General features: G+C 36.6%; 2 protein-coding genes and 2 pseudogenes across 2 annotated transcripts; all 4 read right to left on the bottom strand.

Moving 5' to 3' along the window:
* Positions 1-2,442: 2,442 nt before the first annotated feature.
* LOC100981378 (olfactory receptor 4A5-like) lies at positions 2,443-3,389 on the bottom strand (annotated as a pseudogene).
* Positions 3,390-22,356: 18,967 nt separating this feature from the next.
* On the bottom strand, positions 22,357-23,939 carry LOC100981041 (olfactory receptor 4A15). The gene has a single exon (XM_003811916.3). It carries the CDS (start codon positions 23,922-23,924, stop codon positions 22,980-22,982), a length of 945 nt encoding a protein of 314 aa, XP_003811964.2. The 5' UTR covers positions 23,925-23,939; the 3' UTR covers positions 22,357-22,979.
* A 23,496-nt stretch (positions 23,940-47,435) lies between these two features.
* On the bottom strand, positions 47,436-48,420 carry LOC100980717 (olfactory receptor 4A16-like). The gene is given in 3 exon segments (XM_008964308.4): positions 47,436-47,461; positions 47,464-47,679; positions 47,682-48,420. Coding segments are annotated over 3 exon segments (981 nt in total).
* Positions 48,421-71,704: 23,284 nt separating this feature from the next.
* Positions 71,705-72,089, bottom strand: part of LOC100991445 (olfactory receptor 4A5-like) — an 8,124-nt pseudogene continuing 7,739 nt past the window's right edge.

Genomic DNA, 72,089 nt, shown 5'->3' with positions numbered 1-72,089 from the left:
CTTAAAATAAATGTTTAAAAGCAGCCATCTGACCCATCACCTTAAGAAGCTAGAAGAAGAGTAAATAAAAGCCAAGGTAAGTAAACAAAAGGACATAAATATAAGATCAAACACCAATAAAATGGAAAACATAAAATACAGAAAATAAAAATTGCCAAAAATTGGTACTTTTACAGTTAAATTTATAAATTGCTAGCAAGGGTTATAAAGAGAAAACAACAAGAAATTCAAATTACCCATATCAGAAATCATAAAACAAATAATCATCCCATAGACCCTTTAGACTTTAAAAGGTTTGGAAAGTATTGTTATAAAATACATTATTTCAATTAATTTGACAGCTTAGATAAATTAGGTAAAACATAGGGAAAGGACAACTTTCTAAAAATGACACAAAAAGAAACTGAAACACTCCTATCTCTTTCCAAGTAATGAGCTATCTTTACTTGTACATTACATGATTGTGTTTCGAAAAACCCTAAAGAATCTAAAGACATAACTTTGTGGGAATAAGAAGTAAATTTAGCAAGTTTATGGGATGCAAGTGTCAAATTAAAAATTCAATTTCCTTTATATATACTAGCAACAATAAAAATTGGATTTTTTAAAAAAAATTAAAAATCTATGATGAAATCTGAAAACCTAAACACTTAGGAATAGATAAGGAAGATGCATACACTAATAAAAATTATAAAACTCTTCACAAATAAACATTTAAAACACCTAACAGATATACTGTATTCAAGAATTAGAAAACCCAATATTGTTAAGACGTTATTAATACAAGATGTTTTATAGATAAAACTTAAAAATGAATAAAACTCCAATATTTTTGAGATGTGCTCTTTTTCAGGTGTACACAATTGTTCTGCGTGCTGCTCTGCAAAATTACTTTGCCACTTCCCAATCAAGCGTTATCTTCTATTTCTGTAAAACCTCAAATCTGGGGTGGTCATGTGACCACTCGATGGAATAGAACAAGATGCAAGTGACATTATGCCATTTTTGGACACAGCACTTAACTGGCTGAACCCTTCTGCTTTCTCCCACTGAGATCTCTGAGCACCACATAAAAAGCCTGACTATTTTCTGGAGTGATCTTGTGATCCTTCATTTAAAGAGATAGGAACAGGGACCCAGTGCAACTCCTACTGTCATCCCTTGCAATATACTATAAATGTGAGTTAAGTTATACTGAATCCTACAGAATACTTAGTTATCAGGTGAATAAGAGGTTGACTTCAATACTTGCTACACAAAACAGAAGAAATACTCTGCCAGCAACTGCCTGAATTCCTGGCTCACAAAATTTTGAGATAAAATAAAATGATGGTTGTTTTAACTCACAAAAACTGTGGAGTCATGCACCTTACATGAAGACAGGACCAGAATAAAAAGTAATACCTCAAGGAGTAGTGTTTCCATAACAACAATTTAAAGTGTATGGCATTTATTGGCTTTATTGCCCAAAATTAGGGGCCACCAGGATATTGTAAGTGAATGCTCAACAGACAGAAGTATTCCAGAGGCTGTAAAAAAAGTGAGTTGCTATCTAGTGCTGAAAAAATGTGTAATTCTGTCACCTATAGGAAGGTAGAAAATAAAAAATGTGCTTAAGTGAATAGGTGGATTTGGCTAAAATTTCCAAATAGAATATTTAAAATTGCAGCTGTTTCTTAGAGCAGTGTATCATATAATAGGCATAGATTTTTAAAAAATTACTGAAAATATTAACTGTAACATTTTCAGACAGAATTTGCAGGAAACATAAAAGAACCAGAAATTGTTGCTTTCAAACATAAAACTGGTTCCCCTTTCCAGTCTCTGCAAAGAGCTAAGTACTCCAAATGTAAGAAAGGTCATCAAAATAAATGCTATTTCAAAGTTATGGATGTTAAGTCACTTGTAAAGACTACAGAAAAATTTAATGGTGTGTCTCGTAAGTACCTTAAACTAGAAAACATAATTCTAAGATACTTAAGAGTATTATATGACTGCATATACAGTTTCAGCCCAAGTCTGAGAAGGGCCAGTTTTAAAGTATTTGTGAATATGGTGCTTGTATATTTCACAAAGTCTTTAAATAAATTGCACAGAAGGAAGCACCACAGCTTTCCCTTTTGAACAGGAGCATCTATTTTATTACCTATTCCTCCCTTTCTCCATTGTGTGCTGAGCATGTGGAAGAACTGCCCTGCCTCAAACATCTGTAAATAGGAAAAGCCATAATTTAAAACGTGCACAATAGGACCTGCACCCAAGAAGCCCCATCCACACTCAGTCTGGATATAGAAGTTGAGATCCTGAACTTCAATCAGATATCATGAGAGGATGACTTCTTAATTGAGGTGGGAGCATCTAAATCCTGTCCTTGGGATCCTTGACTTGCCCTTAGAAACCTGAAAACTTCACTGGGAAGACCATTACTACATACCTCCTTACCTACATGAGGATGGACCCTCTTATCCTAAATATAGTTACCTTTTTCACCAAGAGTTTTTCTATAGCATTTCTCATCTCTGAATTTCTGAAAGTGTATATTAAAGGATTCAACTTGGGTGTGATAAGTGTGTAAAAGACAGTCATGAATGTATCAATAGAAAAGTTTGAAACAGGTCTCACATATATGAAAATACAGGGAATAAAAAGAGAACAATCACAGTGATGTGGGAGCTGCAGGTAGACAGGGCTTTATGCCTCCCTTCCTGAGTGTAAGTTTTAAGGGAGTTTAGGATGACCCTATAGGAAATTATTAGAAGGATGAAGATGACCATACAGAGTACTCCACCACTGAAAACCACAGTGAGGCCTATAAAGTAGGTGTCAGTTCATGCCAGTTCCAATAATGGATACATGTCACAACTGAAATGATCAATGACATTGGCGCCACAGAAAGGGAGACTGTACACAAAAACAATTTGAAACACAGAATGCACAAAACCACCTGTCACAGCCACCAGCAATGCAAGGATGCAAACCTGTCGAGTCATGATGGTCAAATAGTGCAGTGTCTTACAGATGGCAACATAGCCATCATAGGCCATCACCACCAGAAGGAAGGTCCCTGCACCACCAAAGAAGTGGTCTATAAATAGTTGGCCCATGTAAGTTTGGAAGGAAATAGTCTTTTTATCACAGAGTAAGTCCACAATCAATTTGGGAGAAATGGCAGTGAAATATGCAGCATCTATAAATGACAGGCAGGCAAGGAAGAAGTACACTGGGGAGCCCAAGGAAGGGCTGGCAATGATAGTCACCACAATGAGCTGGTTCCCCAACACAGTCACAACGTATGTGAATAAAAACATGACAAATAATTCTTTTTGCACACCAGGATCCTGAGAGAATCCCAGGAGGACAAATTCTGTAATGCTGTTATTAGGTCTCATTTACTCTTCTCTCAGGCTTGTTTCAGAGGTGAGAGCTCAGGAGAACAGGACCTGTAATGCAGTAGTGAACAGGAATATGATTGCATCCATTGTGTCGCAGAGCACATCTTCATCATTGTATCCTCAATACTCACTTACACACAATAAACATTTAGTAAGTCTCTATTGAGTTCCTCACACAAAGAGCCCATCTTCCCTTGATGATTCTATTTCTCCTCAAAGATTTTAGTTTCAGCCACAGGTAAATGCCTCTACCTCTAAGTTTTAGTGAATATCCTACACAGAAGAAGAGTTAAAGTCCCAACAGCCATTCATACATTTCATAACCTCTTATTTAAAACATTTTTCTTGGCCAGAAGTCAGCTGTGATGAATAGTCAATGGCTTATTGTTCTCAAGAAACCTACTCTCTGATGTTGGTAATAAACTCTAAATAAGCAAATTGACATAGATTTAGTCTTTGTGTTTGTAATTGTGGTATCTTTGTAATATGATCTGTGTAGCACCAAGAATAACATGTGAAATATCTCACTCAGTACTCTGGCCTTCTACTGTTAGATTTCATTCTTTCATGACTCAAAGGATGTTCAGTCTTCATTAGTCTTTCATTAAATGTCAAAAGACAGGACTCTGAACTGTATAAATTCTATGATGTTATTTATCACATTGTTCCCTTTAGCAATTACGTGGTCTGACTCTCTATCCACCTTATAAGGAGCTGTGATTCTCTCCATTTTATCCTTGTCTATACCCCAATTTTTACAACACTTACATACCATATTCTAATTATAAACAATTAATTTTGAACTCAAGTGAGCCAACTCATGACTATCACCATCTACCAACAAGCAGTGAGGATTTTTTTTTTTTTCTGAATTCTTGAGTTGAGCTAGGTAGTGAAAGAAGAGAATGTAGACACTGTAGAAAGAGGTACAGAACAGTGGGACATGGTTTTATTCATAACACTATATAGATACCAAGAGTACTCACAAATAGAATCCTAGTTACCAGATTACAAAAAGAAGCACACTCTAAGAGAAATTCCAAATTCTGTGTAAGAAGGCATGATTTGAGTCATTTTCTGAATGCATTTACAAGTCTGTTTCCATTTGCTCACTGGAAAACACTGAGATTAAAATTGAGAAATTCAGAATCCTTTCTAGTCAACTATTTACAAAGCTATTAGTGCACTTCTCCTTTATGGTATTCTGCTGATAATTTTTTTCATTTTTTATAAATTTATAATTAAATAAAAATTCCAAGCTCTTAACTGTTACATGACAAATGGTAGTCCGTTGGGCAAGAGTTTTCATGATTACAGTGAGTAAATAGTGACTATAAGTTTCTCACTCAGTATGTACCTATTTAAGATCCAAGACATCCTTGGAGAGAAAGTGTAGCACGTGGTGAATAATGTGGACACTGGAGCCACACTGCTTCAGCTACAGCTTCAGCTTCACCATTTTTTATGAGATTTTGGGCCATTTACTAAAGCTCTCTATCCCTTACTTGCATCATTTATAGAACGAGGATCCCAATAGCCCCTAGAGTTGTTGTTTTATTAAAACAAAGTAAAGTGCCTAGAACACTGGCTGGCATCTCTTAAGGGCTCAATAAATGATAGCTATTATTACTGTTCTTGAATGCTTTACTGAGTACATAGAATGAGAACAAATCATGCAGATATCTGTCAACTTGAAAAGATTTATTCACATAGTCCAGGAAAAAAGGATAAGATACCTATCATTCAGGAAAGATGTTTGTGGGCAAACAATAAAATTGTATCCCTTAGAAAATAATGATTTAATTATATGAGTAGTAATTTTAGCTGTGATGGAATGTATCTTAATGAGAAGCCAACAGAATTATAATAAAAAGTTGGACCCACCATGGGGGAGAGATCTGGAAATGAAAAGAAGGCTAAAATAAGAAAATAGAGAAATTGTAGCTAACAAATTAGTATCCACAGCAATAAGAAGATCTATGGGATGATTAAGTGAGGTTAGTATTCTTTTAAAATCCTCTTCAGAAAGATCCCATTTAGTAAGGAAATCCTGAAAGTGCAACCTCCTGTGGGTCCCTGGGGAGACTCAGGAGGTTTTTTTGTGGTAGCCAAAACAAACAGGGACCAGAACCTAGTAAAAAAAAAAAGAGAAGAAAATTCAAAAGAAAGAAAGAAAAAAAAAAACATTGTTTCTCTAAGTCTCTAGATCTGACAGTTAAGGACAAACCAATTACTGAGAACAATGGGATAGGTAGAGATAAAAACCCAGACTTTCTCATTGTTCACTGCTGAAGAAAACTGCAGAATTACTAAAACTCAAATTTAGACAGGATGATTCCATTTACATGATCTGGCAGTGAAAGAGGACGTGTGCAGAGAGAGTTTGAGCTGTCTCTAGATGCCAGCTATGATGAATATTCCACGTTTCCTTCATGTTACCACTTCCAGCTGATTCCGGAGTTCTGTCATTGTTGAAGCTATAGACTGATAGAGACACATCTGCTGAAGAACATAAGGGAATAATGTAGTCTGGAGCCAATTCTGTTTTTTTTTTTTTTTAACACCTTACTTGCTGCAAGGTTGAGTGACTTTTCCCTCTTCCATCATCAAAACTTGATTTCAACAGGAAAATCCTTTTGGAAATTGAAATATTTACTTATAAAAAATAGGGTATGTAAACTATTTTCTATAGTTTAAGTAATTAAAAATTGAATACTTTAGAAACTGAAAGATAGCATTACTAGGCTTTCAGTGTAAACTGCTAAGTTAACATTTTTCTAGAAAAAAAAGTTTTGACACACTTTCTTAGAACATCCCATTTTCAAAAGATAAAATGACATAACAAAAATCTGTATAATATTATATTTCACAGTCACAGATTTATAAATCTATTTAAGTGACACTAAACTTGGTACTTCCCTGAGCATATATATCTACTAGTATGTTTGCTGGGATATTTTTAGATTCATAAGTAGAAACCCATATTTTGCTTCCAGAACATAACAGGCATTGGTTCCTTCAAATTCTAACACACTTGACATGATCTGCAATTTTAAACTCCCTAATCAAATATATCTGAAAGTGATTGTACACCTTTATTAATATATCATATAAAATATAACATCTCCAAAACTAAGATTATGATTATAAATCTATTGGTTTATTATGTCCCATGTAATATGGGACATATTTTTCTTCTTATTCAGCAAACAGAAAAGGAAAACAAATTATGCTATATATTAAAACCAAAAATACATTGCCTATTCTGAAAAATTTTCATGCTCGCTAACTTAACTTTCCCAATTAGATTCCTTCAATGAAATCATATGGTATTTAAGACATTAGCTACATTTCAACATATCACATGAATTCTCAATGAATATCTCTTGTCAGTGATTTCAAATACTCACATCATGGTCCAGAAAAGCAATGCTTCTTTCACTGAGCATTAATCTCAATACCTCATGCATCTATGTGTGACCACAGAACACATGAATATGAATGGCTGATCTATAGATATGGAATTAGTTTCTAGTGGCTACAGTTTCCTCAATTCCACACAGGGTTCTCATTATCTCAGTCATTAGAGAAGTATAGCACTATCCAAAGCAGATGACCAAAACATAAAGATGCTTAAACACAATGTAGAAAGGTAGTTAAATATTCTCACCTGCTGGAAAATTTCTTCATTAAAAAAACAAAGACACTATTGTTGCATGATTATGTTAAAATCTACCTAATTAGTAGAAATTAACCAGGACAAGACCTTTATTTTGTGATACAAGGGAACAAAAATGTACCAACACTAAAATTTGTTACATGAAAGTTTCCTAGATTATAGTGAAACAACCATAAGTACTTTACTGTGACTCAGGATTTATGATAACCTTCATGTGCCCAGCTATTACGCTTTGTACCTAACAGGGACAAGGCAGAAATTTAAACTTATGGAAAAAACAATGACAGAGCATTCTCACAGGCAGAAGCCAAACTCTTCAGTTTTTCAGTCATTCACATATTATTCAAACAGCATACCCCTAAGTCCACTTCTTTCCTGATTAAAAACATGTCTTTATATCTCCCCCACCTCAGCCCAGTAAATTGAGAACTTTCACAAATTTTTACATGAAATGGAGGATATGACAAGAAAACATCACACCTAGAGGGCTAGAGTCCAACTGAAGGCATGCTCTACCTTGGGAAGAAATTTAACTCTTCGGATATCTCTTGGGTTATTCTATCAAGAAAATAATTATCCCATTTATGTGTAGACACAATCTATGACTTTTACATCATCACTATTTTAAATATAAGAGAGAGTAAGGTCATTATAGATTAGTTAATTTGAATATTTGGAATTAATTCAAATGAAGTAAACTCTCTGAGCACCTTGTTTTCCCCTTAGAAAATCTCTAGAGGCAAAAGACGTGGGTCTCACCAAGGAAGTACAGGTAACTGCCAAGTAATGTGAAAAGCCCATAATGTGAAAATAAAAATTCAAAAGTAAATTGAACAATAAATTATGAGTTTCACATTATGAAATACTCAGGTAAGGCAAGTAATATTTCAGCCAGAATGAAGGGGAACGAGCCCCAAGTTCTCTTCTGTAAGCATATTCCCAGCAAGGAGGCCCTTATGCTTCCTGTTAGAAAATCCATGCTCAAGAAGCCCTGAGGCTCAGAGGCAGAGAGCCTAAGAATGGAAGTTGACATTCTGATTCTTGAAACAGTAGGTAATCATAACTCTGCAGTTTTAGGTTAGAGTACAGGCTTTTGATCAAGGCCTGAATCTGTAGTCCATTAATCCAATCCTTTAATTTTATTCCAATATCAATTCAGTAACTGTTTCTACAATAAAGAAATGTGTATTTGCCAACAAAGGAGCAGTGCTTAAGCACTTCCATTGTTATTTCCATGACTTAGCTTACCAATGGGTCCATCGAACACCTTCATCTCATCATATGTTTAGTTAAATATTGGATTTTCTGTGTCATAAGAGCCTTAGATAAAGGGTCCCATAAATACTTATTTGAACCAGCTAAGGTCTTTTTCACTCAACAGGCTCCATTAAAAGTTGGTTTTTTAAAACTTACCTAATAAATGGATTAAATTTATCCACTCCTAATGTAACATATATCACTTCTAAAATTTGAAGACTATGTCTACAAGCACTGCGCTCTCTTACTGGTAACTGGTAAAAGATACATAAAAATATCTTTAATTCTGAAGAACTACCAGATATGATCAAAGATACCATGGATTAAATTATGACTCCAAGGTGGAGAACTAATATGGAAATAAGCCATAATTTTCTGTCCGTCCTAGCTGAATTCAAATAACCACTAAGGCTTTCCACTTTTTGGAATGACACAAAAGTGTTTGTTAGATCAGATGAGGCCTACAACAGCCCAGACTCTGAATTTATTTGCTCCAATAATAAAAAGTACATAAAAATATTAACTAATGTAGAAATTGCCAAAAATGTGCCATAGTCCATAGTAATAATCTGCAATCCATACCTATTACTAAGCTAGAATGTTAAATATAGTTACAATACACATTTCTTTTTTTAAGGAGAAATGCATGTATATTAGTTCATTCTCATATTGCTATCAGGAAATACCAAGACTGGGTAATATATAAAGAAAATAGCTTTAATTGAATCACGGTTCCGCATGGCTGGGGGGGGTTGCGGCTCAGGAACCTTACAATCATGCCTCTTTACAGGGTGACAGGAGAGAGAATGAGTGCCAGGAGGGGAAATGCCAGATGCTTATAAAACCATCAAAACTCAAGAGAACTCAAACATTTTGAGCTATATATAATGAATAAATTCCGGTAATGTAAGGTACAGCATGAGGACTATAATTCACAATACAATATTACATATATATATATATATAAAATTCCATACTGGATACATATTTTCTTTACATGTTCATCTTTGATAGACTTTTTTTTCGTATCTTGACTACTGTGAATAATGATGCATTCATTATACATGGAAGTGCAGGCATCCTTCAAGATATTGATTTCATTTCCTTTACATATATTATGAAAAGTCACATTACTAGATCATATTTTTAATTTTAATTTTTTGAGGAAGCTCCACAGAGTTTCCTATAATGGCCATAGCAATTTACATTTCCAACAACAGTGTGCAAGGGTTCTCTTTCCTATGCTGAAACATAAATGCCACATGATCTCACTTATATGTGCAATCTAAAAAATGTTCCAACTCATAAAAGCCAGAGACTAGAATGGTGGTTGCCAGGGGCTGGGGCTGAATGAAATGAGATGTTGGTCAAAGGGTACAAAGATTCAGTTGTGCAATGTGAAAAAATTCTGAAGAGTTCGAATACAGGTCATTGATCATAATTAGTGATACATATTGGTTACATGAAGTATGCTAAGAGAATATACATTAAATGTTCTTATCTCAAATAAAGGTAACTTTGTGAGATAATGGATACATTAGCTACATAGTGGTAGTCACTTCACAAGGTATACATATATCAAACATCATATTGTACACTTTAAGTACATAAAATATTTTTGAAATATGCCTCAATAACACTAGAAACAACAAAAACAAACAACAGTTGAAACACAACAACAAAAGTCATTACCAATATGCTTGGTATGGCAAAAGCAGGTGAACCTGGACAAGTGCTGCACAGTACTCTCCCTGGAAGGTGGTATTGAAGCAATGAAGTGAAGGAAAACACCCCAGTGAGTGGTATTTTGACTTTGGTTTTCACTTCATGTGGAAAGAGAAATAGCCTGAGTTATGGGTCCATAAAGACTCGGGAACATGGGTAACAGATTTGCTAAGAAACTGAGGAAACTGGAAATTTAAAAATGGAAAAAAGATTACAAAGCTGTTGGAGTGGTATGGATATCCCAGAATGGGCACCAATTGCAATAGTCTCCCACATAGATGCCTATCAAAGAGAATTTACCACAGAGGAGGCTTGCAGAAATCTGGTCAGCAACAGATTGCAATATTTTAGATGTCAGTCAGGCTTTTTTTTCTCCAGTCATCTTTGTAGTCTCTATGGCAGAGACGAATACGTTACAAGGGCTCAAAAAAGCACGTAGTAGTCTGCTTTCACCATGGCTACTCTGGCTACTGCCAGTGCTCAAGTTGCAAAATGCCATCAGCAATGTCCATCATTGACTCTCTAACATGGCACAAATAGCTAGGGAAACAAGCCAACAACTGTGTGCCAGCTTACTGCGTTGCAAATCTTAATGTGTTGGAGACAGCAACTTGTCATTATATTATATATTCTGGTTATATGATTGTCCCAGTACTTTAGCCTTATTTATTATTTATGGGGAATGATCCATTATCCATTGCCATGTTACCACAATCATTGTCATTTCTAACCAGGGGATATATTTTCTAGTAAATAAAGTAAAGCAAATTACTCACCACCATAGAGTTCACTGCTATGACCACATTTCCCATCACCTGGAAACTACTGTCTAGATAGAACATTGGAATGGCCTCCTAAAAGGTGAGTCATGGTGCCACCCTGAACATACCACCCTAAAAACATGGAATGCTTTCTTCTATGTGTCTGACACACAGGATGTGCTCAGTAATTTTAGTCAACATAAACCTTGTACCACATATATTTATGGGAGATTATCTTCACACTGATAAACATTCCCCCATGCAGCCTAATCAATGTCCTTCTCCATTTCAATATGCACAAGATCCAATCCCACATGTTCCTGTGATTATCATTTAAATTATCTAGATTTGTAATTTTTAACCAAATAAATTATTTTCTTCTCGAAAAGGTTCCTATATCCTACTTGCACTCTAATGATAGCTGAACCTAAATGTTAAACTGGATGCAAAGAGGGACTGCTCTGGGAAAGGCCATGAGACCCTTGTCGAGGTGGCTTTCTGCACCTTCTACAGATATTGAAGGCACTATCATCTGAATTCTGTCTACTGACAGCATGCCCAACAGATCAAAAAATAAATCCTTCTTTCCTAAGTGAAGGGCAGGGCATGACCTCCTCTTACACACCATAATATACCCCTTATGTTACTTGAATTTATTGAATTTATATATTCCTATAGGTTACCAGAACAACTCTTTTAGGATTCTCTTACTTGAGGAGAACTAGAAGAGAAAGGTTCGAGGACAAATTGTTTCTTGCCGCTGCAGCTGATCTCAGAGTTGCAACTGCTATTTACCATCTTCTTCCTTATCATTTTTTCACACTTCACCTTCTGCTAGCATCTCTACAGATTTCATAACTTATTTAACAGGATAGTCCAGACTTCATCCTCAAAATGTCTCATCCCTGTCTGTGATACCCACTCAGGAATGGACTTTTGCACTTTCCCACTTCTTATCATCATTGGAAAAGGGAATGGCAAGATGTGCTCAAGTAAGTCAACTGGAAGAAAAAAGTATTATTTCCTACAACCATTGTCTTATAACATCTCCAATCCACATCACGATCAGGTCAATTACCTCTGCCACAGTTGTGGGAAGAGCCCTCTCTAAATCACTGCAGATAGCAACACTTCACATGATAGCTGATCCAGATTTAATCCAATATTGTGACTCATGGGACAAAATAAAAGAAAAGGGCTCTTTAAAAACAAAATTGATCCATTTTATCAACTAACTTTGAATATTTTCATAACATTGAAAAGTACAATTATGCTTGTCAATGAATATTTTTATATTCCAAAAAAGTTTTAATTCAGTGTTCTATATTTGACCAAAAACATCTGAATGAAACAGCTGCATTTTCAATGTGTTTATGAAATGACTTTAATTTACAAGAACTTTATTTTATTTACATGAATATTTCAAACAGCACCATATTATTTTAATTGTTATAACATTAAAATCTGTGTTATTAAGAATGGTTCATTCAACTTTCAAAATTTAATTGCAATTGTTATATCTTTTTGCTTCCAGATCAACTTTTAGGATTAAAAAAAATATCCAAGAGTGTTTGCTTTTTGTGGAAAGAAATGAAACATATGGTTGTCATTTTTCCCAAAAGATATATACTTAGCATAACACCATAATTTGGTGAATGAAATTTATTTATTTATTTTATTATACTTTAAGTTTTAGGGTACATGTGCACAACGTGCAGGTTTGTTACATATGTATACATGTGCCATGTTGGTGTGCTGCACCCATTAACTCGTCATTTAACATTAGGCATATCTCCTAATGCTATCCCTCCCCCCTCCTCCCACCCCACAACAGGCCCTGGTGTGTGATGTTCCCCTTCCTGTGTCCATGTGTTCTCACTGTTCAATTCCCACCTATGAGTGAGAACATGCGATGTTTGGTTTTTTGTCCTTGCGATAGTTTGCTGAGAATGATGGTTTCCAGCTTCATCCAAGACCCTACAAAGGACATGAACTCATCATTTTTTATGGCTGCATAGTATTCCATGGTGTATATGTGCCACATTTTCTTAATCCAGTCTATCATTGTTGGACATTTGGGTTGGTTCCAAGTCTTTGTTACTGTGAATAGTGCCACAATAAACATACGTGTGCATGTGTCTTTATAGCAGCATGTTTTATAATCCTTTGGGTATATACCCAGTAATGGGATTTCTGGGTCAAATGGGATTTCTAGTTCTAGATCCCTGAGGAATCGCCACACTGACTTCCACAATGGTTGAACTAGTTTACAGTCCCACCAACAGTGTAAAAGTCTCCCTATTTCTTCATATCCTCTCCAGCACCTGTTGTTTCCTGATTTTTTAATGATCACCTTTCTAACTTGTGTGAGATGGTATCTCATTGTGGTTTTGATTTGCATTCCTCTAATGGCCAGTGATGATGAACATTTTTTCATGTGTCTTTTGGCTGCATAAATGTCTTCTTTTGAGAAGTGTTTGTTCATATCCTTTGCCCACTTCTTGATGGGTTTGTTCTTTTTTTTCTTATAAATTTGTTTCAGTTCATCGTAGATTCTGGATATTAGCCCTTTGCCAGGTGAATAGATTGCAAAAATTTTCTTCCATTTTGTAGGTTGCCTGTTCACTCTGATGGTAGTTTCTTTTGCTGTGCAGAAGCTCTTGAGTTTAATTAGATCCCATTTGTCAATTTTGGTTTTGGTTGCCATTGCTTTTGGTGTTTTAGACATGAAGTCCTTGCCCATACCTATGTCCTGAATGATATTGCCTAGGTTTTCTTGTAGAGTTTTTATGGTTTTAGGTCTAACTTATAAGTCTTTAATCCATCTTGAATTAATTTTAGTATAAGGTATAAGGAAGGGATCCAGTTTCAGCTTTCTACATATAGCTAGCCAATTTTCCCAGTACCATTTATTAAATAAGGAACCCTTTCCCCATTTCTTGCTTTTGTCAGGGTTGTCAAAGATCAGATGGTGTAGATATGCAGCATTATTTCTGAGGGCTCTGTTCTCTTCCATTGGTCTATATGTCTGTTTTGGTACCAGTACCATGCTCTTTTGGTTACTGTAGCCTTGTAGTATAGTTTGAAGTCAGGTAGCATGATGCCTCCAGCTTTGTTCTTTTGGCTTCATATTGACTTGGCAATGCAGGCTCTTTTTTGGTTCCATACGAACTATAAAGTAGTTTTTTCCAATTCTGTGAAGAAAGTCGTTGGTAGCTTGATGGGGATGGCATTGAATCTATCTATTACCTTGGGCAGTATGGCCATTTTCACTATATTGATTCTTCCTACCCACGAGCATGGAATGTTCTTCCATTTGTTTGTATCCTCTTTTATTTCATTGAGCAGTGGTTTGTAGTTCTCCTTGAAGAGGTCCTTGTAAGCTGGATTCCTAGGTATTTTATTCTCTTTGAAGCAATTGCGAATGAGAGTTCACTCATGATTTGGCTCTCTGTTTCTTTGTTTTTGGTGTATAAGAATGCTTGTGATTTTTGCACATTGATTTTGTATCCTGAAACTTTGCTGAAGTTGCCTATCAGCTGAAGGAGATTTTGGGCTGAGACAATGGGGTGTTCTAGATATACAATCATGTCGTCTGCAAACAGGGACAATTTGACTTCCTCTTTTCCTAACTGAACACCCTTTATTTCCTTCTCCTTCCTGATTGCCCTGGTCAGAACTTCCAACACTATGTTGAATAGGAGTGGTGAGAGAGGGCATCCCTGTCTTGTGCCAGTTTTCAAAGGGAATGCTTCCAGTTTTTGTCCATTCAGTATGATATTGGCTGTGGGTTTGTCATAGATAGCTCTTATTATTTTGAGATATGTCCCATCAATACCTAATTTATTGAGAGTTTTTAGCATGAAGAGTTGTTGAATTTTGTCAAAGGCCTTTTCTGCATCTAATGAGATAATCATGTGGTTTTTGTCACTGGATCTGTTTATATGCTGGATTACATTTATTGATTTGCATATCTTGAACCAGGCTTGCATCCTAGGGTTGAAGCCCACTTGATCATGGTGGATAAGCTTTTTGATGTGCTGCTGGATTCGGTTTGCCAGTATTTTTTTGAGGATTTTTTCATTGATGTTCATCAGGGATATTGGTCTTAAATTCTCTGTTTTGTTGTGTCTCTGCCAGGCTTTGGTATCAGAATGATGCTGGCCTCATAAAATGAGTTAGGGAGGATTCCCTCTTTTTCTATTGATTGGAATAGTTTCAGAAGGAATGGTACCAGCTCCTCCTTCTACCTCTGGTAGAATTCAGCTGTGAATCCATCTGGTCCTGGACTTTTTTTGGTTGGTAAGCTATTAATTATTGCCTCAATTTCAAAGCCTGTTATTGGTCTATTCAGAGATTCAAATTCTTCCTGGTTTATTCTTGGGAGGGTGTATGTTTTGAGGAATTTATCCATTTCTTCTAGATTTTCTAGTTTATTTGCACAGAGGTGTTTATATTATTCTCTGTTGGTAGTTTGTGTTTCTGTGGGATCGGTGGTGATATCCCCTTTATCATTTTTTATTGCATCTATTTGATTCTTCTCTCTTTTCTTCTTTATTAGTCTTGCCAGCAGTCTATCAATTTTGTTGATCTTTAAAAAAAAAAACCAGCTCCTGGATTCATTGATTTTTTGAAGGGTTTTTTTGTATCTCTATCTCCTTCAGTTCTGCTCTGATCTTAATTATTTCTTGCCTTCTGCTAGCTTTTGAATGTGTTTACTCTTGCTTCTCTCGTTCTTTTAATTGTGAAGTCAGGGTGTCAATTTTAGTTCTTTCCTGCTTTCTCTTATGGGCATTTAGTGCTATAAATTTTCCTCTACACAATGCTTTGTATGTGTCCCAGAGATTCTGGTATGTTGTATCTTTGATCTCGTTGGTTTCAAAGAACATCGTTATTTCTGCCTTCATTTCGTCATGTACCCAGTAGTCACTCAGGAGCAGGTTGTTCAGTTTCCATGTAGTTGAGCAGTTTTGAGTTCGTTTCTTCAACCCGAGTTCTAGTTTGATTGCACCGTGGTCTGAGAAACAGTTTGTTATAATTTCTGTTCTTTTATATTTGCTGAGGAGTGCTTTACTTCCAAGTATGTGGTCAATTTTGGAATAGGTGTGGTGGTGATAAGAATGTATATTCTGTTGACTTGGGGTGGCGTGTTCTGTAGATGTCTATTAGGTCCACTTGGCACAGAGCTGAGTTCAGTTAGTGGATATCCTTATTAACTTTCTGTCTCATTGATCTGTCTAATGTTGACAGTTGGGTGTTAAAGTCTCCTATTATTATTGTGTGGGAGTCTAAGTCTCTTTGTAGGTTTGTAAGGACTTGCTTTATGAATCTGGGTGCTCCTGTATTGGATACATATATATTTAGGAAAATTAGCTCTTCTTGTTGAATTGATCCCTTTACCATTCTGTAATGGCTTTCTTTGTCTCTTTTGATCTTTGTTGGTTTAAAGTCTGTTTGATCACAGACTAGGATTGTAACCACTGCCTTTTTTTGTTTTCCATTTTCTTGGTAGATCTTCCTCCATCCCTTCATTTTGAGCCTATGTGTGTCTCTGCACGTGAGATGGTTTTCCTGAATTCGGCACACTGATGTGTCTTGACTCTTTATCCAATTTGCCAGTCTGTGTCTTTTAATTGGAGCATTTAGCCCGTTTACATTTAAGGTTAGTATTGTTATGTGTGAATTTGATCCTGTCATTATGTTAGCTGGTTATTTTGCTTGATAGTTGACGCAGTTTCTTCCTAGCCTCGATGGTCTTTACACATGGCATGATTTTGCAGTGGCTGGTACCGGTTGTTCCTTTCCATGTTTAGTGCTTCCTTCAGGAGCTCTTTTAGGGCAGGCCTGGTGGTGACAAAATCTCTCAGCATTTGCTTGTCTGTAAAGGATTTTGTTTCTCCTTCATTTATGAAGCTTGGTTTGGCTGGATATGAAATTCTGGGTTGAAAATTCTTTTCTTTAAAATTGTTGAATATTGTTCCCCACTCTCTTCTGGCTTGTAGAGTTTCTGCTGAGAGGTCAGTTGTTAGTTTGATGGGCTTCCCTTTGTGGGTACCCCGACCTTTCTCTCTGCCTGCCCTTCACATTTTTTCCTTCATTTCAACTTTGTGAATCTGACAATTATGTGTCTCGGAGTTGCTCTTCTCGAGATGTATCTTTGTGGCATTCTCTGTATTTCCTGAATTTGGATGTTGGCCTGCCTTGCTAGATTGGGGAATTTCTCCTGGATAATATCCTGTAGATTGTTTTCCAAGTTGGTTCCATTCTCCCTGTCACTTTCAGGTACACCAATCAGACGTAGATTTGGTCTTTTCACATAGTCCCATATTTCTTGGAGGCTTTGTTCATTTCTTTTTATTCTTTTTTCTCTAAACTTCTCTTCCTACTTCATTTCATTAATTTGATCTTCCATCACTGATACACTTTCTTCCAGTTGATCAAATCAGAAATTTAGAAAGGAACATAATGAAAATTACTTCATTATTTTGATAACTCTGTAATAGTTTCTTCCTCAGAAGAAGCAACGTGGAATATTACCAGGAATACAGTAAATATTATTAGTGTGAAGTGATTGATCAGTCTAGTCAAAAAACAGAGCTTAGAGTAATCACGCAAGACTCTGGGAAAATGTGATACATTACCATCAGAGACATTTCCCAAACCTTAGCAATTATACCACTAGCTCTTCCACATCCTATTAATAAGAAAGAAATGACAAGTGCCATAGAAAATTCATAATGCAAAGTTACTCATGCAATGCCATGATACCCAAGAACATTAATGTTCATTCATTTTTGGAAGTGTAATATATATGAGCATATGCAGATTGGAGACTCTAGCAGCAAAGTAATCCTGCCATCCTGTAATGATTATTGGGATTTGGGATTCAATAATTCCTGATAGCATGTCCAGAGGAAGCCTACATGATAGGAAACTACTGAGAAGTTATTGGGTTTTCATAGAGACACAACTTATTGTCATTAATGGCATATCTTAACAAAATATCTTAATAAAATGGAAATAGTATATATACAAATATATTTTAGGAGGTGGCTCTAGGAAGTATATCATATTCATAAGCATGAATTTCAGAACAAATGGAACCTCTCACAGAGATTTCCACTTTGGTTACTCAGTAGTATGAATGCAATTGTCCATTTCCTACCAGAGAAAAACAAAATACTGAATTTCCTGATGGAATTTCTCTAATTGACGAGTATGATGATTATGGAAATCTGTTGAAATTCTCCCACTGAATGGTAAAACCTTGGTCAAAGAAGGTGAATTAATTCCCCTGAAGAACTATATGTACTAGCAGCATATCCTTCAATGCACATAACATTTGGTTCTCCATGCAATTTCTACATAGTTTCAAACTGCTTTGTGGTATTCTTGCCATTTGGTTAGGCAGAAAAGTCTCTGTTGAACGGATGACGAAGAAATTCAGCAAGAGATAATGCTACTATGGGAGGTCAGACAAGTGTTCTGAGGGAAGTTGAAAGTGGGCATAGGATCCACCGAAGAACCCAGGTTATGACTCAAAAAAGGAAGAGAATCCCACTGGCATAGGCTTTTGAGGTGGTGGCCACTTGAATATATGCATGAATGACATATAATAATGAGCAGAGTAATGACATAGCCCACTAAGCCACTCAAAATATGGTGAAGAATAAAGTTCTGTAACACTATGAGGAGTATTACAACACAGTTTGTTGGCTATTTCATAGACCATTAGCCATAGATCCTAGTGGTTTCAAAGAGATCTATCCTTAAATAGATTGTTTTTCATTTTGGAATTGACTTAGCCTATGACCCAAGCCACAAGGGACGACACTTTCAAGTGACAGAAACACTACCTAATACCAATTTGCCCACCCAAGGTATCTCATTGATCTAAGGCACAGATTTTCTTATGGCCCGTGGACATAAATGGCTAAAAAGTCCATCACATGGACATATTATACCTCCTTAAAACCCACATAATAATCGCTTATTAAAAGCTGAAATTGGGTTTAAAAATGTAATAAGTTATGGAAAAAAAACATAGCAGATGGGAAAGGAGCACATAGGTGGATAATAATTTCTACAAAGAACATGATTATTATTTTCCCATGAGATTATCTTGACTCTTGAGAACAAAACTATTAACCGTTTCTCTCATATATGACATGAAATCAATTATTGTCAGGAAAAAATACTAGACTTCTTTTCATGTAAATGAGAGAACTTAACTGAAGTTATTTAATGCTCTGCTTCAGAATTATATTATTTGTAGGACATGTACAATGCAATAAATGGCTCTGTTGATACAATTGAATAAGAACAAATCAGAAATAAAAATAAATGAAGATGATAAATGATAAAGAAGGAAATGGAGTATTCCGAATGATTTAAAAAATAAATGATATGGTTTGGACCTGTGTCTCCACCCAAAACTCATGTAGAAATATAACCCTCAATGCTGGAGGTAGGGTCTTGTGGGAGGTGACTGGATTGTGGAGGAAGTTTCTCATGATTTAACACCATCCCTTCTTGGTATTGTCATCACAGTAATGGGTTCTCATGGGATCTGCTTGTTTTAAAAGTGTGTGGCAACTCCCCTTCTTGCTCATGCCCCTGCCATGTAAGATGTGCCTGCTCCCACTTTGCCTTCCACTATAATTGTAAATGTGCTGAGGTCCCTCTAGAAGCTGAGGAGATGTGAGCATCTTGCTTTCAGTTACAGCCTGTGGAAAAATGAGCCAATTAAACCTCTTTTCTTTATAAATTACAGAGTCTCTCTGATATTTCTTTACAGCAATGCAAGAATGGACTAATACAGAAAATTAGCACCAAAGAGTGGGACATTTCTATAAAGATACTTGAAAATGTGGAAGCGGCTTTGGAATTGGGTAACAGGCAGAGGCTGAAAGAGTGTAGAGGGCTCAGAAGAAGACAGGAAGGTGAGAGAAAGTTTTGAACTTCCTATAGATGAAAAACTTAATGGCAACTGGATGGAATAAAGGTCACTTTTGCTGAGCTTCAACAAAGTCTGGCAGCATTGTGCCCCTGCTTTAGGGATCTGTCAAAGGTTAAACTCGAGAGTGATGATTTAGGGTATGTGGCAGGAGAAATTTCTAAGCAGCAAAGCATTCAAGATTTAGCCTGGCTGTGTCTAACAACCTATAACTCATATGAATGAGCAAAGAAATGACCTGAAACTGGAACTAGTGGGAAGCAGAATGTAAAAGTTTGAAAAATTTGCAGTCTGGCCACATGATAGAAAAGAAAAGCCCATTTTCTGGGAAGAAATTCAAGCAGACTGCAGAAATTTGCATAATAGGAACCAAGTGCTAACAGGCAAGACAGTGGGAAAAAGTCCTCAAAGGCATTTCAGACACTTTTTCAGCAGCCCCTCCCATCACAGGCCAGGAGACCTAGGAGAACTGAATGGTTTTCAGGGCCAAGCCCAGAGCCCTGTTGCCCTGAGCAACCGTGGGACACTGCAGTGTGCATCTCAGCCACTCCAGGTCTAGCTGAGGCTAAATGGGCCCCAAATACATCTCAGCCCACTGCTTCAGAGGATGAAAGCTGTAAGCTTTTAAGGCTTCCATGTGGTGTTAAGCCTGCAGGTGCACATACTGCAACAGATGAGGCTTGGGAGCCTCCACCTAGGATTCAAAGGATGTATCAAAAAGCCTGGAATCCCAGAGAGAAGCCTGCTGCAGGGATTGAGCATCACAAAGGATCTGTACTGGGGCAATGCAGAGGGGAAATGTGGGGTTGGAGCAAACACACAGAGTACCTACTGGGGAACTGCTTAGTGGAACTATGAGAAGAGGGCTACCATCCTCCAGACCCCAAAATGATAGATCCACCAGCAGCTTGCACCCTGCACCTAGAAGGGTCACAGTCCCCCTCAAGAGCATCAGAGGAAATTAAAGAGTAACTTTGGGGGCTGAAACCAGTAAAGCCACATGAGTGGAGCTACCCAAGGCCTTGGAAGCCTACCCATTGCACTAGTATGCCCCAGATGTTAGGAATGGTGTCAAAGGAAATTGTTTTGGAATTTTAAGATTTAATGACTGCCCTGCTAGACTTCAGACTTGTATGGGGCCTGTAACCCCTTTTTTTTTGGCAGATTTCTTCATTTTGGAATGAAAGTATTTACCCAATTCCTATACCTTTTTTATATCTTGGAAGTAACTAGCTTGCTTTGGATTTTACAGGCTTGCTTTTGATTTTACAGGCTCAGGTGGAAGGGACCAGTCTTGTCTCACATAAGACTGGACCATGGACTTTTTAGTTAATGTTGGAATGGGTTAACACTTTGGGGGAATGTTGGGAAGGCATGATTGTATTTTGAAAGTTGAAAAGATCATGAGATTTTAGAGGGGCCAAGAGCAGAATGATATGGTTTTGATCTGTGTCCCCACCCAAAGCTCATGTCTAAATGGAATATCCAATGTGTAGGTGGGGCCTGTTGTTAAGTAATTAGATTATGGGAGAAGTTTCTCATAGTTTAATACCATCCCCCCTTAGTGCTGTCAACATGACAGTGAGTTCTCATGACATCTTGTGATTTATAATTGTGTGTTATCTTCCCCTCTTGCTTCTGCTGCTGTTCTAATTTTAGAGAAAGTTATCTTTATATAAAACTCAGGGCAGGAGAGGACTTTGAGAAGCATGTGCAGAGGACAGGAGGACCTTCTTCCTGAGTTTAGCTTCCTCATCTCTGCATCATGGCTTGGGTGGTGAAACCTCAATCCCACTGTGCTCACTCCAGTATCCAGATGCTGGATTCCCCAATTCCAATGATTATGAAGTTCTAATTCCTGATATGAGATTCCTTTCTTACTAAAAAATCTACAGCACTTTTTATTTCCTTCACTAAAGAATAAATACAATTTCATGGCTTATTGTTTTTTCAATATGTGTTGAATAACTGGAAGCATTAATATTGCTAAGTGCATTAAGTACATCTATTATAAACTGAGGAAAGGAAAAAGAAAAAAAATACCAACTTTTTACCTTAATAAAGATGCTGTAGGTTGACTTCAACAAGGCAATATGTTATGCCATAGCCATTAAAAATTATCTTTGTAATACCGTATTAGTTCTCTAAACCCACTGTAGAGCAACTCTAAACAAAGAAGACACCTTTGATGTATCACTTTGTATCACTTCAGTCAATGAGATCATATAGTTCACAGAGATTCTGAAAGCCATTTATTGTGTAAAGCAAAACAATCCGTTTGAAAAATGTTTAACATTCATTGTGTGTGTGCGTGTTTTTAAAGTGCACCCAGAGAGTTTAATGTGGGTAGATTCTGTGGAATCTACTGTTATATATGAGTGGCTTAAGCACCTATTTCAGCTATTGGGGGAGGTCAATTGATCTAGATATACAGAATGAGATTAAACAATTTTTCTGTTCAAAAACTGGTCAAATTATACAAAAACAACTATATGCTATCTGGACATCCTAACTCCATCACAGTATGAAATTAACAAAGTTTATTTCTCATTGATTTATCCTCAGCCATCAGCATATCTATGAAACTTTAAATTCATTAATTTCACCAAGACATTTATTTTTACTGTTAGATTAACATTCTTTTAACAATCTAAATTTTCACGTTTAATATATCATTCTCTTGGATGAAAGGGAAAAAATTTTCTTAGATCACATTTATATGTGCCAGGAAGATATCACAGACCATAAAGAAGAATAGATTTTTGATGTTACCACACACAAAAAATCAATGTTGGGGAGGTGACAGATATATTCATTAGACTGATAAAATCTTTCTATAATGTATACATAGATCAGAACATCACATTGTACTCCATAAATATACCCAATTATTGACAATTTAAAATAAATAAAAAAGAAAAATAAATAAATGATTTTTAAATAAAAAAGAGCTTGAAACAAAACTAAATATTGTTATCAACCAAAGAATCTTAACACAGTATGATTACAAAAACAGTACACACTGTTAAACCTATGCAATTCTCTTGGTCTGTAATGGGTGTAACATATTACACTTAGACAAATATTAATTTATATGACTGCTTCAGAATAAGTAAGCTAAAAAACTGAAAGGAAATGATAACAGAAATGTAATCAGATAGGATAGTGAAATTGTTCCTTGCTTCTGTGAAAGAATGAATGTCACATTCTCATGAGTGATACAGCCCTTTCCCAGCTAAGCTTACTTTTTTACTCCAAATTTTCCTCATGGCACTTTTCATTTCTGCATTCTTCAGGGTATAGATTAGTGGGTTCAGCATGGGAGTTATAAAAGTTAAAACTACAGTCATGGATTTATCAATGGGAAAAGTAGAATTGGGCCTTGCATACAAGAAGATACAGGGGACAAAGAATAAAATGACCACAGTGACGTGGGATGCACAGGTGTAGAAAGTTTTTCGTTTCCCTTCCAAACTCTGAGTCTTAAGAGAGTGTAATATGACCCCATAGGAAAGCAGGATAGTGAAGAAGGTGACAGCACAAATCGCTCCTCCATTAGCTACCATAGAAAGTCCAATGACATAGGTATTGGTGCAAGCAAGTTTCAATAAGGGATACAAATCACACAGGAAGTTGTCAATGACATTGGGGCCATAGAAAGGGAGCTGATAAATAAAGAGAAATTGAACCAATGAGTGAAGAAAGCCTCCAATCCAGGCCGCCAACAGCATGAGAACACAGACTCGACGATTCATGGTGATCAAATAATGAAGAGGCTTACAGATGGCCATGTATCGATCATAGGCCATTACCACCAGAAGAATGACTTCAGCACCAGCAAATAAATGATCCATAAAAAGTTGAGCCATACAACCCTGAAAGGAAATGGTCTTTTTCTCAGAGAGCAAGTCAACAATCATTTTGGGAGCAAATGCAGTAGAATAGACTGTATCTATGAATGATAAAGAAGCCAGAAAAAAGTACATGGGGGAACCCAGGGACTGGCTGGCCATGATGGTCACCATGATAAGCAGGTTGCCCATTATTGTCACCATGTAGATGAGTAAGAATGTGACAAATAAAACTTTTTGCCCCTCAGGGTTCTGTGTGAGCCCTAAGAGTATAAATTCAGTCACATTGTTCCTATTTTTCATGTGTTCTTCTGAAGGTGTTGGACTCAGGTGTCGGAGCCTACAAACAAAAGGGTCAATGATAAATTTGAGATTATTTGTCAGAAGCTCCATGTCAAAAATGTGATGTCTTATCAACCACGTTTTCCCTGACCAGGGCCTCACACAGAGCAGCTCATTAGAAAAGAAGTGTTTAGAATATCCTCCCACAATTATCCTTTTCATTTTTACAAATGGGACATGGATGAAGCTGGAAACCATCATTCTCAGCAAACTATCACAAGAACAGAAAACAAAACACTGCATGTTCTCACTCATAAGTGGGAGTTGAACAAGGAGAACACATGGACACAGGGAGGGGAACATCACACACCGGGGCCTGTTGGGGAGTGCGGAGCTAGGGGAGTGATAGCATTAGGAGAAATACGTTATGCAGGTGATGGGTTGATTGGTGCAGCAAATCAGCATGGCACATGTGTACCTATGTAACAAAACTGCACATTCTGCACATGTACTCCAGAACTTAAAGTATAATTTTTAAAAAAGAATTTTAAAAAATACAAATGTATTGCTTTAACCGCAATGATGAGGCTTCATGATTTTAACTGGAAGGTATATGTGAGTGAATATATATGTGAGATAATCTATTACAGATCAAAATAGAGCTGCTTTCTTGAGAACATCCCTTAAAAAGACTGTATTTTTGATATTTATATAGTATTTATCTTTTTTTGAACAGATTTTGTCCTTCCATGATCTATCAAGAAAACAGTCTCATATGTGTTGACTTTACTTATATATTTATGTAAAGTAGTATCCAGTATATGGAGCATAAGATTACAGGCTAATGTTTAGATATTTGCCATTCTGAAACACTCTACTGTGAGCTCCTAGAATCCAGGAATAACTCACTCAAAGAACCAGACACATTGTGAGTGCTCACTAAATGTTTATTAAATTTTATTAAACCAAATTTCAAAGCTCAGAGAGCAAGTATGTGGAAATAAATGTATTAAAATCTTGCCAGCCATGAAAGTCCAATGAAAGCAAAGTTTTATTTGAAAAGAAACTACACACACACACACACACAAATACACACACACACACACACTGAATTTTCATCTATTACATCGTAGGTCATTAGAGGAAAAAAAAACAGGTAATACAAATCAAAGTCGGGGGGCAATGCAGAGACATTTTCCTCACTTTTTGCATTTGTTTAAGACTGATCATGGCTAATTACAGATTAATTTGGAATGTCAAAAATAAAGACTCCAGGCAAAATCATGGTGTAGTAGAAATAATTCTATACTAAAAATCTGAAAATATTAGTTGATTTTGAGCTTAGTCATCTCAGGAAAATCACATCCCAACTTATAATTTCTTACTGGAAATGTAATGATCCTTCCAGATAAATGAGTTTCTGGATTCTTATCATTGACACCTGTATCCTAGACAACATGATGACATTTTTGCTGGTAGACCATTTTTATATAAACTAGGCTTAGTATGTGCTAAAGGTTATTTAATTATTAAAGTAATTGATACATAAGGGTTTTTTCATATTATTAGTTCTTGGATATTGGAATTTATGCCAAATACAAAATATTCATTCTCACTTGAGTAAAATAAATCAAATAATCTGTTGGGCCTTTCAGATGTGATCCAGGCCCAATTTTATGTGTCATATACACAAGTTTGTATTAGCAGGATTATTTTAAATATGCTCTGTGTTAGTGATGATCATTTGTGATAGTCAGGAGATTATTCTATCTATGCATCAAAGCAAGCCAAGACATCTTTAAGGATCAGAGGGAGAGTAAAAGTGTAGACATAAATAAAATAAGAGATAACTTAGTAAAGGCATATGGAAATAAGTAAAGGCCACAAGCTGAATGAAATATTGGTAAGCATTTTGGTTTAGGGAACTGAATTAGTTAAGAACAGAAGAATATCAGATTCCCAGAGCTGTCAATCAGGAGGTGGTCAGAAAGGTAACTCAGCATCAGTATCAGCACTTGCTTCTAGGAATCTTTATACATTTGGGCCAAAGAAAAATAAAAAAAAATCAGATTTTAAACTTTAGGATAGGTCAGTAGGTAAGATTAGCTTCCTTGGAAGTTCCATCTTTGGGGATTCTGATATTTTGTTGCATATATACATAATTAAATAACTTTACTGGCAATTATGAAACTATTCTGCATTTATAATGGAAAATGAGTACTCATAATTTATAGGAGCTATCTGAGCATTCAAGAGATAACTTCCAGTAGGACAGCCTCTCCTGTTGACATTTTGTACTTATAACACTTATTTGTTTATAGCATTTTAAGTACTCAATAGATATTTCACTTATTAAAATGTTCTTAAGAGCATTACCATTATTCTAAACTACTGAAAATTATCACTTTGAATGATTCAAAATTCTGTATTTTATCAATGTATTTTATGAAAAAGTATATATCTGATTGAAACATTTGTAAGATTCTTCAAATTTCTTAACATATTCAATGAGAACAAGTAAATCATTAAGAAATACTCAAAAAAGTGAATCCATGATAGGTATCCCAGAGTAACAATTTTTACAAAATATAAAAACTTGTATTCTGAAAAGTCTACTTCCTAAGTAAATTTATGCACCTACACATACACCTTATTAGAAACGGTAATTTAGTGTCCATGGAAAAAGAGGTTATAAATTTCATTAGGTACAAGATCTACAGAAGCTTAGGGAAAATGCCAACATCAATTTCTGCCTGTAAGTTAATTATGTGAATATGTCCCTATTTTTAGGGTTTTAAAATTGTAGTGAGTAAAACTGGACACATCATGTTATGTACCCAGTTGATCCCCTAATCTATAAAAAGGTACCTCAGATTAAATTAGTTTTAATGATACATGTCAAAGAGCTATGGAGAAAGACAGATGGTGAATTTTCACACAGTAATGTGAATGTTATTTGGGGTATATGCACAAAAGAATAGAAATCAAAGACTGAAACAAATATTTGGACACTGATGTTCATAGCAGAATTATTCACAGTAGCCAAAAAATGGAAACAACTTAAATGCCCGTCAATTAATGAATGAATAAACAAATTGTAGTATATACATACAAGGGGATATTATTCAACCTTAAAAAGCAATGAAATTGTGATAATGCTACAACATTGGTGAACCTTGAAGACATGCTGAGCCAGACACAAAATGACAAATATGTTATGATCTCACTTTTATAAGACACCTAGAATAGTCGTATTCACAGACACAGAAAGTACACCGGTGGATACCAGGGGCTAAGGGGAGAGGGTAAGAAAAAATTATTGTTTGATGCGTATGGAGTTTCAGTTTAGGATGATGAAAAGGTTTTGGAGATGGGCAGTGATGATAATTGCACAACAATGTTTTATGTATATTTCATCACAACAAAAAAAAAACACAGATAAAAGATCAGCACAGAACCAGAACATTTTAAAATACTATATACAAGGTAAAAAGATAAAGAACTATAGTAATCCCTACTATTATTATCAATGTATTAAGATATAAGGTAAATAATTGTTGTATTCTCTAAATTACACAAAGCAATCTAAATGAAGCCATTATAAATAATAAATATAATCATGTTATATTGTTATGTTGTACTATGCAATTTCTGTATTTCAATATGTAATTTAACAATTCTAATTAAAAATTTAGAGAACATTATTGCCATTGTACTTATTCTAATAATATTTTATAAAATGAAGAAAATGTGTAAGATGTCTTATTCTTGGAGGTTCTGGCATAAAATGCTGGAGATTAAGTGATAAAACCTACTTCTTAAGAAAGAGGCATAACTCATTCAAATAAAATCTATTTTATCCCTATCATAATAGCAGTGAAAAATTTTTTGTAAATTTGTTACGTTGGTTTTCTATCTCCTCCCTGGTCACTTGTTCCAAATCCAGGCTTCTGCAGTTTTTTCTTTGGTCCTAGAAGATGACTGCCTAGTTTGTTGAAGATTAGTCAGGATTAAAACCCTGTGAATCCAGGCATGACTGCAAAGAAAAGAAGAGGGCACACGCTCACTAAAGTTGCAAATGCTTTGTCACACAGGGATGTATCTCCTTTTGCCTGAACAAAGAATGATCATCTTCTCCAACTTTCGTAAATATTTTTATTTGGATTATGGGATTATCCAGAGTTGGTTTCGGGAATAAACAGTTGATATGACTGATGAATCATCAAATTGGAAAGATGTAATTGAGAATGTATATATTAAAATTAAAGAAATTTAAAACCTCCCTATTAAGTTTACTGACCTCATTGGTTGAACGAACTTTTTAAAACATTCTTAGTCCATAGTGCACAAAGATAATCTAGAAACTTGGCTTTGTTTTGAATATTTTAAAAGCACTCATATGTTCATATGACTGCTTTAGTATGGTTCATGTCTAGTAAGATAATGGCTTTTATTTTATTTTTGACACTAACATTAATACCTGAGGAGAAATCTTCTCCCAGTTAAGAGAAGATATGACTTAACAATAAACAACAAAATATTTCACTGAGTTGTTCAAACTGTTTGTCCCCACGGCTGCTCATTCCATAGTAATTCACCTAGGAATCATGCCCCAGAGAAAAGAGCCCTTCCACATGATCTTTCCAGGGTATTCTATATTTTTAGAAGTTTCTCCTTGACAATTACTTTGGAATAATTAGGTGCAAAAAAATTGCACTGTAACATCAAAGAGCAAGTGCCTTATTAAAAACAAAGACACAAATTTGCATGAACAAGATTGCTTTGCTTCTGATTAAAAAGTATATACTTGAAATTCTCAACTCTAAGAAGGCACCAGAGTAAAATGGAAAGCTTAAGGCTTTGTGTATGGCAAACATACCTAATGAGAATAGCAAAAGATCATTGATAGTCAACTTACTAAAAGTTTCAATTCAACTCAGATGAGATAACATCCACATATCAAACCCACCTCAGAAATTTCATCCAGAGAGGGGAAAATATTTCTTAAAAAGAAATACAGAAACTAGTAATTAGGAGTTATAATTTTAAAATGATTATTATGAAGTAAGATAAGAAAAAATTAAAATACGGAAATATTTGACACTTGATATTCAGATGTCTTTTATATAATAATGGCAGCTCCTGAAGTCAGAATCTCTCTACATATCCTCAAAAATAACTCAATACATACAGCACAGCAAGTATATAATATCACACATAACTAGGACATTCAGCATAAGTGACACTGAGAATACTATGAAACTCAAATTTCCTTTAAATAGAGAAATAAACATCAAATCCCAGCAGAGAGATCCTCTGCTGATCCAGAGAGAAAGGTGAGGGAACCCTGAAAAGACTATAGAGAACAGTACAGGGAAGTAGGAAGCCTAAGGGAGATGGAGCACAGCCAGAATCACCCACAAAGTGTAAGTCACACTAATTTCAAAATCATTAACGAAAGTGGTTTGATGTCTGATAGAGCAGGATGTTGAGCAGAGGGAAAGAATGAAAATATGCAGGACCTATGATGGTATTCTCCTATTCTCCAAGATGTATCACTTCTGGAGGAGATGAGGATAAGTAGCAAGGAAAGGTACTATTGGGAGACTTCATGGTAAAGAAAAGTAAGTAAGTAAAAAGAGGAAATTAAAGTCCTGAGGAAACAAAGAAGTATGACAAAATCTAAAGGTATCCTAATTCTTCCTTCCTCACTTAAATTTTGTACTATGCCGAGAAAATTATATTTTAAAAGGCACCTATAAACTAGAAATCTTAGAAAACACACCAAAACCTTAACTCTTACTCATCTATACAGAAGACTCACTTCAGGACTTCAAAATGAACAGAAGACAAAAATCAGTGTAACTCCATACAAAGTCCTGATAAGAAGAAACCGCAAAAAGAGAATCACAACAATTCAATTTATGAACCCCTCTGAGAGAAGCAAGAGCCAAGAACATTTACAAAAATGTGTAGGTTGGGTTTCGAAAAAAATAGTTTCTGCTAGATTTTTTTGCAGGATTTGTTGGTGAGTGCTCTAGGGAATAACACCTGTAACAAAACAATGGACAGGGAGAGACATTTACATGAACATAATTGCATCAAAGGCCAGTATTACAGGAAATTTCGAGGTAGGGGTGGCCTCAAAGATGTCCTAATCAAGGTAAACAGGTTGAACCTTTTTACCCTTAATTCAATTTGTAATTTGATGCAGGCAAAGGCAAAGATAACCTGGGATGTAGCATGCCTGACAGGTGTGGATAAGTTTGGTCTCAAAATAAGGAAATTATCAGTTTCAGATTGAAAGGTACTCTGCAAAGCAAATGGGAGATGTTCCTCAAAATGTTAATGCAATAAAAAGTTAAAGAAGTACTAGAAAGCTGTTCAGGATAAAATAAAGTGAAATATCAACTAAATTTAATGTATGACCCCAGATTTGATGCTGAACTCCCCCAAAAAATTCTATAGAAAACATTGGGCCCAGAGTGGAGTCACACACCTGTAGTCCCAGGTACTCTGGAGGTTAGGGCAGGAAGATTGTGAGTTCAAGCTCAGCCATGGCAAAATAGTGATACCCTGACTCCAAAGGAGAAAAAAGTAAAAAGAAAACATTATTGTAGAGATCTTCCACTGCTCTGGTTAGTTGTATTCCTAGGTATTTCATTCTGTTTGTGGCAATTATGAATGAGATTGCATTCTGATTTGGTTCTTAGCTTGATTGTTGCTGGTGCACAGGAATGCTAGTGACTTTTGTACATTGATTTTGTATCCTGAGACTTTGCTGAAGTTGTTTATCAGATCACGGTGTTTTTGGACAAGACTATGGGGCTTTCTAAATACAGAATTATGTTGTCTGCAAACAGGAATAGTTTAAGTTCCTCTCTTCCTATTTTCTTTCACTTATTTCTCTTACCTGATTGCTGTGGCCAGGATTTCCAGTACTATGTTGAAGAGGAGTTGTGGGGGAGGGCATCTTTATCTTGTGCCAGTTTTTAAAGGGAATGAGTCTAGCTGTTGCTCATTCAGTATGATGTTGGTTGTGGGTTTGTCACAGAAGACATTATTTTGAAGTATTAATACATTCCTTCAATGCCTAGTTTATTGAGGTTTTTTAACATAAAGCATTGTTGAATTTTATCAATAGCCTTTTCTGCATCTATTTAAGTTATTATGTTATTTTTGCTTTTAGTTCTATTTATGTGATCAATTACATGTATTGATTTGCATATGTTGAATCAACTTTGCATTCCAGGAATAAAACATACTTGATCGTGGATGATTAGATTTTTGTTGTGCTGTAAGTTTCAGTTTGCTAATATTTTGTTAAGAATTGTTGCATCTATCTTCATCAAAGATATTGTCCTGAAGTTTTCTTTTTATGTTGTGTATCTGCCATGTTTGGGTGTCAGGATAATGCTGGCCTAACAGAATGACTTAGGAAGGAGTCCTTCCTACTCAGTTTTTTGGAATACTTTCCATAGGAATTGTATCACCTTTTCTTTATACATCTAGTAGAATTCAGCTGTAAATCCATCTGGTCCTGAGCTGATTTTTGTTAGTAGGCTTTTTATTACTTATTCAATTTTGGAAGTCATTATTGATCTGTTCAGGAATTTAGTTTCTTCCTGGTTTAGTCTCGGGAGGATTTATGTATTCAGAAATTTATTCATTTCTTCTAGATTTTCTAGTTTCTCTGCATAGAGATGTTTATAGTAGTCTCTGAGGGTTTTTTGTATTTCTATGGGTTCAGTGGTATCATCCTCTTTGTCATTTCTAACTGTGTTTATTTAGATTTTCTATCTTTTCTCTTCATTAGTCTAGCTCTTGGTCTATCTTACTTATTCTTTCAAAAAACAGACTCCTGAATTTGTTAAACTTTTGTAAAATTTTTTGTGTATTAATTTTTCCCAGTTCAGCTTTGATTTTTGTTATTTCTTGACTTTTACTAGCATTGGGGTTGGTTTGCTCTTGCTTCTCTAGTGCCACTAGCTGTGAGGTTGTTAATTTGAAATATTTCTAACTTTTTGATGTGGGCATTTAATGCAATGAACTTCCCTTTTTACCACTGCCTTAAGTGTGTACCAGAGATTTTTAAGTTGTATTTTTTCTAATTAATTTCAAAGATCTTCTTGATTTTTGCCTCAATTTCTTTATTTACTCAAAAGTCATTCAGGAGCAGATTGTTTAATTTCCATGTAATTGTAAGGTTTGTGAAATTTTCTTATTTTTGAGAAAATCTGAAAGCGTGGTTGGTATGATTCCAGTTTTACTGAATTTGCTGAGTATTGTTGTATGTTCAGTTGGGTTGATTTTGGATTTTGTGCCATGTGACGACGAGAAGATTGTATATTCTGCTGTTTTGTGTTGGGGAATTCTATTAGATCCATTTGGTCTAGTGTTGAGTTCAGGTCCTGAATATCTTTGTTAGTGTTCTAATAATCTTATACTGTCAGAGGGATGTTGAAGTTTCCCACTATCGTTGTGTGGGAACCTAAGTCTTTTTGTAGGTCTCTAGAAACTTGCTTAATTTATCTGGGTGCATCATTGTTCCATGCACATATATTTAGAATAGTTAGGTCTTGTTGAATTGAACCCTTTACCATTATGTAATGCCCTTCTTAGTCTTTTTTTATCTTTGTTGGTTTAAAGTCTGTTTTTTTTCTGAAATTAGGATGAGAACCCTTGCTTTTTCTGTTCTCTGTTCGCTTGGTAGATTTTTCTCCATCTCTTAACTTTGAGTCTCTGGGTGTCATCGCATGTGAGATGGAGCTCTTGAATACAGCATACCATTATTGGATCTTAGTTCTTTATCAAGTTTTCCACTCTGTGGCTTTTAATTGGGGCATTTAGCCCATTTACATTCCAAGTTAGTATTGATACGTGTGGATTTGATCTGGTCATTGTGTTGTTAGTTGGTTATTAAGCAGCGCTGTTTGTGTGGTTGCTTTATAGTGTCACTGGTCTGTGTAGTCAAGTGTGTTTTTGTAGTGGCTGTAATAGTCTCTCCATATTTAGTTCTCATTTTAGAATCTCTTGTAAGGCATGTCTGGTGGTAACAAATTTCCTCAGCATATGCTTGTCTGAGAAGATTTTTTTTTCTTTTTCAGTTATGAAGCTTAATTTGGCCAGATTTGAAATTCTTGATTGGAAATTCTTTTCTTAAAAATGCTGAATAGAGACCTCTCTTCTGGCTTGTAGGGTTTCCTGCTGGAAGCTTCACTATCATTGTGACGGAGTTCCCTTTGGAAATGACCTGCCCCTTCTGTATAGTTACCTTTAAAAATGTTTTTTCATTTCAATTTTGGAGAATCTGATTATTATGTGTCTTGGGAATGTTCTTCATGTGTATTATCTCACAGGGGTTCTCTACATTTCCTGAGTTTGAATGTTTCCCTCTCAAGCAACGTTGGCAAAGTTTCATGAAGTACATCCTGAAATATGTTTTCCAAGTTTTTTGCTTTCTCCCTATCTCTTTCAGGGACACCAATGAGTCACAGACTTGGTCTCTTTACATAATCCCAATTTCTGAGAAGTTTTATTTATTTTTTAAATTCTTTTTTTCTTCATTTTTGTCTGAGTGAGTTATTTCAAAGAGCTAGCTTTTGAGTCTGAGATTCTTTCCTCAGCTTTGCTTGTTCTGCTGTTAATAATTGTGATTGCATATGCAATTCTTGTAGTGTGTTTTTCAGTTCTACCAAATCAGTTTTTTTCATAATAGTTATTTCATCTAGCAGCTCCTGTATCATTTTATTATAATCCTTAGATTCCCTGGAATAGATATTAACTTTCTCCTGTATTTCAATGATCTTCCTTCCTATCTGTATTGTGAATTCTATTTCTGTCATTTCAGCCCAATTAAGAATGGTTGTTTGGGAACTAGTGCAGTCATTTGGAGGAAAAAAGCCATTCTGGCTTTTTGAGTTACCAGAGTTACTGTACTGGTTCTTACTCATCTATGTTACCTGCTGTTCCTGTAACTGTGGCATAACTTGAGTACAGTCAGTAGACTTCTTTTCAGGATGTTTTCAGAGGGCCAAGGCTTTGTGCAGGGTCTTTATTTGTAGCTGAATTATTGTCCTTGGTTTCACAAGGGGGCATACTAACAAAGTATTTTTGGTGCTGAATTTTGGGCTGTGATCCAGTAGGTGGCGTTTAAGCAAACTGGCCAGTAGGTCAGCTCTTGCTCAGCCACATGGCTCCTCTGTATTTACTCACAGTTGCAGCCATGCTTCCTCTCAGTGCTCTGAAAGTGTGGGTTCCTCTCCATTGAGTGCTGGCTGCAGATCTTGGCTTGGCACTCCCAGGCTGCACACTGCAGCTCTGGGGCAATCTTGGGCTTTATGTTTCCTCCCCAGCTTGGGGACAACAAGGAAGGGACCTTAGCAGTTGTTGTCACAGAGGATCTTTCACTTGTTTCTCGAGGCTCCACCCAAAGAGATGTGGAGTCACTATCAATCAGTGCAATCAACCCAGGATGAAGTGGCTGTGCTGTGGGCCCAAGCCACGGAGCCTGCCTGGTAATAAATGAGGCACAGACTGGCCCCTTCTCCTTAAGGCACTTGCAACTTGCAGGAGGTGTAGTTAAGACACTCAGTTTCTTTGCTCCTTCCTCAGTCTGAGGGCAGCAAGGGAAGTATTGCTGTAGTGGCAGTGGGAGACAGGCTTTCAGTTGCCTCTGGAAGCTACACTTCAGAGAAATGCAGAGTTGCTTCTACTGGAAATGTTCAACCAGAGTGTGGGATGCTGCACTGCTGGCCTGAACTTGGGGCTCCCCTTGTTAAGGAGCAAGGGTCAAGGACTCCCAGAAAGGTGAGACTGAGCTCCTCTCTGTATGGTGACCGTGGGGTACTGGGAACACAGGTGAAGTCCTCAGGCTCTTTGTTTCTTCCTCAGACTGAGCACAGCAAGGGCACAACTGCTGCTGTGGCAGTGGAAGAGTGGTAATTATTTTCCTCTGGAAGCCCCTCTTCAGGGGATCTCAGAGCCACTACCCCTGCGTGTGCTCAGCCATGGGAGGGGTTACTGATCTTCTGTCTGTAGCCAGAGGCCCTGCCTGGTGAACAGTGGGGCATGGAGGATCACAGGGAAGAGGATCTGGAACCCTCTCCATATGGTGATTGCAGTGTGTTGGAGGTGCCAGTGCAGTGACTAAGACCTTTTATCTTTCCTCAGCCCAAGGGTAGTTAGGCCAGTACCACTGCAGCTGCAATGGCAGAGAGCTTGTGGGTTGTCACTGAGATTTCCTCCCCAGTGAGCTGCAGAGCTGCTTCCAACTGTTCAGGCTGAGACAGGGTCATTGTGCTGGAGTCACATGTTGGGAGGCCCTGACCAGTAAGGGGAAGCAGGATCACTGACCTAGGTGGAAAATGGTCTGGTCACTTTTTCCGTGAGGCTGCTGCATTGTGCTGAGGATCCACCCCAACTCCTAGTCACCACACACCCACCAGAGCCTGAAGGCAACAGTACCAAGGGCTGCAAGAAAGCAAAAATGGTGGCTTGCTTCTCCCTGTGGGAGCTTTTTCTCAGGGAAGTGCAGAGCTCTTTCTAGCCTGAGAACCAAGGAGGGTCAGGGTGTTGGCTAGAGTCACAAGTCAGGAGGTCCTACCCACTGAGGAGAAGGAGGACTGGAGACCAGTGTAAAAAAACAGTCTGGCTGCGTTTTTGTAGGGCCACTATATTGTGCTGGGGATCGACATCTGTCCATAGTCACTGTGTACCCCCCAGAGCCTGCAGGCCAATAGCAAGAGGACGGAGAGAGACCAGAAATGGAGGCTTGCCTCTCTCCGAGGGAGGGAGCTCCGTCGCAGTGAAGGATGGAACTGCTACTAATCTGAGAAACCTGGTGGATTAGATTCCCGTGTCAGTGGGCCTTCTCCTTCCAGGCGCAGTAGAGGTGAAACCTGCAGTCAGTCACTCCTTAGGCCCCTGGATTTGACCCCTTTCCTGGGAGAATGCAAGAGAGCCTGACCTCCCCAATATCCAGAGCTGCCTCCACTCCATTTTGGCAGCAACATACAACATATTTGGATATGTGCCATTGATTAGTGAGTTACCTATAAAGTGGCCAGTTTTGAGTGAATGCAGAAGAATAGAAGATTGTATGAAAGGTCCTTGTTGTATTACAAACTATCCTGAAAGAAAGGTCTTATGACTATGCAGATTCAATTGTACTCAGACATTTTTATGGCAGAAAGGGGTGGTAATATAGGCTTTTGGCAAGCCCCAGTAGGAGGGTCACAGTGCAAACCCCTAGTATTTTTAATGACTCCATGCACTCTTCTTTTGACAAATATTATCCCTTTGGCAAAGCTTCCCAAAGGCTTGCTAACAGGCCTTGATAAAAATCAAATTCAACTATGGAACTCCAAGAGACTATGAGAACACAAAATTTCATTGTAAAGTAGGTATTATTTTAGTCAACAAATTGTAAATATGTATATGTAGAACTGCACTCCATTTTTAAAATGGAAATCATTTATATAAATCTGGGCCCAAGTAGGTTCAGAAGACACAAATAATTTGTTTGAGCATATGACTCAAATTCCCATATTAACTGCTCCTTTTGTTTCATCTTTCTCTCTCATCCATGCGTAAGGTTTCATAAGGAGTAACCTAAAAAAGTTAACAGATTTTTTAAAGGCCAAAATGACTTACGTAGGTGAGTTTACACAATATGCTGACTTCTGGCAGAATATTGTTGCATTAGAGTCAAACAAGGGCATCTTAAAAGGGAGCCATGAATAAAATATCCAAAGTGGACATTACTTCAGGAGTTATATCTGGGTAGGAATATTGCAAAGAAGAGATGACCTGAGGCATAGATCTACTCCATTTATGGCTTGGTCAGCTGGTCAGGAAATTGAAAAGAGCTTGGAAAGAAGAAGATTTAAATGTCAATGACAAAAGGTGTAGAACTCAGTGGATGGAAGACTCAGAATGGGAGCAATATATAAAGATGTTTATGTTCCATATAAATGCCAATCAGACCTCAATGAAAAGACTCTTGATGATCAAATTAACATGATGATCCATTTTAAATGTCAGTGAAGGTCCATTCAAGTCCTCAGGGCTTGCTAAATGATTCCATATACAAATAGGCTCTAACGACAGTTGAATATTATGCATGGGCTCAGTAACATGGATTTGCCCTCACTAAGGTTGATTTGATAACCACTGTAGCAAAATGTTAAGCCTAATATCAGTGAAGGCCATCACAGGGAACCCAATTAAGCACCAATCACCAGGGGACCAGTCAGATATAATGATGTCATATTTATTACATTAGTCCCAGTCAAACACAAAAGAGACAGCGATTTGTTTTCAAAGTAATAGATATATTTTATTTCTATCACTAGTGTACATAGATTCACAGAACTCCTTTTGTTTATTGTCGTGAAATTGAATCCAATATTGCCTCTAATGAAGAAAGCTACCTTGCAGCAATGCAATGGGCTCGTATTTATAAACTTCACTGATCTCACAGCTTTCATCATAATCCGGAAGCACCTGACATGATAAAATGATGAAGTAGGCTGCTGAGGGTTCTATGACAGTGTCATCTGGGAGAAAAGAGAGAATACAAAACAACATTGGTTTGCTATGCTACAGCATGTAATATAGTCTTAAGCCAAGAGTTACACCTCAATCAAGACCATCTCTCCTGTAGTCAGAATGAACAAGTCTTTGAACCAACTGTGGAGGTCAGGATGGTGCTTGTCATTACACCTAATCTATATAGTAACCCACTTAAGGTATTTTTTATTCAGGTTCTTGGAAGTTTCTGTCTGGTTTGCTTGAAAACTCAGGGCCCAAAGATGGAATGCTTCTACTAATGAATACAGTCATTGCTCTTTTAAAATTTAAATGAGAACTGTCACATGATCAGGTTGAGTTCCCTGCGCTGACCAAACATGCAGCTCATTGTACTGAGCTGAGCACTTCATCCTTATTAACTAAGGGAAGCTGGGTTGCTGCACACAAATGAAGACACGGGAGACTAAGTCTGCACCCTCCTATTACTGCCATGCCTGCTAAAGAACAATGAGTAGAGGCAAACTAATAAAATATTTACAAATTTGAATCCTATGGTAATGAATGTTTGAAATATGCAGCTGGGTTAAATACTCCAATCAGCTGAGGAACTGGCAAAAAGTAAAAGGAATATAAAATGGAAGGTGGAAGAGGAAGTAATCATTATTAACATGACAAGCCTAAAAAGCTTGGACTGAAGCCTGTGTTTTATTTTTGGTAATAGTTTCACTAGCCATTTCTCTTTTATTTCTCCTCCCCGTTACTCTAAATAATAGCACTGGCGGTTCATATTTCAATTTGGTTTGAGGTGGGAGTATGTATAATTTGAAATCAATTCATGATAGGGAAGGTGAAGGGATTTTGTATGTTCCTTGTGTTTGGGACAGAGTTTTACTTCCTGGCCAAAAGCCAAAAGTGGATGGTGGGAGCAAAAAAGGATGAATTGTTATGGATATACTACATTTTCTTCTGCAGATCCACTTCTAATGTTTCCACTGCGTTTTCAGCTCTAGGAAGCTAACTCATGCAAAGCACTTTTCCTTGTGGGTCATGGTTTGGAAATTTCCAGTCTCTTTAACTAAGCCATATCTCCTTACCAGTGACCTCTCCTCCTCTGCTACAGCTATCACCATCTGAAACAAATCTCTCCTTTGCCCCTTCAGAGCCAGGGATGGTCATGATTTCCCACTATTGCTAGCCCTGGGTATTTTACCATTTTTTTTTAAGTGATTAACTCTGCAAACAATTCGTAAATAGTCTTCAGCTGTTCCTCTGAAGAGTGGTGTCTGTTCCTGTCAGGATACTGAAATATAGGTGGGGGTGACAATTTTTAATGAGCACATTTTTAAAGGAAATACCACAGGCATCCCCATTGAAGCTAAAATTCAATCAAGTTTTCCTCTATCCAATTATTATCTCATTTTTATACCAATTAACACGCACTAATATAATAAGGAGAAATATAATATAAAATATTAGAAAGACAAATTCTTAAAATGATATTTTTGTCTAGCAAATCCAAAAGTGTTAACTAAAAATCTATTACATTAAATAAGAGAGTTCAGTACAGTGCCTGAATTCAAGATTCAACTTTCTTGAATATAAGACATAATGATTATCTAGAAGATATGATGTGGAAAGGATACCTTTCATTCATGTAACCCAAATTACAAAACATAATCAGAAACAAAAAATGTGAAGACTAATGTGAAAACAACAAACAAACAAAAAAGAATTAGTGAGGAATCTCAGCAACCTAAATAAATAAATGCAGACACTTTTCATGTTGTCAGATAGAATGATTTAATGTATTCAAGATTTCAATTATTTTCCAGATTAATTATATATTTAATATACTCTCAGTCAACAGCCTCAGCAATTTCTGCAATCTTGTAAGATTACTCAAATATTAATGTTGAAAAATTTTGTTTAATAAGAGTATTCAATGATAGGCCTATTATCAGATATAAAAAAATCTATTTACATGAACTAAAATAGTGGGATACTGGCTTAGGAATAATCATTCAATCAAAAGAGATACTTTCCACATAGATATATAAATATTTGGACATTAAGTATGACAAACAGGGCATACTAGATTAGGAAACGAGTTTGAACTTTTTTATTCATGTGTTTTAAAAATTGGTTTTAGGGCAAATGAAAACCATTTGAAAAATAGTTTTAAATCTTTATACATATGTACACACAAAGAAACACATGTATACACAAATATTATCTTTTTCTCTAAAATCTCCCCATACACATAAATATATGTACACTGAAAGCTTTAAATAAGAAAAAAAATTAAGTGAGCTAGAAGAAAATATTTATGAATTGTTAAGTAATCTTTAATTAGAAAACACAAAATTATAATAAAATATGATTGACAAATATCATTGAAATAAAAAGTATAACCCTTTGACAATATAAAAACTAGAAAAATTTTTTTTGTTTAATTTACAAATTTTTGTCAATAAAAAGATTTTCAGCATGCCAATGAAATTAAAGTATGCGAAAATTAAATTCATAAAAGGAGTATCAATGGTAAACTATCTCCCTATTAACAAAATGAATATAACTTGTTAATTTAAAGTGATACCAGTTTGCTTACATAATGCAGCTCACAAATATTAGTAAAATCTATGTTCAGTAAGGCTGTTGTGAACAGCAACAAAAATGTATAAGAGAAATTCATTAAAAGATATGAAAGGACTTTTTATAAAATTTTTCAAAATTGAAGATCATTAAAAAAGATGTCAATACAAACTTGTGTTATATTTATGAGTAGGAAGATTCAATACTACAAAGATGTCAGTTCTTCCCAAACTTATTGACAGCTTCAATGCAATTTCAATAAAAATCCCAACAGATTTTTTAAAACATGACAAGCTGTATATAAACATGAACCAGATGTATATGGAGAAACAAAGGACCAAGAAAGATAAATCAATTAATTTTAAGAAAAGGCAAATGTTATGAGATTCCCTCTCAGATTTAAACAGTTATTATTCAGTTATGACAATAAACAAGGTTAGAAATAAATGAATTAGTTGACCAGAATAAAGTAGAACTAGACTCAAACATAGATGAAAACCTGTTGTGTGAAAGGATTGACTGATAAATGATGCTTAGACAGCCAAGTATCTACATTAAGAGAATAATGAAACTGAATATGTATTTCACAATGTACATAAAAATTAATATTCTGTGAATTAAAATTGAAAATTAAAAATTGCACAATTTTACAATCTTTAGAAAACAATATAGAATGATATTTTCCTGGCCATATGACAGAGAAGAACTTCTTAAGTAAAATATAGAAATGCTAACTATACACATAAAGACAGAAATTTTACTACATTAAGAAGTTTCTATTCTCAAAATATACTACAAATGTATAGTAATCAAAAGAGCATGGTTCCATAGACCAATGGAAAAAAGCAGAGAGCCCAGAACTAAATCAGCCATATAGTCAATTGGTTTTTGATAAATGTGCCTAGAACACAAAAAAGAAAAAAGACAGTACCTTCAATAATTGGCATTGGGACACCTAGCTAGCCACATGCAGAAGAATGAAATTAGACCCTTATCTCATATTATGTACAAAAGTCAACTCAAAATGGAATAAAGAAAATAAAGACTTAACTGTGGTAAGACCTGAAACTATAAAACTGTTAGAAGTAAACAGTGGGAAATCTCCATGATATTGGTCTGGACAATGATTTTTTGGATATGCACAGGCAACCAAAAGCACAAAGATAAATGGGATTACATTGAACTAAAAACCTTCTGTAAAGAAAGGAAACAATTAACAGTGTGGAAAGACAACCTACAGAATAGAAGAAACATATTTGCAAACTGTATATCTGATAAGGGCTTAATATCCAAAATACATAAGGAATTTAAACAACTCAATAGAAAGAAAAATAGTGCAAATATAAAATAGGCAAAGGATCTTGTATTGGTTGTCATGCTCCTGATAAAGACATACCTGAGACTGGGAAATTTACAAAAGAAAGAAGTTTAATGGACTTATAGTTCCACATGGCTGTGGAGGCATCACAATCATGGTAGAAAGCAAGGAGGTGCAAGTCATGTCTTATATGAATGGCAGCAGCCAAGGAGAGAGAGCTTGTCCAGGGGAACTCCTCTTTATAAAACCATCAGAACTCATGAGACTTATTCACTATCACAAGAACACCACAGAAAAGACTTGCCAGCATGATTCAATTACCTCCCACTGGGTCCCTCTCACAACACATGGGAATTCAATATGAAATTTGAGTGGAGACACAGCCAAACCATATCATTCCACCCATAGCCCCTCCTATATCTCATCTTTTCATATTTCAAAATCAATCTTGCCTTCCCAACAGTCTCCCAAAGTCTTAACTCATTTCAGCATCAACTCAAAGTTCACAGTCTAAAGTCTCATTTGAGACAAGGCAAGTCCCTTCCACCTATGAGCCTGTAAAATCAAAAGCAAATTAGTTACTTTTGAGATATTTCTGCGATACTTCTGGGGTACAGGCCTTGGGTAATACAGCCATTCCAAATGGGAGAAATTGGCCAAATCAAAGGGGCTACACAGCCAATGCAAGTCCGAAATCCAGCAGGGCAGTCAAATCTTACAGCTCCAAAATGATCATCTCTTTTGACTCCATGTCTCACATCCAGGTCATGCTGATGCAAGAGGTGGGTTACCATGTTCTTGGGCAGCTCCACCATGTGGTTTTGCCCTCTTCTCACAGTTCCAAAGCTCCCCTATGCAGGGACTCTGTGTCAGGGTTCCAACCCCACATTTTCCTTCTACCCTGCCCTAGCCAAGGTACTCCATGAGTGCCCCAGCCCTGCAGCAAACTTCTGCCTGGACATCCAGACGTTTCCATTCATTCTCTGAAATCTAGGCAGAGGTTGCCAAACCCCAATTCTTGACTTCTGTGCACCTACAGGCTCAATGCCATGTGGAAGCTGCCAAGGCTTAGGGCTTGCACCCTCTGAAAACATGGTCTGAACTGTACCTTGGCCCCTTTTAGTCACAGCTGGAGCAGCTGAGATGCAGGGCACAAAGTCCCTAGACTGCACACACCAGAGGAACCCTGGGCCAGGCCGATGAAAACTTTTTTTTTCTTCTAAGCCTCCAGGCCTGTGTTGGGAGGGGCTGCTGCAGAGTTCTCTGATATGCCTAGGAGACATTTTCTACAGTGTCTTGATGATTAACATTTGGCTTGTGACTTATGCAAATTTCTGCAGCTGGTTTAAATTTCTTCTTGGAAAATGGAATTTTCTTTTCTATCACTATTGTACAGAAAGGCTGCAAATTTCTTTTCTATCACTATTGTAAGGCGGCAAATTTTCCAAACTTTTATGCTCTGCTTCCCTTATAAAACTATTGCTTTCAACATCACCCAAGTCATCCTTTGAATGCTTTGCAGATTAAAAATTTCTTCTGCCAGATACCAGATACCATAAATCATCTCTCTCAAATTCACAGTTCCACAGATCTCTAGGGCAGGTGCAAAATGCCACCAGTGTCTTTGCTAAAATGTAACAAGAGTCACCTTTGCTCCAGTTCCCAAGAAGTTCCTCATCTCCATCTGAGACCACCTCAGCCTGGATTTCATTGTCTACACCATTATCAGCATCTTGGTCAAAGCCATTCAACAAGTCTCTAGAGAGTTTTAAACTTTCCCATGTTTTTCTGTCTTTTTCTGAGCCCTCCAAACTGTCCCAACCTCTTCCTGTTACCCAGTTCCAAAGTCACTTCCTTATTTTCGGGTATCTTTTCAGCAGTGCCCCACTCTCGGTACTAATTTACTGTATTAGTTTATTTTCACACTGCTGATAAAGATGTACCCAAGACTGGGCAATTTACAAAAGAAAGAGGTTTAATAGACTTACAGTTCCACATAACTATGGAGGCCTCCCAGTCATGGCAAAAGGCAACTAGGAACAAGAGATGTCTTATATGAATGGCAGCAGACAAGCTTTCTGACAGCTTGTGCAGGGAAAGTCCTCTTTATAAAACCATCAGATCTCATGAGACTTACTCACCATCATGGGAACAGCAGGAGAAAGACTTGCCCCCATGATTCAATTACCTTCCACCAGGTCCCTCCTACAACACGTGGGAATTCAAGATGAGATCTGAGTAGGGACACAGCCAAACCATATCAGATTTGAGTAAGCATTTCTCTAAACACGACATAAAAATGACCAATATGTGTATAAAAATGCTCAAAATCACTAATCATCAGAGGAATGCAAAATAAAACCACAATTAAATGTTATCTCACACCTATTAGACTGGCTATTATCAAAAAGACAAATGACAACAAGTGTTGGTGAGGATGTGGAGAACAGAGAACCCTTGCACACTGTTACTAGTAATGTAAATTAGTACAGCTATTATGGAAAACAGCATGAAGCGTTCTCAAAAATTAAAGCTATCATATGACCCAGCCATCCCATTGCTAGGTATATATTATTTTTTAAAAAGAAAATCACTATGGTGGGCGCACTGGTTCACACCTGTAATTCCAGCACTCTAGGGGGCTGTGGCAGGCGGATCACTTGAGGTCAGGTGTTCCAGATCAGCCTGGCCAACTTGGCCAAATTCCATCTTTACTAAAAATGCAAACAAAAATTAGTCAGGTGTGCTGCTACATGCCTGTAATCCCAGCTACATGGGAGGCTGAAGCAGGAGCATTGTTTGAACCCAGGAGGCAGAGGTTGCAGTGAGTTGAAGTCACGCCATTGCACTCCAGCCTGGATGGCAAGAGTGAAACTCAGTCTCAAATTAAAAACAAAGAAAAATTAAATTAAAAACTCAGTCTCAAATTAAAAACTGAGAAAAATAAAGAAAATCAGTATGTCAAAGAGATATCTGCACAACTACATTCATTGCAGCATTATTCACAATAGCCAAGATACAGAATCAACTGAAGTGTCCACCGGTGGATGAATGGATAAAGAAAATGTGGTACATATACACAATGAATACTATTTAACCTTTAAAAGGAAGGAAATCTTGTCATTTGTGGCAATGTGGATGAAACTGGAGGACATTGCATTAAGCGATAACCCAGGCATAGGAAGACAAATATCACATAATCTCACTTATATGTGAAATCCAAAAAAGTTGAACTAATAACAGTAGAAAGTAGAATAGTGGTTACCAGGTGTGTTGGGGAGATTTTGGTCAAAGAATACAAAATTTCAATTGTATAGAAGGAATGAATTCAAGAGATCTATTGTACAACATGGTGACTATAGTTAGTAACAACCTATTCTTGAAAATTGCTAAGACAGTAGATTTTAAGTGTTTTCATCACAAAAATGTGATGACTATGTAAGGCAATGCATATGCTAAATAGCTCAATTTAATCCTTCCCCAATGTATACATGTTTTAAGACAACATATTGTATATAATAAATACATGCAATTTTTGTTTGTTTAATAAATAAAGAAAAAATGAAATCATGAGGCTTTATTCATCAAATGAAATGAGAAGTGTAAAAAAGGAAATCATAAACTGAGAAAATGTTTGCAATACATATAAACAATAAGGATTCAATACACAGGTTTCCTAAAGAAGTCCAATAAATTAAAAATAATAGAAAACAACCAGTAGAAAAGTTGGTAAGATATATAAATACACATTTCATAGAAAATTAGAAAAAAATGAGATTCAATAAACACGTTAAGAATATACTCAACTTCAGTGGCAATAAAGACTGCAAATTAAAACCACAATGAACTTACAGCCTTAAAGCTATTACATTAGCAAAAATATCAAACATCTCACTATAGTGAGGTGTTGGTAAGGATGTAGAGCAATGGAACTGTTATGCACTGTTGGTAGAAGTAACTTAACTGGTTAAGGAGGTGATTAATAATACATTAGAAAAAAATGCAGTAATCTGTAAAAGTGTATAAGCATTATTTTTAACACAAAATAATTTTTTCAGGATGTCCATAGCAGCATATTGTGCAACATGAATTAAAAAAAAAACATAAACACTGCAAATGGCCTCTGATTGAACTGATGCATAATTGGTGGTATATTCACACATGGAATAATATACAGCAGGGAAAATTAAGAGACTAAAGCAACATACAGTAATATAATCAAATCTTAGAATGTTTACATTGTGAAAGAAAGTAAAATTCAGAAAGCTATGGACAATATAATTTTAATAAAGGCAAGGAATATGAAAATCTAAACAATACCTTTTAAGGAAAAGTACATATGTAGTTAAACTATTTTAACTATGATTAACAAAAACTTTAGTGTTTGGTTTATCCCTGGGGAGAAAAAGAGGAATGGCATCAGGGTGGTAGACACAGGTAGTTTCAATTACATTGATAATATTCTGAATTTCACATATCATTTGATGTGCATACAAATTATAAAATTTTCAAGTAATTTAAGTTATAAAATATGTTTTCATTTAGAAAAGTAAATTCTTGTACATGAGGTCTCTAGACTTGCTCATTCTTCATTTCTTCTTCTGTTACATTATATCCTCTGACTAATGTACAACATGAGGACTATAGGTAATAAAATTTTACTGTATTTGGTATTCATGCTAAAAGAGTAGATGTTATCTGCTTTTCCACAAAAAGTGAGTATTTTAGATGATGCATATATTAATTTGCTTCACAACAGTAACCTTTTTACTCTCTACATGTATCCCATAACATCATGTTGTATATTCAACATACAAAAAAATTAATTTTAAAAAACTAACTCTTACAAAGCATAGATAATGTTCTATATTATAATGAAAACAATTCAACCTTCTTGTTTTCTAATGTCCTAAGGTGGCTGCACACTGAGAAAAACTTGTTTTTTATCATGAAATTGAAAACCAAAATTTTGCTTACACAACAAATCTATTTAAGTCTATTAGCAGTTTAAATTAAATACAACATTTAGAAAACATGTTGCTTATGCTAAATAGCACTTTTCCTTATCCATATTTTCAGCATCATGAATATAAGAAGCTTTGCCTTTTCTTCAGAGAGTGGCAAAAAAGCACATGAGAACAAGCAAGGAAAATCATAAAAATGTGTTTATAACTTGAATTAGTATGATTCTAAAAACTAAAGTATTTTTTTCCTGCAGTAAAGAACTAGCATCTGTTTTCATCATTATCTACATTACATCTTACAAAATTGGTCACTAAGAGTGCCTTTTTTTTTTTTTTTTTGATGCAGTCTCACTCTGTCACACAGGCTGAAGTGCCGTGGCACAATCTTGCCTCACTGAAAGCTCCACCTCCCGGGTTCAAGCAGTTCTCTGCCTCAGCCTCCCAAATAGCTGGGATTACAGATGCCTGCCACCAATCCCCAGTAATTTTTGTATTTTTAGTACAGATGGGGTTTCATCATCGTGGCTGGGCTGGTCTTGAACTCCTAACCTTGTGATCCACCTGCCTCGGCCTCCCAAAGACCTACGATTGCAAGTGTGAGCCACTGCACCCAGCCAATCCTGTCTTTCATTAAAGACAATATCATCTGTCATCCAAATATCCTGAACTGGAAATGCATAGACATGACCTGCGGAATGGAAGCAACCTTAAAACAAAATTAATAACACAGAAAACTGCTTTACTAATAGAATAATAAAAAATAAGATTTAAAAACAACTCTCTTTGCCCCAGAAATTTGTTTTAAGTATTAGCCAAATTGCTTTCTCATGAATTTGGGTAAAAGTACATCTACAGAAATGGCTTGTGTTTTCTCTTTTGAAAATAATCAATAACTTTAAGTCCTATTTCAATATAAACTGAGAAAAATAAAGTTACAAGGTGAGCTTGGTTTTATTTTTACTTGTACCAAGACCTTTTATTCAGTACCTGTGATTTTATTCATTCTCCAAATTTCTCTATTAGATTTATTCTAGTCTCAGTGGATAATTTATACTACTTTTCTGATGGCTTTATGTAGATAGAGAGAAGCATCCCTACAGAATCTGTTGAATTGACTGCAGTATTTTACTGCCTATTTGTTGCCTTAGAACTGGAACAAATATGTTCAGTGTGGGAGATACTCTTTTTCTAACTATACTTAACTTTTCACACCAGAGATTTTTCATAGCATTTTTCATCTCTGATTTTCTCAACGAGTATATTAAAGGATTCAACATGAGTGTGATAATTGTATAAAACACAGTCATGAATTTATCAAAGGGAAAGTTGGAAACGGGTCTAACATACATAAAAATACAGGGAACAAAAAGAGGGCAACCACAATGATGTGGGAGATGCCGGTAGACAGGGCTTTATGCCTCCCTTCCTGACTGTAAGTTTTAAGGAAGTTTAGGATGACTCCACAGGAGATTAGCAGAAAGGGAAAGATGACCATACAAATTATTCCATCATTGGCAACCACAGTGAGTCCTATAAAGTAGGTGTCAAGGCACACCAGTTCCAATAATGGGTACATGTCACAGACAAAGTGGTCAATAACCTTTGGGCCACAGAATGGTAGACTGTACAGAAAGACAATTTGAACCACAGAGTGCACAAAACCTCCAATCATGGCTACCACCAGCAGAAGGATGCAAACCAGTCGATTCATGATGTTCAAATAGTGCAGTGGCTTAGAGATGGCCACATAGCGATCATAGGCCATCACCACCAAAAGGAAGACCTCTGCACCACCAAGTAAGTGTTCTATGAAGAGCTGACCCATGCAAGCTGACAAGGAAATAGTGATTTTATCACAGAGTAAGTCTATCATCAATTTGGGTGACATGGCAGTGGAATATATGGCATCCATAAGTGACAAGTAGGCAAGGAAGAAGTACATTAGGGAGCCCAAGGAGGGGCTGCCAATAGTAGTCACCCAAATGAGGAGGTTTCCCACCATTGTCACAACGTATATGAGTAAAAACATGACAAATAATGCTTTTTTTACATCAGGATCCTGAGTGAGGCCCAGGAGGACAAATTCTGTAACATTGCTGCTTGGTCTCATTTACTCTTCTTTCAAGCTTATATCAGAAATGAGAGCTCAGGAGAACAGGGACTGTAATGAAATAGTGAAGAGAAAAATAAATACATCCATTATGTCACAGAGCACATCTACATCGTTATATCTTCCACGGTCATTTATACTAAATAAACGTTTACTAAGTCTCTATTGAGTTCCTCATCCAAACTGTCCAATAGGCCTTCCCTTGAAAATTCTATATCCCTCAGAAGATTTTGTTTTCAGCCAACAGGTAAATGATCTAACTCTAAGTCTTAGTGGGTATTCTGTACAGGAAAATAGTTAAAAGTGCAACTATCATTCATACTTTAATAACTTCTTATTTAAAACATATTACTTTTTTGCACCCCAATCAGCTTTGATGGACAGGGAACTGTTTCCCACTCTCAAGAAACTTACTCTTATAAACTTGTTATGAGTTAATGAGTGCAGCACACCAACATGGCACATGTATACATATGTAGCTAACCTGCACGTTGTGCACATGTACCCTGAAACTTAAAGTATAATAAAAAAAGTTATAAACTTGCAATAACTAAATTAGCATAGATTCAGTCCTTCACATTTGTAGTAGTTGCAGGGACTTTACAATATGACCTGTGTAGCAACAAAATTAACCATCTTCTGAAATATCTCACATAGTACTATAACATTCCACTGTTAAACATTCAGACCTCCATGTCTCAAAAAAAATAAACAGTTTTCTTTAATCTCTCATTAAATTTCAAGAGACTGGACTTTTACCAGTATAAATAACCACGAAATCTCTGACTGTTCGAGTTCTAGGGAGTTGCAATTCTTTCCATTACATCCTTGCCTATACCACAATCCAAACACATTTACTATTCTAATTTCAGCATAGTTTAAACTGAACTAAACTAACTCATCCCTGTCACTAGCCACTACATCAGCAACTAGAGGGGTTTTTTTGTTTGCTTTTTTGGCAGAACTCATGCAGTGAGCTGGATAGTGAGAGAGGAGAAAATATACAATGAAGAGAGAGGTAAAAAATGGTGAAACATAGTTTTATTTATAATGTTGTTCAGGTACTAAGAGTGCTCAGAAATACAACCTCAGCATCCAGACTAAAAAAGAAAAAATACTGAAGGAGAAATTCCAAGTTCAATGTAAGAAAGCATGGGTTCAATCATTTTCTTTCCTTTTTTTTTTTGAGATGGAGTCTCGCTCTGTCATCCAGGCTGGAGTGCAGTGGTATGATCTTGGCTCACTACAACCTCCACCTCGTGGGTTCAAGTGATTTTCCTGCCTCAGCCTCCTGAGTAGCTAGGACTACAGGTGCGTGCCACCATACTCAGCTAATTTTTGTATCTTTAGTAGAGACAGGGTTTCATCATGTTAGTCAGGATGGTCTTGATCTCCTGACCTCGTGATCCACCTGTCTCCGTCTCCCAAAGTGTTTGAGTCATTTTCTAAGTGTAATTACACATTTGTCTCAATTTGCTCACTGGAAAGCGATGGGATTGAACTAGATGAACTCAGAATCCTTTCCAGTCAAACTACCTATGATAGTGCAGCCCTACCTTATACTTATTAATTATAATAATTATAATTAAGTCTGTACTTATTAGTGCAGCCTTACCTTATACTATTCTGCTGACAATTTTTTATTTTTCATATTTTTATAATGAAGTAATTACCAAGCATATTATACTTACTTGAAAAATGTTAGCCTGTGGTACATGGGATTTCATAAATACAATGAGCAAATAATGACTATAAGTTTTCTGCTCAGTGTGTCCCTATTTAAGAACCAAGACTTATTTGGAGAGAGGGTGCAGCACTGTGGTTAATAATGTGGACCCTGGAGCCACACTGCCTCTGCTGCAATCCCAGCTTCACCACTACCGCTTACCATGTGACTTTGGGGCACTTACTAAAACTCTCTGTGCCTTAGTTTTATCATTTTTAGAATGGAGATAACAACAGTCCTTACCTCTTAGAGTTGTTGTTTTATTACAACAAAGCAAAGTGCCAAGAACACTGGCTGGCACCTGATAAGGGCTCAATAAATGATAGCTATTATGAGTGTTCTTCAGTGATTCACTGTGAACATAGAATCAGAACAAATATGCAGATCTTTGTCAACTTGAAAAGATTTATAGACATAGCCCAGGAAAAAAGGGATAGGATACCTATATTTCAGGAAAGCCTTTTGGAAGCACACAATAAAATTGTATGTCTTACAAAATAATGATTTAATTATTTGAGTAGTAATTTTACCTGTGATGGAATGTAGCTTGACAAGAAACAAGCAGAATTATAGTAAAAAAAAAAAAAAAAAAAAAAATGGACCCACCATTTGGGAGAGCTCAGGAAATGAAAAGAAGGCTAAAATCAGAGAACAGAGAACTGTAGTTAATAAATGAGTATCCACAAGCTGTAAGAAGGTTAATGGGATAGTTAAGTGAGGCTGGTATTCTTTTACAATCTTCTTCAGAAAGATTCTTTAGTGATGAAATACAGGAAGTGCAACCTCCTGTGGGTCCCTGGGGTGACTTAGTCACAGTTTTATAAATCTATTTAAATGACAGTAGACTAGATACTTTCCTGAGCATATTTATCTATGAGTATGTTTGCTGGGATTATTTTTAGATTTATAAGTAGAAACCCATATTGCGCTTCCAGAACATAACAGGCATTGGTTCCTTCACACTCTAACACACTTGACATAATCTGCAATTTTAAACTCTCTAATCAATATATTTGAGCAATTGTACACTTTTATTAACATATTATATAAATTATAACATCCCATAAACTAAGATTATGATTATAAATCTATTGGTCTATTATACATGAAATATAAAACATGTTTTTCTTTTTATTTGGCAAATAGAAAAGGAAAACAAATTGGGCTATGTATTATAAAACCAAATATACATTGCATATTCTGAAAAATTTTCAGGTTTGCTAGCTTTATTTTCCCAATTAGAATTCCTGCAAAAAAATCATATGGTATTTAAGACATTAGCTGCATTTCAACATATCACAGGATTTTTTTTTTTTTTTTTTTTGAGAGGGAGTCTCACTCTGTCTCCCAGGCTGGAGTGCAGTGGCACGATCTCGGCTCACTGCAAGCTCCGCCTTCCGGGTTCACGCCATTCTCCTGCCTCAGCCTCCCGAACAGCTGGAACTACAGACGCCCATCACCACACCCGGCTATTTTTTTCTACTTTTTAGTAGAGACAGGGTTTCACTGTGTTAATCAGGATGGTCTCCATCTCCTGACCTCGTGATCCGCCCGCCTTGGCCTCCCAAAGTGCTGGGATTACAGGCGTGAGCCACTGCGCCCGGACAGGAATTTTCAATCTATATCTCTTGTCAGTGATTTCAAATACTCACATTTTGGTCCAGAAAAGCAACGCTTCTTTCAGTGAACGTTAAAGTAGATGCCTCAGGCATCTATGTGTGATCATAAAGCACAGGAATATACATGGCTGATCCATGAATTTTGAACTAGTTCCTGCTGGCTACAGTTTCCACAGTTCCACGCAGGCTTCTCATTATCTCAGTTGTTAGAGAAGTATGGCACTATCCAAAGCAGAAGATGAAAATGTAAAGATGCTTAAATATAATGTACAAATGTAGTTGAATACTCTCACCTCCTGGAAAATTTCTTCATAGAAAAACAAAGCTATTATATTTCCCTGACTATGTAAAATTTGACCTAATTGGTGGAAATTAACCTGGAAAAGCCCCTTATTTTGTGACACAACCAAACAAACATGTACCAACGCTAAAATTTGTTACGTGAAAGTTTCCTCAATTATGGCAAAGCAACCATAAGTACTTTACTGTGATTGAGGACTTATGATAACATTCATGTCCCCAGCTATTATGCTTTGTACCTAGCAAAGAAAATGCTGAAATTTAACTCCATGGAAAAACCGATGACAGAGCTTTCTCACAGGCAGAAGCCAAACTCTTCAGTCTTTTGGTCATTCAGATATCATTCAAACAGCATACCCCGAAGTTCACTTCTTTCGTAATTAAAAACATGTCCCTGTATCTCCCCTACCTCATCCCAGTTACTTGACCCTACCTCATCCCAGTTACTTGACAACTTTCACAAATTTTTGCAAATAAATGGAGAATATGACAAGAAAACATCACACCTAGAGGACTAGATACCAACTGAAGTCATACTCTACCTTGGGCAGAAATTTAACTCTTCAGATACCTGCTGGGTTATTCTATCAGGAAAATAATTATTCCATTTATGGGTAGAAATGATATATGACTTTTACATCATCAGTATTTTAAATAAAAGAGTCAGTAAGGCTGTTATAGATTAGTTAATTTGAATATTTGGAATAAATTCAAATGAAGTAATCTCTCTGAACACTTTTCTTCCCCTTAGAAAATCCCTAGAGGAAAAAGACTTGTGTCTCACCACGGAAGAGTAGCTAAATGCCAAGTAATGTGAAAAGCCTTTAATGTGAAAAAAAAAATTCTAAAATAAATTCAACAATAATCTATGAGTTTCACATCATGAAATACTGAGCTAAAGCAAGTAATATTTCATCCAGAATGAAGGGGGAACCAGCCCCATGTCCTCTTCCCTAAGCATATTTCATGAAATTCTATGCCCAAGTAGTGCTGAGGCTCAGAGGCAGAGAGACTAAGAAAGGAAGCTGACATTCTGATTCTTGAAAAAGTAGGTAATCATAGTTCTGCAGTTTCAGGTTAGAATACAGGCTTTGATCAAGTCCTGAATCGATGTCACATATAACCATAATGATCTGTAGGATTCATTCAATCCATTATCAATTCCAATGATATTGGAATTCCATTATCAATTCCAATGATATTGGAATTCCAATATCAATTCCAATATCAATTCAATAACTACTTCTACAATAAAGAAATTCGTATTAGCCTGCAAGGGAGCAGTGCTTTGGGCTTCCACTGCTATTTCTGATGACTTAGCTTACCATTGGCTCCATGGAACACCTTCATTGCATCACATGTTTAGTTAAATATTGGATCTTCTGTATCATAAAAGCCTTAGATAAAGAGTCACATAAATACTTATCTGAACCAGCTAAGGAGTTTATCATGTAATGGGCTACACTAAAATTGGTCATTTTCAACTTACCTAATAAATTGATTAAATTCATCTACCCCAAATGTATTATGTATCACTTCTAAAATTTGAAAATCATGTCTATAAGCATTGTGCTCTCCTACTGGTAAGTGGTAAAGGATGCACAAACATATACTTAATTCTGAAAAACTATCAGATATGACCAAATGTACTGTGAATTAAATTTTGACCTCAAGATGGAGAACTAATATAAAAATAAGCCATAATTATCTATGTCCCTTCTAGCTTAATTCAAATAACTACTAACGCTTTCCACTTCTCTGAGTGATGTACAAGCATTTTTCAGATCAGATGATGCCTATGACAGCCCAGAATCTGAATTTATTTGCTTCAATAATAAAAAGTACATAAAAATATTAACTAATGTTAATATGCCATAGTCTATAGCAATTCATTGCAATCCATAGCTATTACCAAACTAGAAAGTTACATATAGATACAATATATATTTATTTATTTATTTAAAAGGAGAAATACATGTTTCTTAGTTCATTCTCACATTGCTATAAGGAAATACCTGAGACTGGGTAATTTATAGAGAAAAGAGGCTTAATTGACTCACAGATCTACATGGCTGGGGAGGCCTCAAGGAATTTACAATCATGCCTCTTCACAGGGCAGCAGGAGAGAGAATGAGTGCCAGCAGGGGAAATGCCAGACACTTATAAAACCATCAGAACTCATGGGAACTCAGTCAGGATTATGAGAACAGCATGGGGGGAAACCATCCCCATAATTCAATTACCTCAATTACCTCCCACCTACCTGGTCCCTCCCACGACATGTGGGCATTACAGGGATTACAATTTAAGATGAGACTTGGGAAGGGACACAGCAAAACCATATCAGCATATTATGTAGTCCCAGCTATTTTTAAGACTGAGGTGGGAGAATCCCTTGAGCCCAGTAGTTTGAGTCCAGCTTGGGCAACATAGAAAGACCCTGTCTCAAAAAAGAAAAGGAAAGCTGAAGAGCAGAAACCCAAATTTGGAGTCCCTTCCTCCAAAAGCATGAAATACTTCTAAAAGTCATAAATGAAAGCCTGAAAAGTTGGGTGAAACTTTCCATAGATGCTTTACCCTAAAGGACATCATGTAACATTGAAGGTCTACCAAGGAAAAGAGTCTTTTGTAAATAGCAAGGCTTTCTTTTGAGACCACAAGAGAATTTACTCTTGGATTAGGAATGCACAGACAATGGGGCAGTCTTCAAAGGAACTGAAGTCCAGCTTGCATCATCTAATACCTTGAGTGGATTAAGACTATCTAATAATTTTTTTACTTCTCCAATCTCAACTCTCGAGTAGAAATACAGGAAATTCTCTCTTAGAGAAAAAAAAGGAATTGCTCCCTTAACTTTTCATATGCAAAATTAGGCACTCAAAAAAAGTAACAAAGTATAGAAGACATGGCCTGATGGAAAGGCAAGTGCAATAAAAACAAATGTAGCTTTTCCAGATAATGAAAAATAAGCATTTTAAAATAAGCTTAGTATGTACAAATATTAAAACACTAGATAGATCATAAAATAAACCAAGTAAATTGAAGAACTAAAATACATAATAAAAAGTTAAAAATTCAATGGTTGGATTTAACATCAAATTAGAGACAAAAAAATAGAGAATTAATACATTGCAAGAAATATTAGAAGAAAATATGCAGACCAAAGTGGAGTGCAAAAAAAAGCAAATGCAGAAAGTAGTATAAAAGAGATATAAAGGACACAATGCAAAACTCTGACATACTTTTAATTAAATTACAATTCCAGAAAAAGAAGAGAAAGAGAATCAGGTAGGCAAAATATTTGAAGAGACATAGCTCAAAATTCTCTAAAACTACTGAAAGATATTAAGCTGTGAATTTATAAAGTGTTAAGAATTTAATGAAGAATGAATTTTAAAAAGAATAATTTGTTTAAGAAGGATAAACAGAAAAGATATAGCAGAATAAAAGCAAAATACAGACAAAAATTTTAAAAACATACCTCATTCAAGAAAATAATAATAAGGCCGGGCACAGTGCCTCATGCCTGTAATCCCAGCATATTGGGAGGCCAAGGTGGGTGGATCACTTGAGGCCAGGAGTTTGAGAACAGACTGACCAACATAGTGAAATCCCATCTCTACTAAAAATACAAAAATTAGCCAGGTGTGGTGGCAGGCGCCTGTAATCTCAACTACTCAGGAGGCTGAGGCATGAGAATTGCTTGAACTTGGGTGGTGGAGGTTGCAGTGAGGGGAGATATTACCACTGTCCTATAGCCTGGGTGACAGAGCATGTCCCTGCCCCCTCATCCCCTCAAAAAAGAAAAGAAGAAAGAAAGAAAAGAAAATAATAAGACTGACAAACTATTTCTTAAAGAAGCAGTGAAAACCGAAGACAAAGGAAATACATCTCCACAGTGCTAAATGAATATAAATGTCAACACAGAATCCATTTAAAATCTCACAGAAGTGAATGTAAAATGCAGAGTTTTCTGACTAATTAAAAAAAGAATACTTAGAGACTCTGGAACCAACCACAAACTATAGAATCAGAACTCTAAAGAATGATCTTCCGAAAGAAGGAAAAAGCTCTGATATGGAAAAAAGGAAATGCAGGAAAGAAGGAAGACTAACTAAAAGAAGAAATACAGGATTAAATTATATGAATATTAATTATACATAACATAAACAAACACAAAACCAAGAGGAAGTGGTGGATTTAAATCCAATACATAATTAGTTTTATTTTTTGAATGAGCAAATTTCAACTATTTAAGAGTAATTACCAATATGTCTCAGTTTGCTAATTGGAAAACAGTGGGATTGAACTAGATGAATGCAGTATCCTCCCAGTCAAATTACCTAGGACACTATTAGTGCAGCCCTACATTATTCTATTCTTCTGACATTTTTTCATTTTTCATATTTTTATTATTAAATAACAATTTTCAAGCTTATGACAGTTACATGAAAGATGTTAGCCTTTATATGTGAGATTTGACAAATACAGTGAGCAAATAATGATTATATGTTTCTCAAGCACTGTGTAGCTATTTAAGATTCAAGGCTTCTTTGGAGAGAGAACAGAGCACTGTGGTAAATACTGTGGACCCTGGAGCCACACTGCCTCTGCTGCAATCCCAGCTTCACCAATTACTATGTGACTTTGGGCCACTTAGTGAAACTCTTTGTGCCTCACTTTCATCATTTATAGAATGGGGATACCAATAGTCCTTACCTCTTATAGTTTTTATTGTATTACAACAAATAAAGTGTCTAGATCACTGGCTGGCACCTGATAAAGGCTCAATGAACTGATAGCTATTACTAGTGACATTGAACGCTCTACTGTGAACACTGGATCAGAATAAAACATTCAGATCTTTGTCAACTTGATATGATTTATAGACATAGTCCAGGATTAAATGAATAAGACAATTGACCTCATGAACACTTTGAGGGGCATACATGCAATAAAATTGTATGTCTTAGGAATTATTGATTTAATTATACATGAGTAATAATTTAACTGTAATGTAATGTATCTTGATGGGCAACAGCTGGAAACATTACCTTTGAAAACAGGCACAAGACAGGGATGTCCTCTTTCACCACTCCTATTCAACATAGTGTTGGAAGTTCTGGCCAGGGCAATCAGGCAACAGAAAGAAATAAAAGATATTCAATTAGGAAAAGAGGAAGTCCAATAGTCCCTGTTTACAGATGACATGATTGTATATTTAGAAAACCCCATTGTCTCAGCCCAAAATCTCCTTAAACTGAACAGCAACTTCAGCAAAGTCTCAGGATAAAAAATCAATGTGTGAAAATCACAAGCATTCTTATACACCAATAACAGACTCCCATTCACATTTGCTACAAAGATAATAAAATACCTAGGAATCCAAGTTATCAGTGATGTGAAGGACCTCTTCAAGGAGAACTACAATCCACTGCTCAATGAAATAAAAGAGGACACAAACAAATGGAAGAACATTCCATGCTCATGGATAGGAAGAATCAATATTGTGAAAATGGCCATGCTGCCCAAGGTAATTTATATATTCAATGCCATCCCCATCAAGCTACCAATGACTTTCTTCACAGAATTGGAAAAAGTTAATATGGAGCCAAAAAACAGCCCGCATTGCCAAGACAATCCTAAGCAAAAACCACAAAGCTGGAGGCATCATTCTACCTGACTTCAAACTATACTACAAGCCTACAGTAACCAAAACAGCATGGTACTGGTATGAAAACAGAGATATAGACCAATTGAACACAACAGAGACCTCAGAAATAACTCCTCACATCTACAACCATCTGATCTTTGGCAAATCTGACAAAAACAAGAGATGGAGAAAGGATTCCCTAGTTAATAAATGGTGCTGGGAAAACTGGCTAGCCATATGTAGAAAGCTGAAACTGGATCCCTTCCTTACACCTTATACAAAAATTAATTCAAGATGGATTAAAGACTTAAATGTTAGACCTAAAACCATAAAAACCCTAGAAGAAAACCTAGGCAGTACCATTCAGGCCATAGGCATGGGCAAGGACTTCATGACTAAAACACCAAAAGCAATGGCAACAAAAGCCAAAATTGACAAATGGGATCTAATTAAACTCAAGAGCTTCTGCACAGCAAAAGAAACTGCCATCAGATTTAACAGGCAACCTACAGAATGGGAGAAAATTTTTATGATCTACCTATCTGACCAAGGGCTAATATCCAGAATCTACAAAGAACTTAAACAAATTTACAAGAAAAAAACAGACAACCCCATTAAAGTGGGCAAAGGATATGAACAGACAATTTTCAAAAGAAGACATTTATGCAGACAACAGACACATGAAAAAATGCTTATCATCACTGGTCATGAGAAAAATGCAAATCAAAACCACAATGAGATACCATCTCACACCAGTTAGAATGGTGATCATTAAAAAGTCAGGAAACAACAGGTGCTGGAGAGGATGTGGAGAAATAGGAACACTTTTACACTGTTGGTGGGACTGTAAACTAGTTCAACCACTGTGGAAGACAGTGTGGTGATTCCTCAATGATCTAGAACTAGAAATACCACTTGACCCAAGGATACCATTACTGAGTGTATACCCAAGGGATTATAAATCATGCTACTATAAAGACACATACACACGTATGTTTACTGTGGCACTATTCACAATAGCAAAGACTTGGACCCAAACCAAATGTCCGTTAATGATAGGCTTGATTAAGAAAATGTGGCACATATACACCATGGAATACTAGGCAGCCATAAAAAGATCAGTTCATGTCCTTTGTAGGGACATGGATGAAGCTGGAAACCATCATTCTGAAAAAACTATCTCAAGGACAAAAAACCAAACACTGCATGTTCTCACTCATAGGTGGGAATTGAACAATGAGAACACTTGGACACAGGGTGGGGAACATCACACATTGGGGCCTGTCATGGGGTGGGCAGATGGGGGAGGGATGGCATTAGGAGAAATACCTAATGTAAATAATGAATTAATGGGTGCAGCAAACCAACATGGCACATGTATACATATGTAACAAACCTGCATGTTGTGCACATGTACCCTAGAACTTAAAGTATGATAAAGAAAAGAAAAGGATATGAATGGAAAGTTCATTAAAAAACAGAAATCGTATTATGCTTCCAGAACCTAATAGTCACTGATTCCTTTACACACTAACACATTTGTCATGATATGCAATTTTAAATTATTTAATCAAATATATCTAAAAGTAATTCTTTATTAACATTTCATGTAAAATATTATATCCTATAAATTAAGATGATAAATCTGTCTATTTATTACGGATGTAACATGGAACATATTTCTCTACTTAATGGCAAAATGGAAAATAAATGCCTATCAGACTGCATTCTAAAACCAAATATACTTTGTATACTCCCTTAAGGTCTGTGTTTTGCTAGCTTAATTTTCTCAATTAGAATTCCTCCAATGAAAACATGTAATAGTTAAAACATTAGCTGCATTTAAACATATCAAAGGAATTTTTAATGAATATCCCTGTCGGTGATTTCAAGAATTCACACCATGAGCTTTGTCCTTGGTCAAAAAAATCAATGCATCTTTTACTGAGGGTTACTGTAGATATTTCCTGCATCTATGAGTGATCATAAAACATGAAAATCAATGGTTTATCCATGGATCTAAAAATAGATTTAGTTTCTAGTTTCTGTATTTTCACACAGGTTTCTCATTATTTCAGTCTTTCAGAAAAGTATAAAAGTATTCAAAGCAGGTGCCAAAAATATAAAGATGCTTAAACATAATCTCAATATTTACTGTATAAAGGTAGTTGAATATTCTCACCTGCTGAAAAAATTTCTTCATAGAAAAACAAATATTCAGCATTTGCATGACTTACAAAAATTGACATAACAGGTGGAAATTAACCTGGATGAGTTCATTATTTAGTGGCACAAATAAACACAATATTTAGCAACACTAAAATTCATTACCTGAATATTTCTCTTCTCATTCAATTATAGTGAAGCACCCATAAGTACATTACTATGATTGAGGATTTATGATAACTCTCATGTGCCTAGCTATTAAGCTCTGTAGCTAGCAAGGAAAATGCAGGGAATTAACTTTGCAAAAAAGTCAATGACAGAGTTTTCTCCTGCTTTTAAATAGGAAAGAAGTGGTCTTCGAAATAAGCTCTTTGAATGACTAAAAGGTTGAAGAGTTCTGCTTAAATTAAACCTTTCAGTCATTCAAATAGCACATCCCTAAGACACTTCTTTCCTAATTAAATGCAGTTTTCCATATCTACCCAATCTCATTCCAGGAAATTGAGACCTTTCATAAATTACTACAAGCAATGGTGGATATAACAAGAAAACATCACACCTAAAGAACTAGATACCAAGTGAAGGCATACTTTATCTTTGCAGGGAGTTTAACTCTTCAGATATCAGTTGAATTTTCCTACCAGGAAAATAATTCTTCAATTTATGTGTGTAGACACAGTCTATGACATTTACATCATCACTATTTTAAATTAAAGAGGTCAATATAGATTACTTAGGATATTCAGAACAAATTCAAATGAAGTTATCTCTCCAAACACATTTTTCCCTACAACAATCTCTAAGAAAAAGGACTTGGCTCTTGCCAAGGAAGACTAGCTGAATGCCAAGTAATGTGTAAAGTCTGTAATGTAAATAAGCAAATTCTAATGTAAATGGAAAAATAAATATGACTTTCATATTATGAAATATTTATGGAAAGCAAATCATTCATTCAGCCAGAATGAACCAGACTGATATTTACTTACCCAATTATAAAACCAGCAAAGAGCCGCCTTCCCTTTGCTATTAGGAGTCTGTGCCCAAGAAGCCCTGAAGCTCAAAGGCAGAGATCCTTGGAATAAAGTTGATGTTCTACTTATTGGAAAAACAGGTAGTCACAGTTCTGCAATTTTAGTTAGACTACAGGATTTTGATCATGGCCTGAATTTGTGTCAAATGAAACCATAATGATATGTAGTCCATTAATTAGATCCCTTAATTTTAGTCCAATATTAATTCAATAACTATTTTTACAAGAAAGAAATTGTAATTTTCCAACAAGAACATCATTCCCTAAGGATTTACATTGCTCTTTCCATAAATTGGCTTGTCATTGGCTCCACTGAGTACATTTACTTCACTATATTTTTAGTTAAATACTGGAACTTCTGTGTCATAAGGGCCTTACATATAGAGTCTCATAAATACTTACCTGAACCAGCTAAAGATATTTATCATGTAATAGGCACCACTTAACTTGATTTATCATGTAATGGCCTCCACTAAAAGTTGGCAGTTTTCAACTTGCCTAATAAATTGATTAAATCTAGCCACCCAAAATGCAATTTGGATCACTTCTAAGATTTAAAGGGCACATCAAGATGCTATTTTCTCCTATTAGTAAGTGGTAAAAGATGCACAAACATATCTTTAATTGTGAATAATGATCTGATGTGAGCAAAGGTACTATGCACTAAATTATGACTCCAAGATGGAGAACTAATATACAAGGAAGGCATAATCCTCTATGTCCCTTCCAGCTGAAGTCAAAGAACTACTAATGCTTTCCATTTTCCTGAATGAGGCAAAAGTGTTTGCTAGCTCAGATGATGATTACAACAGTCCAGAATTTGAATTTATATGCTCTATTGAAAAAATACATTAAACACATTAACTGATTAACTGATGCAGATGTTGCCTCAAAATATGCCATAGTCTACAGTAATTCACTATAACCCACATTTATTTCCAAAGCAGACAGTAAAATATAGATACAATATATATTCATCTTCTAAAAAAAGCAGAAGTCGCTTGTTTTACACCAAATTTAAAATAAGAAAAAGTAGAAGAGCTAGAAAAATATGAAATACATGCACTTTAAAGCATTTAAATATTTTAATAAGTAAAGAATTTTTGGTGATAACATTTCAAAGAAAAGCCAGAGTGCTAAACCCTGCCTTTGGGTTCTTTAAGAGTGCAGAGTAAACCTAAAGCCACAAATGAAAGCCTGAAAAGTGGGATGAACTTTATATTGATGCTGTTCCCTGAAGAATAAGTGAAATTCAAAGTCTACCAACGAAAAGAGTCCTTTGTAAACAACGAGGCTTTCATTTGAGACTACAGAGGACTTTAATCTTGGAGTAGTGATGAATAGACAAAGGAGTAGGGATGAATCGACAATGGAATAGTATGCAAAGCAACTCAAGCCCAGCTTAGGTTATCTCATTTCTTCATTGGATTAATATTGTCTGGGATTTTTATATCTTCAATCTTAGCTGCTGGCTAGAAAAATATTCAATCCTCTTTTAAAGAAAACCAACAAAATAAAAGTCTTAATATGCCTTACAATTTTTATATGCAAAATGCAGCACTAAAAAATAACAAAGTATAGGAGAAGACAAGGCCTGATCATAAGGCAAAAGCAAAATAAAATGAATATAGATTATTCAAATAATGAAAAACAAGCATTTAAAAATATGCCTCGTGTATGGAAATAATTAAAACACAAGATGCATAATACATTGAACCAACTAAATTTGAAAACTAAAACATAAAATAAACACAATTTAGAACTCAATGGTTGGATGTAACAGAAGATCAGAAACAGTTAATGAGAGAAATAGTCAATTAGAGGAAAGATTATAAGAAAAAATGCAGAACAAAGCAGAGAGCAATAAAGTAAATGCAGAAAATGGCATTAAAAGAACTATAAAGTTCACAGTGCAAAATTCTAACATACATTGAATTATAATTGCAGAAAGATGATAGGCAAAGATGATAGGTTCTTCTGGTTTAGCCTGAACAACCAGTCTTATCTCCCACTTATAAGTAAGAACATGTAGTATTTGTTCTAGTTTGCTTATGATAATGGCCTCTGGGTCTATCCATGGTGCTTTGCACATGGGTCCATCATGTGCAAAGGACATGGTCTCAATGTTTTTATTACTGCATAGCATTCTGTGGTGTACATGTACCAAATTTTAAAAATCCAGTCTACTGTTGGTGAGCATTTAGTTTGATTCTACATCTTTGCTACTGTAAATATTGCTATAATGAAAATATGTGATATGGTTTGTCTGTGACCCCACACGGATCTCATCTTGAATTCATAGGTGTTGTGGGACAAATGAGTGAAAGGTAACTGAATGATTGACTAGGTCTTCCCATGCTGTTTTCTTGATTGTGAATAAGACTCACAATTTTTGATGGTATTATAAGGGGAGTTTGCCTGCACAAGCTCTCTCTTTCCCTGCTACCATTCATGTAAGACATGACTTGTTTCTCTTTGCCTTCTACCATGATTGTGAGGCCTCCCCAGCCACTGGAAACTGTAAGTCCATTAAACCTTTCTTTAGTAAATTGCCCAGTCTTGGGTATGTCTTTATCAGCAGTGTGAAAATTGACTAATACAGTAAATTGGTACCAGTAGAGTGGGGCACTGCTGAAAAGATACCAGAAAATAAGGAAGGGACTTTCAAACTGGGTAACGGACAGAGGTTGAAAGAGTTTTGAAGGTTTGGAAGAAGACAGGAAAATGTGGACAAGATTGGAATTTTTCTAAAGACTTGTTGAATGGCTTTGACTAAAATATGGATAATGGTATGGCCAATGAAATCCATGCTGAGGTGGTCACAGATGGAGATGAGGAACTTGTTGGGAACTGGAGAAATGGCAACCCTTGTTATGTTTTCTTTTTTTTTATTTTAATTTTTAATTATACTTTAAGTTTTAGGGTACATGTGCACATTGTGCAGGTTAGTTACATATGTATACATGTGCCATGCTGGTGCGCTGCACCCACTAACTCATCATCTAGCATTAGGTATATCTCCCAATGCTATCCCTCCCCCCTCCCCCCTCCCCACCACAGTCCCCAGAGTGCGATATTCCCCTTCCTGTGTCCATGTGATCTCATTGTTCAATTCCCACCTATGAGTGAGAATATGCGGTGTTTGCTTTTTGTTCTTGCGATAGTTTACTGAGAATGATGGTTTCCAATTTCATCCATGTCCCTACAAAGGACATGAACTCATCATTTTTTATGGCCGCATAGTATTCCATGGTGTATATGTGACACATTTTCTTAATCCAGTCTATCATTGTTGGACATTTGGGTTGCTTCCAAGTCTTTGCTATTGTGAATAATGCCACAATAAACTTACGTGTGCATGTGTCTTTATAGCAGCATGATTTATAGTCATTTGGGTATATACCCAGTAATGGGATGGCTGGGTCAAATGGTATTTCTAGTTCTAGATCCCTGAGGAATCGCCACACTGACTTCCACAATGGTTGAACTAGTTTACAGTCCCACCAACAGTGTAAAAGTGTTCCTATTTCTCCACATCCTCTCCAGCACCTGTTGTTTCCTGACTTTTTAATGATTGCCATTCTAACTGGTGTGAGATGATATCTCATAGTGGTTTTGATTTGCATTTTTCTGATGGCCAGTGATTATGAGCATTTTTTCATGTGTTTTTTGGCTGCATAAATGTCTTCTTTTCAGAAGTGTCTGTTCATGTCCTTCGCCCACTTTTTGATGGGGTTGTTTGTTTTTTTCTTGTAAATTTGTTTGAGTTCATTGTAGATTCTGGATATTAGTCCTTTGTCAGATGAGTAGGTTGCGAAAATTTTCTCCCATGTTGTAGGTTGCCTGTTCACTCTGATGGTAGTTTCTTTTGTTGTGCAGAAGCTCTTTAGTTTAATTAGATCCCATTTGTCAATTTTGGCTTTTGTTGCCATTGCTTTTGGTGTTTTGGACATGAAGTCCTTGCCCACGCCTATGTCCTGAATGGTAATGCCTAGGTTTTCTTCTAGGGTTCTTATGGTTTTAGGTCTAACGTTTAAATCTTTAATCCATCTTGAATTGATTTTTGTATAAGGGGTAAGGAAGGGATCCAGTTTCAGCTTTCTACATATGGCTAGCCAGTTTTCCCAGCACCATTTATTAAATAGGGAATCCTTTCCCCATTGCTTGTTTTTCTCAGGTTTGTCAAAGATCAGATAGTTGTAGGTAAGCGGCATTATTTCTGAGGGCTCTGTTCTGTTCCATTGATCTGTATCTCTGTTTTGGTACCAGTACCATGCTGTTTTGGTTACTGTAGCCTTGTAGTATAGTTTGAAGTCAGGTAGTGTGATGCCTCCAGCTTTGTTCTTTTGGCTTAGGATTGACTTGGCAATGCGGGCTGTTTTTTGGTTCCATATGAACTTTAAAGTAGTTTTTTCCAATTCTGTGAAGAAAGTCATTGGTAGCTTGATGGGGATGGCATTGAATCTGTAAATTACCTTGGGCAGTATGGCCATTTTCACGATATTGATTCTTCCTACCCATGAGCATGGAATGTTCTTCCATTTGTTTGTGTCCTCTTTTATTACCTTGAGAAGTGGTTTGTAGTTCTCCTTGAAGAGGTCCTTCACATCCCCTGTAAGTTGGATTCCTAGGTATTTTATTCTCTTTGAAGCAATTGTGAATGGGAGTTCACTCATGATTTGGCTCTCTGTTTGTCTGTTGTTGGTGTATAGGAATGCTTGTGATTTTTGTACATTGATTTTGTATCCTGAGACTTTGCGGAAGTTGCTTATCAGCTTAAGGAGATTTGGGGCTGAGACGATGGGGTTTTCTAGATAAACAATCACGTCGTCTGCAAACAGGGACAATTTGACTTCCTATTTTCCTAATTGAATACCCTTTATTTCCTTCTCCTGCCTCATTGTCCTGGCCAGAACTTCCAACACTATGTTGAATAGGAGTGGTGAGAGAGGGCATCCCTGTCTTGTGCCAGTTTTCAAAGGGAATGCTTCCAGTTTTTGCCCATTCAGTAGGATATTGGCTGTGGGTTTGTCATAGATAGCTCTTATTATTTTGAAATACGTCCCATCAATACCTAATTTATTGAGAGTTTTTAGCATGAAAGTTGTTGAATTTTGTCAAAGGCTTTTTCTGCATCTATTGAGATAATCATGTGGTTTTTGTCTTTGGCTCTGTTTATATGCTGGATTACATTTATTGATTTGCGTATATTGAACCAGCCTTACATCCCAGGGATGAACCCCACTTGATCATGGTGGATAAGCTTTTTGATGTGCTGCTGGATTCGGTTTGCCAGTATTTTATTGAGGATTTTTGCATCAATGTTCATCAAGGATATTGGTCTAAAATTCTCTTTTTTGGTTGTGTCTCTGCCCGGCTTTGGTTTCAGAATGATGCTGGCCTCATAAAATGAGTTAGGGAGGATTCCCTCTTTTTCTATTGATTGGAATAACTTCAGAAGGAATGGTACCAGTTCCTCCTTGTACCTCTGGTAGAATTCGGCTGTGAATCCATCTGGTCCTGGACTCTTTTTGGTGGGTAAACTATTGATTATTGCCACAATTTCAGCTCCTGTTATTGGTCTATTCAGAGATTCAACTTCTTCCTGGTTTAGTCTTGGGAGAGTGTATGTGTCGAGGAATGTATCCATTTCTTCTAGATTTTCTAGTTTATTTAAGTAGAGGTGTTTGTAGTATTCTCTGATGGTAGTTTGTATTTCTGTGGGATCGGTGGTGATATACCTTTTATCATTTTTTATTGTGTCTATTTGATTCTTCTCTCTTTTTTTCTTTATTAGTCTTGCTAGCGGTCTATCAATTTTGTTGATCCTTTCAAAAAACCAACTCCTGGATTCATTGATTTTTTGAAGGGTTTTTTGTGTCTCTATTTCCTTCAGTTCTGCTCTGATTTTAGTTATTTCTTGCCTTCTGCTAGCTTTTGAATGTGTTTGCTCTTGCTTTTCTAGTTCTTTTAATTGTGATGTTAAGGTGTCAATTTTGGATCTTTCCTGCTTTCTCTTGTGGGCATTTAGTGCTATAAATTTCCCTCTACACACTGCTTTGAATGCATCCCAGAGATTCTGGTATGTTGTGTCTTTGTTCTCGTTGGTTTCAAAGAACATCTTTATTTCTGCCTTCATTTCGTTATGTACCCAGTAGTCATTCAGGAGCAGGTTGTTCAGTTTCCATGTAGTTGAGTGGCTTTGAGTGAGATTCTTAATCCTGAGTTCTAGTTTAATTGCACTGTGATCTGAGAGATAGTTTGTTATAATTTCTGTTCTTTTACATTTGCTGAGGGGAGCTTTACTTCCAACTATGTGGTCAATTTTGGAATAGGTGTGGTGTGGGGCTGAAAAAAATGTATATTCTGTTGATTTGGGGTGGAGAGTTCTGTAGACGTCTATTAGGTCCGCTTGGTGCAGAGCTGAGTTCAATTCCTGGGTATCCTTTTTGACTTTCTGTCTCGTTGATCTGTCTAATGTTGACAGTGTGGTGTTAAAGTCTCCCATTATTATTGTGTGGGAGTCTAAGTCTCTTTGTAGGTCACTCAGGACTTGCTTTATGAATCTGGGTCCTCCTGTATTGGGTGCATATATATTTAGGACAGTTAGCTCCTCTTGTTGAATTGATCCCTTTACCATTATGTAATGGCCTTCTTTGTCTCTTTTGATCTTTTTTGGTTTAAAGTCTGTTTTATCAGAGACTAGGATTGCAACCCCTGCCTTTTTTGTTTTCCATTTGCTTGGTAGATCTTCCTCCATCCTTTTATTTTGAGCCTATGTGTGTCTCTGCACGTGAGATGGATTTCCTGAATACAGCACACTGATGGGTCTTGACTCTTTATCCAACTTGCCAGTCTGTGTCTTTTAATTGGAGCATTTAGTCCATTTACATTTAAAGTTAATATTGTTATGTGTGAATTTGATCCTGTCATTATGATGTTAGCTGGTTATTTTGCTCATTAGTTGATGCAGTTTCTTCCTAGTCTCGATGGTCTTTACATTTTGGCATGATTTTGCAGCAGCTGGTACTGGTTGTTCCTTTCCATGTTTAGCGCTTCCTTCAGGAGCTCTTTTAGGGCAGGCCTGGTGGTGACAAAATCTTTCAGCATTTGCTTGTCTGTAAAGTATTTTATTTCTCCTTCACTTATGAAGCTTAGCTTGGCTGGATATGAAACTCTGGGTTGAAAATTCTTTTCTTTAAGAATGTTGAATATTGGCCCCCACTCTCTTCTGGGTTGTAGGGTTTCTGCCGAGAGATCCGCTGTTAGTCTGATGGGCTTCCCTTTGAGGGTAACCCGACCTTTCTCTCTGGCTGCCATTAACATTTTTTCCTTCATTTCCACTTTGGTGAATCTGACAATTATGTGTCTTGGAGTTGCTCTTCTCGAGGAGTATCTTTGTGGCATTCTCTGTATTTCCTGAATCTGTACGTTGGCCTGCCTTGCTAGATTGGGGAAGTTCTCCTGGATAATATCCTGCAGAGTGTTTTCCAACTTGGTTCCATTCTCTGCATCACTTTCAGGTACACCAATCAGACGTAGATTTGGTCTTTTCACATAGTCCCATATTTCTTGGAGGCTTTGCTCATTTCTTTTTATTCTTTTTTCTCTAAACTTCGCTTCTCGCTTCATTTCATTCATTTCATCTTCCATTGCTGATACCCTTTCTTCCAGTTGATCGCATCGGCTCCTGAGGCTTCTGCATTCTTCACGTCGTTCTCGAACCTTGGTTTTCAGCTGCATCAGCTCCTTTAAGCACTTCTCCGTATTGGTTATTCTAGTTATACATTCTTCTAAATTTTTTTCAAAGTTTTCAACTTCTTTGCCTTTGGTTTGAATGTCCTCCCGTAGCTCAGAGTAATTTGATCGTCTGAAGCCTTCTCTCAGCTCGTCAAAATCATTCTCCATCCAGCTTTGTTCCATTGCTGGTGAGGAACTGCTTTCCTTTGTAGGAGGAGAGGCGCTCTGCGTTTTAGAGTTTCCAGTTTTTCTGTTCTGTTTTTTCCCCATCTTTGTGGTTTTATCTACTTTTGGTCTTTGCTGATGGTGATGTACAGATGGGTTTTCAGTGTGGATGTCCTTTCTGTTTGTTAGTTTTCCTTCTAACAGACAGGACCCTCAGCTGCAGGTCTGTTGGAATACCCTGCAGTGTGAGGTGTCAGTGTGCCCCTGCTGGGGGGTGCCTCCCACTTAGGCTGCTCGGGGATCAGGGGTCAGGGACCCACTTGAGGAGGCAGTCTGCCCATTCTCAGTTCTCCAGCTGCGTGCTGGGAGAACCACTGCTCTCTTCAAAGCTGTCAGACAGGGACATTTAAGTCTGCAGAGGTTACTGCTGTCTTTTTGTTTGTCTGTGCCCTGCCCCCAGAGGTGGAGCCTACAGAGGCAGGCACTCCTCCTTGAACTGTGGTGGGCTCCACCCAGTTCGAGCTTCCCGGCTGCTTTGTTTACCTAATCAAGCCTGGGCAATGGCGGGCGCCCCTCCCCTAGCCTCGCTGCCGCCTTGCAGTTTGATCTCAGACTGCTGTGCTAGCAATCAGCGAGACTCCGTGGGCGTAGGACCCTCCGAGCCAGGTGTGGGATATAGTATCGTGGTGCACCGATTTTTTAAGCCGGTCTGAAAAGCTCAACATTCGGGTGGGAGTGACCCGATTTTCCAGGTGCGTCCATCACCCCTTTCTTTGACTCAGAAAGGGAACTCCCTGACCCCTTGCGCTTCCCAGGTGAGGCAATGCCTCGCCCTGCTTTGGCTCGCACACGGTGCGCGCACCCACTGGCCTGCGCCCACTGTCTGGCACTCCCTAGTGAGATGAACCCGGTACCTCAGATGGAAATGCAGAAATCACCCGTCTTCTGCGTCGCTCACGCTGGGAGCTGTAGACCGGAGCTGTTCCTATTCGGCCATCTTCCCCTTGTTATGTTTTAAGAAAGAGTCTGGCAGCATTTTGCCCCTGCCCTAGAGATTTGTGGAATTTTCAACTTGAGAGAAGTGATTTAGAGTATCAGTTGGAAGAAAGATTTTAAGCAGCAAAATATTCAAGAGGTGGCATAGGTGCTGTTAAAGGCATTCAGTTTTATAACGGAAGCAGAGCATTAAAGTTTGAGAAATTTGCAATGTGACAATGTGATAGAAAAGTAAATCCCATTTTCTGAGGAGAAATTCAAGCAGCCTGCAGATATTTGCCTAAGTAATGAGGGGTGAATGTTAATGCCCAAAACAATGTGCAAAATGTCTCCAGGGCATGTCTGAGAATTTTTTGCCAGCCTCTCCCATCTCTGGCCCTGAGACCAAGAAGGAAAAATGGTTTCATGGGTCTGACCCAGCATCCCTCTGCTGTGTGCAGTCTAAGGATTTGGTGCACTGGATCACAGCTTCTCCAGCCATGACTAAAAGGGGGCAAGGTACAGTTCAGTCTGTAGCTTCATAGGCTGCAAACCCCAAGCCTTGGCAGCTTCATTGGGTGTTGAGCCTGTGGGTGCACAGAAGTCAAGAATTTAGGTCTGGAAACCTCCACTTAGGTTTCAGAGGATGTAAGAAAATACCTGGATGTCCATGCAGAAGTTTTCTGCAGGGCAGGGAATTAATGGAGAAGCTCTGCTAAGGTAGTGTGGAAAGGAAAAGTGTGGTCAGAGCCCCCACAGGGAGTCACAACTGTGGTGCAGTCCTTGAAGCTGTGAGAAGAGGGCCACCGACCTCCAGACTCCAGAATAATAGATACACTGACAGCTTGCACCATGCACCTGGAAAAGCCATAGACACACCAGCCCATGAAGCCAGCCAGGAGGAAAGCTATGCCGTGCAAAGCCACAGGAAGAGAGCCATAGAAGACCATGGGAATCCACCTCTTCCATCAGCATGACCTGACTGTATTTACCCAATGCCTGTACCCCCATTGTATCTAGAAAGTAACTAACTTGCTTTTGATCTTACAGGCTCATAGGCTGAAGGGACTAGCCTTGTTTCAGATGGGACTTTGGGCTATGGACTTCAGAGTTAATGCTGAAATGAGTTAAGACTTTGGGGGACTGTTGGGAAGGCATGATTTGTTTTGAAATGTGAGGACATGAGATTTGGGAGGAGCCAGGAGGCAGAATGATATGATTTGGCTCTGTCTCCTACCCAAATCTCATCTTGAATTCCCACATGTAGTTGGAGGGACCTGATAGAGGTAATTAAATTATGGGAGCAGGTCTTTCCCATGCTGTTCTCATGATAGCGAATAAGTCTCAGAACATCTGATGGTTTTATATGGGGGAGTTTGCCTACAGAGCTCTCTCTTTGCCTGCTGCCATCCATGTAAGACATAAGTTGCTCCTCCTTGCTTTCTGCCATGATTGTGTGGCCTCTACAGCCTCTTGGAACAGTAAGTCCATTAAACCTCTTTCTTTTGTAAATTGCCAAACTCGGGTATGTTTTTATCAGCAGTGTGAAAACAGACTAATACTATATGCATTGATATATTTTTATATAGAACAATTTATGTTCCTTTGAGCATATAATCAATAATGAGAATGCTGGGTGAAATGTTAATTCTGTTTCTATGTCACTAAGTGGTTGTCACACTGCTTTCCATAAAGATTGAATGAATTTACACTCCCACCACTAGTATATAAGTGTTCTGTTTTCTCTGCAACATTACTAGCATCTGTTATTTTTTTTTTACAATTTAATAATAACGGTTTTGACTGGTGTGAAATGGTTTCTAATTTAATTTTGATATGCATTTCTCTAACATTTGATGAAGTTGAGCATTTTTTCATAAACTTGTTGGCTGAATGTGTGTCTTCTTTTGAGAAATGTCTGTTTATGTTCTTGGCCCATTTTTAATGAGCAAAGGACCATTTTAACATTTGTGTTTTGCTTGTAAGTGTATTAAAAATCAATGTGCAAAAATCACAAGCATTGCAATACACCAATAATAAACAAACAGAGAGCCAAATCATGAGTGAGCTCCCATTTAAAATTTCTACAAAGAGAATAAAATGCCTAGGGATACAGCTTATAAGAGACTTGGAAAACCTCTTCAATAACTACAAACCACTGCCCAAGAAAATAAAGGAGGATACAAACAAATGAAAAACAATTCCAACCTCATGGAGAAAAAGAATTAATATCATGAATATGACCATACTGCTCAAAGTAATTTATAGATTACATGCTATTCACCTCAAGCTACC

This window comes from Pan paniscus, chromosome 9 (assembly GCF_029289425.2).
Source record: "Pan paniscus chromosome 9, NHGRI_mPanPan1-v2.0_pri, whole genome shotgun sequence".
In the NCBI taxonomy this organism is placed as follows: Eukaryota; Metazoa; Chordata; class Mammalia; order Primates; family Hominidae; genus Pan; species Pan paniscus.
The sequence above is the reverse complement of the archived record's forward strand: the minus strand, read 5'-3'. Positions and strand labels throughout refer to the sequence as shown.

Excerpts from the sequence above, each read along its gene's own strand:
- LOC100981041 (XM_003811916.3), bottom strand. The coding sequence starts at position 23,924 with ATGAAAAATAGGAACAATGTGACTGAATTTATACTCTTAGGGCTCACA.